This window comes from Lemur catta, chromosome 6, assembly GCF_020740605.2.
Source record: "Lemur catta isolate mLemCat1 chromosome 6, mLemCat1.pri, whole genome shotgun sequence".
Taxonomy (NCBI): Eukaryota; Metazoa; Chordata; class Mammalia; order Primates; family Lemuridae; genus Lemur; species Lemur catta.
The window spans coordinates 4,100,112-4,169,774 of NC_059133.1; the positions used below are offsets into that span (position 1 = coordinate 4,100,112).

At 51.8% G+C, this 69,663-nt stretch overlaps 2 protein-coding genes across 5 annotated transcripts in view; one reads left to right on the forward strand and one right to left on the reverse strand.

Annotated features, from left to right (window-relative positions):
• Positions 1-10,079: 10,079 nt before the first annotated feature.
• Positions 10,080-51,067, forward strand: KIAA0930 (KIAA0930 ortholog). 2 transcript variants are annotated; one of them, XR_006735667.1, is made up of 11 exons: positions 10,080-10,189; positions 36,397-36,548; positions 41,736-41,861; positions 41,959-42,036; positions 42,348-42,449; positions 43,623-43,763; positions 44,383-44,574; positions 47,408-47,570; positions 49,093-49,251; positions 49,674-50,546; positions 50,652-51,067. XR_006735667.1 is itself a non-coding variant. In XM_045552806.1 (10 exons), the coding sequence occupies exons 1-10, from the start codon at positions 10,126-10,128 to the stop codon at positions 49,712-49,714; spliced, it is 1,218 nt and encodes a 405-aa protein (XP_045408762.1). In that variant the 5' UTR covers positions 10,080-10,125; the 3' UTR covers positions 49,715-51,067. The 2 variants fall into 2 exon arrangements, 1 of the variants encoding a protein (XP_045408762.1); XM_045552806.1 differs by having other exon boundaries at positions 49,674-51,067.
• Positions 51,068-61,036: 9,969 nt separating this feature from the next.
• Positions 61,037-69,663, reverse strand: part of NUP50 (nucleoporin 50) — a 17,266-nt gene continuing 8,639 nt past the window's right edge. For all 3 annotated transcript variants that reach the window (XM_045552803.1, XM_045552804.1, XM_045552805.1), the window contains 5 exons: positions 68,549-68,735; positions 66,759-67,424; positions 64,440-64,521; positions 62,553-62,671; positions 61,037-61,521 (listed from right to left, as the gene is read on the reverse strand). In XM_045552803.1, the coding sequence (XP_045408759.1) occupies positions 61,319-61,521; positions 62,553-62,671; positions 64,440-64,521; positions 66,759-67,424; positions 68,549-68,735 (1,257 nt within the window). In that variant the 3' untranslated portion in view covers positions 61,037-61,318. The remainder of the gene's footprint in view (positions 61,522-62,552; positions 62,672-64,439; positions 64,522-66,758; positions 67,425-68,548; positions 68,736-69,663) is intronic.

Here is a 69,663-nt window from a genome sequence, read left to right on the forward strand (position 1 = left end):
CCCCAAGACCTCTGTGCACACACCTGTCCCTTCCTTGTTTCCTCAGTCACAAGGCAACCTGCCAAGCCACGAGGCCCTGGGGTCCCAGCCTGTGCGGGAATCCCCTTGGTGTCCCCAGCACCCAGCCATCAGGGGCCGAGGAGGCAGGCAACCGTGAAGGCGGGCGGGATGACTGAATGACATCTGCGTGAGCTGAATCTTAAGAGAACAGAGACCACGAAAACCATTCATCTATAGAAAGTGCCAGATGCTTCCAGGCATGACCATATGGAACCGCACACAGCCTGTGAGGTTGGCATCATGAGCCCCACTTTGCAGAGGGGGACTGAGGCTCAGGGCAGCCAGGCAGCTTTACCCAGCCATGTGCTGGCGAGGCTGGGATTCCAATCCCAAGTGTTCTTCCCACTTCTTCATGGCTGTCAGCATCCAGAAGGAAGGCAGGCCCCTGGTGACATTTACCAACTTCTTGTACTGATGGGGAAGCTGAGGCTCAGAGTGTGTGTGGGGGGCTGCCAGTCTCCAAGCACTTCAGGAGCCAAGTCAGGACTTGAACTCAAGTCCCTGCTCTTGTCCTTGTTCTGAAGTCACCTTTCTCTTCTGCCTCCGCCCACTTCACCCTGGTCTTGCCCCACCTTAGTCCTTCCTCCCTGTGTCCTCTACCTGGTGGTTCCCAGGTGGGCACCTGTAGTGGAGGATGAGCTCATTCTTAAAGAGACAATGCTCTTTGTTGCTACTGTCCTGTCTGCTCCGGCAGTGGCCCACAGCAGCCAGGGAAGCCAGGTGTCCTGGAGGGGGACGCTGGGCTATGACCTCAGGGTCCACACAGTTCGTGCCCCTGGTCCCTCCTGGAGCAGCGGCACTCCCACAGCTGGCCCTGTTCCTCAGGGGGACAATGGCCCAGTGCTCATCCATTCCCGGTTCACCCATTCATTCACTGGCTCAGTGTATTTACGGAGCGCCTGCTGTGTGTTGGCAGACAGACAGGCTCCCTCTCTCAGGGCCCCGGGCTGGTGGGGAGTGAGACAGCGGTCAGGCACTCACACCCCAGCAGGCCACTGTGAATCAAGAGGGCTGCTCTGAAGGACAAGAGGGGGTTCAGGGACTCCTGGGGGCCTCCCTGGGGAAATGATGGCTGAACCAGATGGGAAGAATGAGAAGCCACAAAGAACATTCCAGGCGGAGGAAACAACAGACATGAAGGTCCTGTGGCTGGAAGGAGGTTGGAGGGCAGGAGGGCGGGAGAAGGGCCCAGGGGCTGGGTGGGGTCCTGCTTCCTGCATCCCAGGGTGAAGGAAACCTCAAAGTTCTAAGCAGCAAAGGGACACGTTCGGGTCTGGGTTTAAAGATCACCCTGAGCCTGACTCAACACCTGGCTATAAAGAAAGCTTTGGGGACAGTAGAGAAATCTGAATGTGATGGGTTTGGAAGGAACTAGAGCGTCATTGTCAGTCCCATCAGGCGTGATGACGGTATTGTGGTTGTGGGGAAAAAGGTCCATTTAGAAAAATCAGTGTATTCACTAGAGGAGTGAACGATGAAATCTGAAATTCAATTTAAAATACTAAAGAAAAAGACAAATGGGCCGGGTGCAGTGGCTCACGCCTGTAATCTCAGCACTTTGGAAGGCTGAGGTGAGAGGATCACTTGAGGCCAGGAGTTCAGGACCAGCCTGGGCAACATAACTAGACCCTGTCTCTATAAAAAAAGAAGAAAAAGAAAACTAGCCAGGTGTGTGGTAGCAGGCGCCTGTAGTCCCAGCTACTAAGGACCTGAAGCAGGAGGATCGCTTGAGCCCAGGAGTTCGAGGCTGAAGTGAGCTGCGATTGAGCCGTTGCACTCCAGCCTGGGCAACAGAGCGAGACCTGGTTCCCACCCCCAAAAAAAGGCAAATGGAGAAAATATGACAAGATCTTAACTCTTGTTAGATATAGGAGATGGGTATGAGTAGTGTCCATTATACTATTCACTCTACTTCTGGGTTTGTTTGAAATATTTCATATTACAAATAAAAAAAGAATAATGAAGAACGGAGGAAAGATAGGTCAATGATAGACAGACAGGTAGAAAAGATCACCCTGGTTCTTGGGCAGAGGCTGGGTTGGAGAGGCCAGGCCTCCCAAGTTGGGGGACCCCATGAAGAATTTGTGATAGATTAATTCTAAAAATGACCACCAGCAACCCATGCTCTTGTACAATCTTCTCCCCTGGAATATGGGTGATACTTGCAGATGTGAGGGGATAGCAACACTTTAATTATCTTATTTGACATAAGAGACTCCTACAGTTATAACTAAAGTCCCTAACAGCTGAGTTAATCAAAGGGGAGATCGACCTGGGTGGGCCTGACCTGATCAGGTGAGGTCTTAAAAGCAGGACTCTTAAAGACAGAGGGAGTGGAAGATACATGTTCTCTTGGGCCGGAACATACAACCTCTGTGAGTTCTATGGCTGCAAGGAAATGAATTCTGCCAACAACTACATGAGCTCAAAGGGCCCCAAGCCTCAGGTGAGACCTCAGCCCCAGCCAATACCAGAATTTCAGCCTTATGAGACCCTGAGCAGAGAACCCAGTCACGGTGGCCTGAACTACTGACCCACCACAATCGAGAGCTAATGAGCTGTTAGCTTTGTGATGATTTGCTATGCAGCAACAGAAAACGAATACACTGTCAAAAGATTTCAGGCCAAAGAAGCGATGGCTCGGGTTGGGGTCATGACAGTGGGGATGGTGTGAAGCAGATGGACTTGAGAGCACCTGCTGGACGAGATGCGACAGCAAGGAAGGTGGCATCTGGAAGGAAAGCGGGAGGGAGGGCCTGCAGGAGGATGAGGTTGGGGGACAGCTTGAGGGGTCCTTTCAGGCATCTGTGTGAATTTCTTGAGCAGTCAGCTGGGCACAGTCAGGTGAGGGCTAGGGGTCTGGCAGATGTGGGCAGTCGGCGGCGGGTGGTAGAGGCTGGCGCCATGGGAGGGAGGAGCTGGGCCCAGGACGGAGCCCCAAGGACCTGACCCTAAGGGTGCCTGGAGGGGCTGATTCAGGGAGGCAAGGGTGGTGTCCTATCCTACGTCCTGTCCTAAAAGCTGGGTGCTACAGTTTGAATGTGTTCCCCACAGTTTATGCGTTGCAAACTCAATCCCAGTGCAACAGTGTTGAGAGGTGGGACCTCTAAGAGGTGATTGGGTCATGGGTGCTTTGCGCTCATGAATGGAGCAATGTCGTTATCAGGGGAGTGGCGTCCTCAGGGAGGATGAGTTTGGCTCCCTCTCTCTCGTGCACTCGAATGCTCTCTTGCCCTTCCACCTTCTGCCATGGGATGACGCAGAAAGAAGGCCCTTGCCAGATGCCAGCACCTTCATAGCAGGCTTCCCAGCCTCCAGGACCGTTAAGTTACCTGGTCTGTGATATCTTGTTATAGCGCACAAAACAGACACCGGGGAGGGAGAGGGCTCAGGGCCCATGAATGCACCCTCATCAAATGTATTTTCTTCCAGAAAAATTCAGAAAAGATTTCTATAATTTTGCTTTTGAATTTCTTTAGCTGCCTTTGTGCCTTTGATAACCTTGGAGAAGATGCATAAACTCTCTGTGACTCAGTTTCCTCATCTGTAAAACAAAAATAATGATAGGTCTAAAGCCACAGAGCATGTTTTTTTTTTTTTTTTTTTGAGACAGAGTCTCGATCTCTTGCCTGGGCCAGAGTGCCGTGGCATCAGCCTAGCTCACAACAACCTCAAACTCCTGGACTCAAGCGATCCTCCTGCCTCAGCCTCCAGGGTAGCTGGGACTACAGGCATGTGCCACCATGCCCCACTACTTTTTCTATTTTTAGTAGAGACATGGTCTCACTCTTGCTCAGGCTGATCTGGAACTCCTGAGCTCAAGCAATCCTCCTGCCTAGGCTTCCCAGAGTTCTAGGATTACAGATGTGAGCCACCACGCCCGGCCAGACGGAATATGTTGACATATATAAAGTCATAATATCATGCCCAGCACAGAGTTAAGTCCTGCATATGTGTTAGCTAAATAAACTAAAATGCCAGTAACCTTTAATTTCCGGTTTCTCATCAACCATCTGGCATTCTCAGAATTCTTGCAGTGTGAGGAAATCTAACCCACAAAGAATTCTCAAATGTAGTGAAACTGTTACCAAAAGTTCAGTACTTGTCCCTGTGGTGGAAGGAAGAACGAGGACAAGTGGCTTGAGAAGAAGGAAAGAGAAGATTATTAATTTGTCAGCAAATTAGGAGGATGTCAGCCTCTAGTCTTAAAAAAAAGAAGCCATTGTCCTATCTAGAAGCAGCAATACAGAGCTTCTAAAGGGAGTTTTCAGCTTTGGGCTATTGCTGTTTAACTATAGCATTTCCTGTGACCTCTGCCAGGGACAAGTCAGTTGAGCCATCTCCTGTGGTACAAGGAACACTGGTCTGCCCCTCTGGTCACTGGCCCAGCAGGAATGCAGGTTGTAAATTCCCAAAAGGGTGAGGGAGTTTTAAAGAGACAGCTCTTAAAACAGCTTGCTCTTTCTCAGGCTGTTACCTCTGTTACAAAACTTTTATAAATACCAAGCCAAAAATAAAAATGACATAACATTACATCTTGTAGGTATTTAATGAAACATCTATTAATTTTAATTTTGCCATTTTATGTTTGCATTTTACAGTAGTACACAATGTTAATTGTTAACACAATTTTCATGGCCTCTGAATATCCTGTGGACCCAGCACTGTGAGCCTACCAGTGGCAGCTCTACCAGTGGCAGAGGGCACACAGGTGGCTCCAGGGGGCTGATTCTGAGCTGACCAGATAGGGACAATGACCAGACCTATTGGCTAGTCCCACCTGGCTCCGCCCACCAGCGCTGTAGGGGTGGGGAGGGTGAGAAGGAAGCTGAATTAGCAGAAATCAGAGTTCTTCCCAGGGAGGAGTTGGGCAGGTTCAGCTGGGTCACAGTCCATGACAAGGCACTAAGTGGAGTGCACAAGGGCTGTGTTTACGGATGAAGGAAGCAGCTTCCAGACAAGAGTGCTGGGAGCAGGAGCCTAGGGAGGCAGGAAGAGGGCAGGCTCTCTAGCTCTCCCTGCCCTGGCTCACCCCATCTGTCATCCCATAGTGTCAAGGTTGGGAAGACCGCAGGGGACAGCTAGTTCTGCCTCCTTCTCATTAACAGGTAGGAGACTGAAGGCTCTAGAGGGGAAAGGATCTGCCCAGGTTTAAACTGTGCTGGTCCCAGGTTTCCTGATGACCCAGTTTCTTTTCCTGTGACATCCCTGCCCACCGTGAACCTCACCTTTGCCCTGGAGCACATGTCCACATGTCTGACCTCCCATCTCATGGCCAGCAAGTCAGCTGTAGTGTATTTCTGGGGTCCCCGTGGCCAAGAGGGAGTCCGTTCAGTCATCTGGAGGTTAAGATTTTATTTTAGTTCACACATTCCACATCCCATTCTCCAATGGGCCCCCCTGACTTAAACCAGGAAGGGGATGAGTTAATAGCAAATGGTGTGTGCGCTGGGGTCTCTTCCTTCCTGGCTCCAGGAGCGTTAGGATCCTGGCTCCAGGTCGGATTTGCTGGGTGATTCTGAGCACGACTCAACCTCTCTGGGTTTTGTTTGCCTCCCCTAACACATAAAGATAACACTCGTTGTCCTCGGGGGCTCAGGGATTCATTCCACTTGTCCACATCCATGAAGCTCTGGGCACACGGCGGGTTCTCAAGCAATGACAGTATGTGTCACCCTAAGCCCCACTCCCAGCGGGTTCTCAAGCAATGACAGTATGTGTCACCCTAAGCCCCACTCCCAGCAGGCATTTCCTCTTTCGAAATGGCCTCTGAATCCTTTACTCTCACCAAGGCCTAAGCATAATAATTTTAAGGTCATCCCCTCCAGGGGAATTTTTGCAGGGATCTGTTAAAAATAAAAAAAAAAAGTGGAGTGTTAATGGTAGAATTCCTGACAAGGCTGAGGATGAGAAAATACTCAATGCAGGGGGTGGGGGGGTGGAAGGGGCTGGAGGAAGGGAGGGAGGCAGTTGAACCTTTTCAGGTAGTGCCTCAGCCTTTGTAGCAGGGAAGAAAAGGCCAGTGTTGGAGGGGCTGTTGCAATCTAGACCCTGGGGTGTTTGGACTTAACTTTCCAGGTGAAAGAGAGGCTGGGGAACAAGGATCCTGAGCAGAGGAGAGCCGTGAGTCATGGGAAAACATGTGGCCGGTAAGCTGCTGACACACATACACTCACATGACCACTGCACACGTTTTAGCTGATTTTCAGGGCTGGATGGAAGAGCCCTTGAACCTGCCCCTTGGAACATGTGCTCATTGACCCAAGATGGGGCTGTTTATACCTAATCTGCCCTGGAATTAATTGCTTTTTCTTCTTGGGGATCAAGGAGGAAGGATGAGCAACTGGGGTCCAATCATGGACTTGCAGAACATTAAGGCCAGGAGTGATCTCAGAGAACATCCAGCTCCACATCCCATCATACAGACAGTGAAGTGAGGCCTGGAAAAGGCAGGGTGGTGGCCAGGGCCTCTCAGCTGAACTGGCATCTTCTTTAACAAGTTTCTGGGCCTGTCAGACACTTAAAAAATAGGAGAGGAGATCTATGGAAGCATTTGTTCTTAACACTGACTGGCTCATTGAATAAGATCAGCCCCAAACATCCAAAGATAAAAAGGTAACCCATTGACACCATTGTCACAACAGTATAGAGAATGGCATTTAGGCAAGTGCCAGGCAGGAACATGGAAAAATGAAGCAGCTGACCCATTAAAGCAATTGGCTTGTGGTTGTTTTTTCTTTTTGGAAACTTTGCTTTATTGTTGTTCTAGTGCTGTTTGTAAAATAAACCTCAGGGAAAGAAGTGCTGAGTGTTCAGAGCTGATACAATTCTCTGTCTTAGGCTGCTTACCATATTGGTTTAGCTGCTATGACAAATTAACACAAATTTAACTCTGTGCCTCAAAACCACACACATTTATTATCTTACAGTTCTTTAGGTTAGAAGTCCAACTGGGGATTCACTGGGCTGAAATCAAGGAGCAGGCAGTGAGGGCGTCTGTGGGAGAATTTGGTTTTTGCCTTTTTCAGCATGTAGAAGCTGCCTGCATTCCTTGACTCGTGGACTCTTCTTCCATCTTCAATGCCAGCAACATTGCATTTATCTGATCATTCTTGTGCAGGCACATCTCTTTCTGAGCCAGGAAATGTTCCCTGATTTTGAAAATTTATGTGGTTAGCTTGGACCCACCTGGATAATCGAGGCTGCTGTCTCCATCTCAAAGTCCATGCCGGTAATGACATCTGCAAAGTCCATTTTGCTCCGCGAGGTAACGCAGTCTCAGGTTCCAGGGATTAAAGTACAGGCAGTTGGGGCCATTATTCTGCCTACGTACTCTTTCTTTTCTCAGTGGTCTCCCTAAAAGTGCATGTCACATCTTTTGCAGAAAAGAACAATTTCCATTGTTGTAGAAAATATGGCTGAATCAGAATTTTTTTCAAAGAGTTTAAATCTTTTTTAAAAAAATTCTGTTTTATATTCTGAGTATCTGTATTCAGAAAAGGGAACCAATTACAAAGTTACAGATGAATTTTCGTAAACTGACCACACCCGTGTAATCAGCACACAGATGGAGAAACAGAACATGCCCCGTCGCCCAGAGGTCCCGCTCCTGTCTCCTCTACTCCTCAAATGCAATTTAGTATTTGTTGACATTAGAAAATGCTGTGTACGGGCAATACCTGGAGGATCACTGAAATAAACAGGAGCGAGCACAAGTGATATTCATTTATTCATTCAACAAGTATTTTCTGGCACTTGTCCTGGGCGTCAGGGAAAACGGGATGAGTTGATTCGATGCTGGTCCTGTGGCACAGAACCTAGGGAGGAAACTGTGGGGCGGGGAAGGAGTTTGTGAAGCAGCAGAACACAATGCGTTGGCCGAGCCTAACCAGAAGGATGCCCAGGGAAAGTGGGCCCCAGCGATGACAGTGTTGGAGCCGAAAGGATTGCAGGCAAGAGGAGCGGCGTGGGCAAAGGCACGGCAGCGGGAACAGGCCGGGGATGCTGTGGGGTTTGGGAAGACAAAGAGGGAGATGGCCACTGGACTCGGCAGCGCGGAGGCCTTGCTCACGCTCTCGGATCCGCCATTCCCATTCTCATTTCCCAGCCAAATCCCAGCTCTCCACACCCAGAACTGGCGCCGTAACCTGTACCAGTGTCCTCATTCTACAGAGGGGGACCCAGGCCCACGGGACAGGAGACGCACACCCGTGGCCAGTCACGCTCTTCCTGATCCCCTCCCTGCTCCTTTCCACGGAGCCCTCCCGTGCTGGGGGAGAAACCCGCCTCGGTGGGGGGTCGGACAGTGAGCGGGGCACACAGCTGCGAACCGTGATGTGGGGGGGGGCGAGTGTCGCAAACCGTGATGTCAGGAGGGGCGAGTGTCGCGGACTGTGATGTCAGGGGTGGGGTGTGAGTGTCACGAACTGTGATGTCAGGGGGGGCGAGTGTCACAAACCGTGATGTCAGGAGGGGCGAGTGTCGCGGACTGTGATGTCAGGGGTGGGGTGTGAGTGTCACGAACTGTGATGTCAGGGGGGGCGAGTGTCGCAAACCGTGATGTTAGGAGGGGCGAGTGTCGCGGACTGTGATGTCAGAAGGGGCGAGTGTCACTGACTGTGATGTCAGGGGGGGTGAGTGTCGCGGACCGTGATGTGGGGGGGGGTGTGAGTGTCGCGAACCGTGATGTCAGGGGGGGTGAGCGTCGCGAACCGTGATGTCAGGGGGGGCGAGTGTCGCGCTGTGAGGAAAAAGCAAGCCGGGTAAGGGAACAGGGAGGGGGAGGTGGAGGGAAGGGTCTCCAAGGCGACCCGAAGGGAAGGAGGAAGCGAGTTGTCCGAGATGGGGGAGAAGAGGCCCCGAGGCAGAGGGAGGGGCCCGGCCTCGACGGTCTGAGGAAAGGCCGGGGCTGTGCGGTGCAGGGGTGGAGATTAGACCCCAAAGCACTGGTCTCTCCACCGCCATCTCGCCCTGTCCTTGGCAATGGGCCACGGGGGCTGAGGGGTGGGGACCTGCCGCTGCTTGTCCTGGTCTTCCTCCCTCAGCAGAGGCCAGCACAGGGCTGATGCCGGGCCTCGGCCCTCCTCAGGAGCACGTGCCCGGCTGACCTCGCACCTTCCCACCCCTGCACCCCCTCGTGTCTAGGGGCGTCAAAATAGGGAGAGGCCCCCCATTGTGCAGCTGAGGAAACTGAGGCTCAACACTCTGCACTGTGCCAGGTGCAGAGAGGTCGGTGGGGGCAGGGCGGGCTTTGCCAACGTGCCCCCCAGCAGACCGGGCTGGGGAGCGACCTCTTGCCGGGCTCTGCGGAGGAAGTTCCCAGCAGCCCGCCGGTGCCTCGGTGGCGGGTTGGCGGGTGACGAAGTAAACTCGCGCGGGGCAGCGGGGCGGCGGGGGGCCGGAAAGGGCAGCGGGAGGGGCTCACAGGGGCGATTTCGCGGGAGGGGCGTTCGGGACCGCGGGGGCAGGGCCTGGAGCAGGTGGGCGCTGGTGGGAGGGGACGGGGAGGGGCGAGGGAGAGTTGGCTGGGCGGGGTTAAGAGGCGGATCCCTGAGCCGTTACGCCAGGGAAACGGTGGGCTGCCGAAGGTCGGGGGCGGGCCTCTTGGGAGTGGGCGGGGCCAGGGAACCGGAGTCGAGTCAGGCCCACCCGGGGGCGTGCCCTGGCGGGCCTGGGGCGTGGCTTGGGGCCCGGGGCGGGGCGGGCGCGCGGGCGGCGGCGGTGGCGGCGCGGAGGTGCGCTCGCCTCAGCTGGGCTTGGCGGCGGCGACGGTGGCCGCGACGGCGACGCGCACAAAAGCGGATTGTGGCTTCACTGGTGCTCGCGGCGGGCGGGGCCGGGGCCGGGGCGGGGGCGGCGGGGCGTGCCGGAGGCCCCCGCGGGCGCGGCGCGGGCGATGAGCCGGGGCCCGGCATGGCCTCCGCGCGGCCGCCGGGCCGGGCCTGCGCCTCGGTGCCCGCGCCCGCGGGGCTCCGGGCCGGGCCGCCCGCCCTCCCTGCCGCCGCCGCCGCCGCCTCCGCGGAGCCTGCAGGCGCCGCTGAGGCGGAGGAGCGCTCGCTGCAGCACATGCTGCGCGCCATAGCCGAGGAGCGCGGCCGCGCCTGCCTGCGCCGCGAGGTCTGCGGCCTCGGTGAGTGGGCCGGGCCGGGCCGGGCCGGGACCGGGGGCGGGCGGCGGGGCCGCGAGCGTTGCCGGTGTGCGCACTTCTGCGCGTGTGCGTGTCCATCTCCCTGTGTTGCTCTCTCTGCGTGTGTGTCTCTGTGCGTGTCTCTCTGCGTGCTCGTCTCGGTGTGTGTCGCCGCCCCTCCGTATGTCTCTGTCCTGTCCTCCATGCACCCCATGTCCCTGCATCTGGGTCTTTCGTGTGTCCCTGTGTCTCCGTCTCTGCTTTGGGTCCCGCGAGCGCCCCGCACCCTGTGTCCCTGTGCCTCTTTCTGTTCCCCTGATCATTCTGTGTCTTTCTCCAGCCGTCCGCGTGTCTGTTTCATGTTTCATCTCCCTCCTTCCTTTCCGTAGCTCTGCAAATCCCCTTCCTTCTCCAGGAAGCGCAGCTGCAGGGAGTGTGGGCGTGGGATTTGGGGAGACCCTTAGCTCAACACGACAGGGCCAGTCTCCCGTGGGATCCAGGTGGACCTCCCCAGAGCGTGCCCTGGCCACTGTCCCCAGTTTACGCGGTTGGTGGAGGCTCCAGCTTCCTAGAGCCTTTGTCTTTCCGAACCCAGCCTTCCTTCCTATCCGTTAGCTCTAACTAGGGACCTGTTGGGCATGGCCCCCTGAACCCACCCTCTTGGCAGAGGGAGCAGGGCCTGCTGTCTCTCTGGGCGTGATTCTGGTCTAAGGAGGCCCCAAGTCATCAATCTGCTGGGTAGGGTAGGGTGAGGGTGCGTCTTATGGTTTGAAAGGGCCTGGGAGTGCAGGTGTGGGTGGGGTCTCCCAGCCCGGCTTGGGTGTGAGGTAATCCATTACTGATGATCCAGCCCAGATCTAAGCCAAGGAGGAGCCCCCTCTTTTGTAGTCTCAGGTTTGTCATTTTCTCCATGAAAAGACCCCTCCCTTCTCCATGCAGGGAATGACTTCATACCACATTGTCAGCCACCCCCACCCCCCACCCCCAGTCTGGGCTGGGGATTTCTGAGGGGGCGACAGCATTGCTGAGTAGGGAATGTCAGCATTCCAGATTCTACCAGTGCCCCCTCATTCACCATTGGGGAAACTGAGTCCCAAAGCAGGCCCCTCAGCAGGGAGGCTGGGGTGAGGAGAGGAAATACATTGGAATCCTCCCTTTTGTAGGAGACACGCTTAGCACAAGGCACTTCTCAGTGAGCAGGTCCCAGCCCAGCCTGCCTGGGAACGGAGCTTTCTTAGGGGAGAGGGTGGGGGTGGTGCTTATGAAGTGGGAGGGACAAGAACATAGGTGTTAAGATTTATTTTTGAGCAGAAATTGGAGAATGCTCATTAATTCATTTAGCAAACATTCATTGAGTACCTACTGTGTGCCACCCTGGCAGGCCCACCTGCCACCTGGCACAGAATGAGCCGGGGTGGGTTGAGGGACCATCTGCTGCAGGCCCCTTGGCCCTGTTTTCTCAGCAGCTCCAAGCAGTTCCTCGCTGCTCCTCTGTCCACACATGCCTTCTCTCCTCTGACTGCCTTTACCTGTGAGCATCTTCTCTTCTGTTATGCAATCCCTGCTGCAAGGAGACCTCAGGGCCATCCCCTAAGAACAGTGATATCGGCACCTAGCATTTACTGAGCACTTATTATGTGCCAGATGCTTTATGCATGCTCTGTCCATTTAATCTGATATAATACTGACTTTGCCAGGTGGCAACATCATGTCCATAGCACCATAAGGAGCCTGAAACTTGCCCAGGGACAGCCAGGGTTTGATGACGCTCACACTATAGCCTTGGCTGCTCTCCTGGCCTCCATTTCTCCCTCCACACAAGGAACCCCCTCTTACCCTACTCCTGAATTCAGTCCCTGTGAGCTCCGAAGCTCTGCACTTTTACATGGCTCTTTCCTCTGCCTGGATAGCCGCCCCTACGCATTTGCCCCATGAGCACCTACAGGTCTTCCTTTAAGTCCCAGCTCCAATGCTGCCACCTGTGAACTCTTTTTTAAAATTTTTTTTTTATTTTTTAGACAGAGTCTTGCTCTGTTGCCCGCGCTAGAGTGCTGTGGTGTTAGCCTTGCTTACAGCAACCCCAAACTCCTGGGCTCAAGTGATCCTCCTGCCTCAGCCTCCCAAGTAGCTGGGACTACAGGTGTGCACCAACACACCTGACTAATTTTTTCTATTTTTAGTAGAGGTGGGGTCTCGTTCTTGCTCAGGTTGGTCTTAAACTCCTGGGCTCAAGCAATGCTTCCGCCTTGGCCTCCCAGAGTGCTAGGATTACAGGCGTGAGCCACCGCACCCGCCAACCCTGGGAACTCTTTTCTAACTCCCAGGCACGCAGTCCTGTTCCACTGCCTGTGTTCTCTTTGTGCTAGGTACATGTCCCTTGGGACAGTCAGGACAATTGTGGCTTTGTAATAGTCTATGTGGCTGTCTCCTCAATTAGCAATGAGTCCTTGAGGGTATTGCATAGTCTCGGCGCCTTCCAAGGGGCACATACAGAACAGGTGCCCAATAACATTTAGCAAACAAATGGAAGAATTACTTTCTGGACTGGCACATGAAGGGTGTGAGTGGCCAAGGAGACTGGAATCTTCATTCCTTAGAAGGGCTCATGTTGCCCATTTCTTTCATTTTTCAGAGGAGAGATTTGATGTTCAGAGAGAAGCGAGCTTGTTAGGAACTTAATGCCCAGAGCGGAGTTAGGACCCAGTGATTGGCCCAAGCACCCAGAACATTTGAACCCAGAACACCTGCCCCAGGGCACTTGTACATCTGCTGAATCATTAACATTTTCAACCCGTGGGGTCATGATTATGTTTTATCATCTCCATTTTATAGTGTTGACAACCTGTTTATGAATTAATTTAAATCTCTCAGATTTTTGTTGTTGTTGTTTAATTAAAGCTCAGGTGACTCAGAACCATGCTGTGTCCTCTGAGGTGGTTTTGAAGGTGTGGGGAAGCCTCAGGTGGAGGCGCTTGGCTTTAGACAAGTTGTTATCTCTGAGTCAGTGTCCGTGGGATGGGACAAAGCTTTTGTCCCTCCTCATGCAGGGATTGTCGCCTGGCTCTCGTGATGAAAGGCACTTTCTAGATCTAAACCTGACTTTTGAGTCTCGTCTGTGGTGGCCTTTGCAGAAGCACCTTTGAGCACTTGCTCTGTGTTGGGCCTGATTGCTGCCTTGTGGGAGGGCACAGTCGATGGGGGAGAGAAGCCAGGTGCACAAGTGACTCTTTTTTTTTTTTTTTTTGAGACAGAGTCTCACTTTGTTGCCCGGGCTAGAGTGGCGTCAGCCTAGCTCACAGCAACCTCAGACTCCTGGGCTTAAGCGATCCTACTGCCTCAGCCTCCCGAGTAGCTGGGACTACAGGCATGCGCCACCATGCCCAGCTAATTTTTTCTATATATATTTTTAGTTGTCCAGATAATTTCTTTCTATTTTTAGTAGAGACGGGGTCTCGCTTAGGCTGGTCTCGAACTCCTGACCTCGAGCGATCCACCTGCCTCGGCCTCCCAGAGTGCTAGGATTACAGGCGTGAGCCACCGCGCCCGGCCCACAAGTGACTCTTAGCTGAAGTAAAAACCCTGCTGGAAGCAGCCAGGGCTAGGGTCGCCTCCCAAACAGGATTTTGGTGTTGTGTCCACAGGTTTGTGGTTCCAGGTAACAGATGAACCAAACGGGCCGGCTGAGATAGCTTCTGTGGGGCTCCAGAATCTCTGAGCTGGGAGGAATCAGGTGGTTCAACGTCCAGGTGTACGGATATCTGGATGGAAGGTGGACAAAGCCTGCCACTTGCTCCTGGGCTTGGGCCGTCTCCTGGCCCTTGGATGTCAGCCCAAACATGCTGTATGGGCAGGCCCCTTTCAACAGGGACGGCATGCCCCTGATAGTCAGATGATGTGGATGTGACTCGGCCCCAGGACCTGGTGTGCATTCCTAGAAATGCCTTGAGAGGGTGGGGCCTGCATCATGCTTTTGGGTCCTACCACGGCTGAAAGTTTTTGGAGCCATTCATGCCTGGGCATTTTGGGCTTAACCCCCTTTTAGGAGGCCTATGGGAATTCTTCTTCTCCCTGGAGTGCTGCAGGGCAAAAGGAGTGTTCTATGTTCTTTCCTTCCTTTTATCCTTGAAGTGATCCTATGAGGTAGATATTATATTCTTTGTCCTGAAGAGAGGGCACAGGTTTGGAGGGGAGGTAGTATGCCCCCAGCTGCAAGGCTATAAAGTGGCAGAGTCCGTCTGAGCCCATGCTCTTAACTGCTTCACTCTGCGCAGAGGTGAGGCCACCCAGGCATGTCCTGAGGGTCCTGGTGCCCGGTTGACTCAGATCACATGGCTGCCTGGCCAAGGTGGATCAAGGAGGGGCCCCAGTAGAGCTGTGGGCACTCAGCCAGAGAGGCCAAGAGGAGGGAGCCACCAGTGCTGCCCAGGGCAGGGGTTGTAGAGTGCACAGCCTCTGAGCAGGGCTGAGGCTGGGTGGGAGAGCAGAGGCTCAGAGGCTTGAAGGGGGTGTGGGGGTCAAGGCTGGAGCAGTGCCTGGCTGAGAATTTGGTACTTCCTGGTCCTGGCCTCAGGAAGCCTTGCAGCTGTGACTTGTGGGGGCCTGCACCCCAGGACCAGAGTGCTGAGGACCCTGCATGCTGCAGTGTTTCCTTTAGTCCTGCTCCCTGGGGCTAGCTTCTGTCATTACCCCACTTTGCATGTGAGGAAGCTGAGCTTCAAACAGGAAAGTGACTCACACAAGGTCACTTAGCTGGGAGATGACAGAGTGGGATTCCATCTGAGGTCTGTCACGTGCAAATAGCCATCCTGGAGACGGTTCCTGGAATGGGCCAGAGGAAAGAGGGGAAGGCCGCCTTCCCATAGCCTTGCCTCTGTGCTGAGCCCCTACTATGTGCCAGGCCCCCAGTACCTCCCTGTGCATTGGGAAGAGGGCTGCGTGCTCTTGGCACTCGGCACTCTTTGCTGGGCCAAGGGTAACTGGGCATAAGTGGCAGAGGCCGGGGAGGGGGATTTTAGTGGGAGACGTGGCTGGAAAGGAAGACTGTGGGGCCCTGGCTAAGCACTCCAGCCTTTGGGCCTCAGTATCCTCATCTGTAAAGTGGAGACAATAAACTCTCTAGGGACTTGGGGATTGTATGGGAGAAGTGACAGGTAGTAAGTGAGATGCAGCAGGTACAGGCTAAGCACAGGGTCAGGTGCAATCCGGGCTGCTGCTGTTACTGTCCAGGATACAAAACACCTGACCCAGCACCTGCACATAGAATCACAGTTGTATTCATGTCCTGAAGTTCGGGCTACTTTGCAGTCACTGGGGACCATCTCCCGGGGCTCCTGATGTCCTCCCAACCTGAAGGCAGTCAGAGCTGGTTGTGGACCAGCAAGGCAGGGAGGAAGTGTGGCCGTTTGGAGTGGTAGCAGGGCCTCTTTCAGTTCCTCGGCCTATTTTAAGGCTTGTGGGTTCCCGCCTCTACCCGTTCCTAGGGCCGGAGCAGCCCAGGAGGCTCTTTCCTGAGGCAGGGACTCTGTGTCCTTTCAGGGGAACCAGAGGACTCTGGACCTCACACTTTAAAGAGGCTGAGTGCCACCTCCGCAGGGACGGCTCTGCCAGCCAGGGTGAGAGTGCTGTGCTGCCCCGACCTGTGGCCTGGGGCGTGTTGGCTCCCGCCTCTGCTTTCAGCCTTCCACAGAGGGGCTTCTGCTGCTTGGGCCTCTCCTCGCCGTCCTTGGGTCTCACTCCTGTATCCTTCATGGAGCCGGGAAGGCTCGTGAATATCAGCCAAGCCACGAGGCCACTGAAGAGAAGCCCGGAGCAGGACACTTGTTAGTAAACATCCTCAGAATCCCAGGACAAATTTTTTCCAATTAAAAAATGTCATATGCATATCATAGAAACTGGAAAATAGAAGAGAGAGGAAAAAGTTATTCCTGGTTCCACTTACCCAGGGACACACTATTTAATTGGTGAAGTCTCACCCTCTGATCTTTCCAGAACCTTTTACTTGATATTCTGTACAGAAGATTTTAAAAATCATGTCTTATCACTTAAAATTCCTAAAACATTTTCCATGTTGTTTATAATCTAAGTGTTATTTAAATGACTACACAACAGTTGAGTGGATGTACCATCATTTACTGAATTGGTCTTGTTGGAAACTTAGTTTGGATACAGGTTTTCACTGTTATAAATAACTTACAACAAACAAACCTCTTTATATCTGAAAAGGTTTCTGTATTTGGAGTATTTTCTTTTTTTTCTCTTTTTTTTTTTTTTTTGAGACAGAGTCTTGCTCTGGTGCCCGGGCTAGAGTGCCGTGGCGTCAGCCTCGCTCACAGCAACCTCAGACTCCTGGGCTCAAGCGATCCTCCTGCCTCAGCCTCCCGAGTAGCTGGGACTACAGGCACGAGCCACCATGCCTGGCTAATTTTTTCTATGTGTATTTTTAGTTGTCCAAATAATTGCTTTCTATTTTTAGTAGAGACGGGGTCTTGCTCTTGCTCAGGTTGGTCTCAAACTCCTGAACTCAAACAATCCTCCTGCCTCAGCCTCCCAGAGTGCTAGGATTACAGGTGTGAGCCACCACGCCTGGCCTGGAGTATTTTCTTTAGGCTAGCAACCAGGGAGACCATTTCTTAGAGGCTGCAGTCTGACCCACCAAGGGCAGGGTTAGGACCACAGATGGTGGACAGATGTTTACCAGACTTAAGGAGAAACTTTCTATTTTATTTATTTATTTATTTATTTATTTATTTATTTATTTATTTATTTATTTATCTATTTATCTATTTATTTATCTATCTATCTATCTATCTATTTATTGATTGATTGATTGATTGATTGATTGAGACAGAGTCTCGCTCTGTGGCCCTGGAAGAGTGCAGTGGCATCATCGTAGCTCACTGTAACCTCAAACTCCTGAGTGATCCTCCTGCCTCAGCCTCCTGAGTTGCTGGGACTACAGGCATGTGCCACCACTCCCAGCTGATTTTTCTAGTTTTAGTAGAGACTGGATCTCACTCTTGCTCAGGCTGGTCTCAAACTCCTGACCTTAAGTCATCCTCCCTCCCACCTCGGCCTCCCAGAGTGCTAGGATTATAGGTGTGAGCCACCGTGCCTGGCCTAAGGAGAAAATGTTTGAACAGTTGGTCCACAGCAGAAAGAACGGTGAGCTGCATAAGATAGCGAGGAGGTTCCCGGCACAAGTGTGTGCGAGGAGCTGGGAAAGGATCCAGCATCAGACCAGACTCTGGGCCAGGGGCCCTGCAGGTGTCGCTTCTCTAGGCTTGTCCTCTCACCCCTAGGTTCTGTGCTGGGGGTTTCAGGCTTGTCTCCCCTGGGCAGGAAGCAGAAGCCCCCTTGTTCCACAGCCGAGGACGGTGAGGCCTGGGAGCTGAGCCTCTGAGCACAGGCCAGGCTGCCCCCCGCCAGCAGTGGCTGCCCCTCTCCCCGTCTCCAGGTCACCCCTCGACTCCAGGCTACTGCAGCCCACCTGGGCCTCAGAGATAACAGACATTGGCCCCCTGGGTGAGTGCATGTGCCTGGCTATCTGTGCTGAGGCTCTCTGGGTGCAGTGGCAAGCCCCGGTCCCCGCTCTTCCCACTAGGGGTTCTGGGGGTGTGGTGGGGGAGAGAATTCCTGGAGAGGTGGCAGCAGCCCTTGGTCAGTCCTGGCCCTTCTCTTCTGTGCTCAGGAGAGCCCTTGCCCCTGTCTGGGCCTCAGAGCTCTCACCCACGCAGTGACAGGCTCGGGCTCAGCGGAGGGCTTTGTAAACAATACTTCACTTAATTCCCATAGCCCCAGCGAGGCAGGAATTTTTATACATATTTTACAGAGAAAAAATGGAGGCTCAAAGAGTTGGGTAGAGCTTCCGGTTGATCTTTTCTGCCGGTTTGGGTCTGGGTGCACTCAGAGCGTGCTGCCCATCACCCAAACCCTGCAGTGTCCCTGCGGGGCCAGGCTGGGTCACCCTCCCAGCTTCCTGAGAGCAGCTGCAAGGTCCCCTGGTGAGTTAGAGTCCAGCGCAGGTCCCCCCCAAGGAGGTGGGTGGCCAGGGCACTTTCATGCTGACTTGGGGCATGTTCTGACAAGCCGTGATTTCCCTGAACTGCCCAGGTGGTGTCCTGCCTCTGGGCCTTTGCACATGCTGCTCCCCGTGCCAGAGTGGCCTTTCCCACCTGGTCCTGCCAACTTCTAGGGGGGTTCATGGCTGGGAAGTGCTTGGCCTGCACTGAGGACTCGGGCAGTCGCTGCTCTTGGCCCAGCAGCTGTGCTTACTCATGTCACTTTGGAACTTCAACCCCGGCTTCCTGGATCACCCCACCTGCCTTAGTCTACCTACTCTATCACACAGAACTATGGGGAACTTTAAAAAGAAAATGCCTGCTCCATCTGGGCATCTAAGGTAAAATCTTCCTGGTGGGGCCCGGGAGTCAACGGTGTTAACACATTCCCTGTGTGTTTGGGTGCGTCGGTCATGGTTGGTGACCACTGATAAGTCTAGTTATCACCCCTGCGCCCATTTTATGGATGGGGCCACTGAGGCGCAGAAGGGGGAGGGGACTGGCTATGATGCCCTCTCCCCCACCCTTCTTGCTGTGACTGACCTGGCCCTACTCCCACTTGCCCATTCTTGGACCTGCCTGGGCCAACTGGCTGAATCCCAACAGCACGAACTTTCATGTCCACGTGAACATTCTGGTAGAGGTGGGCAGGGCCCTTCCCCACCCCAGAGATGTCTGCACGTCAGGGAAATGGAGGTTGAGGTCAAGTACAAACCACCGGCTCAGCTCCAGCACACGGAAGGCAGTGGGCCAGTCTGCTCAGGAGCCCTGGCCCCATTCTGAAGGCAGGCATTCGGCATTCTGGGAGGAGACCTGCCCCTGGGCTTCCTGTGCCTGCGGAGCTCCTGGCAGGCGCGGGGGGCAGCTTACTTCCAGTTTCTTGGTTTTGGCTCAGGCAGCAGCATGTCCTCTGGGTCACAGCCTGTCCTGGGGGAGCTGGGACCAAGTGTGAAGGACCTCAGAATTCAACCAGCCTAGCCCTGTCACTGGTGCACACGGGGAGGGGGGCTCAAACAGGGAGATGCCTGATCTCACCTCTGCCACCTGGAGCCCACTGCCCAGGTGAGGAGACTGAGGCCCGTCAGTGGCAGGCAGAGTGTCCTTGTTGCACGTGTGCATTGCCTTTAATGTGAAAGTCCCTTGTGTTTGGATGTGCTTTGAATCTTAAAAAATGCTTTTCACACCTGGGGCAATACTTACAACAGAAAAAGGGAGAAAAGCAGAATACAAAACTACTTTTTATGAAAAGCGTTTATTATCTACATAATTAGAAAAGTGCTCTCTCCTCCGCACTCTCGGGTGTCCCCACAGCAGAATGTCCCCATTTACAGTGGGAATCGAGGCTCAGAGTAGCAGGCAGGCCTGGAGTGAGGCAGCCCTGGGCTGGGCTTCTGCCTTCTAGTTCTTTCTAAAACATTGCTTCATGGGCACCTTTCTAGCAACACTACACAAGACCCTTGTGCCCATTAGTTTGTTACTTTCGGTGCAGTTTTTGCCCCTGAGCATACACTCTCCTGTATTTGCAGTCACTGCTGCCTCACCCGTGGAGGTCTTAGGTCTTGAGCCCTGGAAATGTCGAGTGGGGTGGGGGTTGGCCCTGCCTTCCCAGGACTCAGTGCTTGCTGGGGGCGAGGGGCGGCTAGTGGGAGCCTGGTAGAGGGTCATCATTCATGCCTGTGGCTCCCTGCCACTGCCCTGGTGTCCTCTCCATACTTTCGCTGGGACCACCCAGACACCCCCAGATTTCCAGGCCCCGCTGCCTGTGTAGGGGATGAAAAGTATCTTTCTTCCCATCTTAGGCTCATGGGTGAGGCCCCTTTAACAAAAGATTAACAAGAGGAAGGCATGAGAATTTATTTAGTATAAGTTTTACACAGCACAGGACCCAAAGAAATGGTGTAGGCCTGTGTAATTTTTATGCTAGGGATGATGAAGAAGGGGACAGTCGTGGAGAAGCATGATTGGATAAAAAAGTATGATCTCATGGTTATCAACTGGGGACTTAGCAAGTGTTGAGGCTCTTCTCTGTGACCCTGTGTCTTCGGAGATAAGGATGCTCCTTATCTCCGGACATAGGGAGGGCTAGTCTCCGTGAGGGTCTTGCCACCTGCTGCCGGGGAGAAGGGCCAGGGGAAGGTGAGAGTGACCCTCTTCTGCTGTTTTCTCAAATGCCCAGGTGTCACATTTGTGGGTAGTGTGGTCTGAACCCCACTGCCATCACCAACTGCCTCTTGGACATCTGTCCCCACCTGAATGTATCACAGGTGCCTGCCACTCAGCGTGACCATGCCTGGTGCTCGTCTGTGTTCCCTAAGCCGCAGGCCGAGAGTGGGCCCTCCCTCACCCCGCTCAGCCTGCTGTGGCTGAGTTCTGGGTCGCGTCTGGGCTCTCTTCCCCTCCTGCCTGGTCCAGTCTGTCCCCACTGTGCCCACACCTGACGGTGTCACACCATGCTGCTTACACCTTTGAAAACCTCTTGTTTGCCAGGCAGAGCATCCAAGACCCTTGGTGACCTGCCCTGCTGGCTGCCTGAGCCCAAGCCATGTGATTCCTTGGAGGGCTTCCCCAAGGGCCCCTCCACACTTTGCCACCCTCTGCCTGGAGTTGCCCTCCTCACTATTGTTGGGGGAGCCTCAGTTCTCAGCACAAGGGCCCTTCTGTGGTCTCTTCCTGACCCCTTGGTGGAGTCGGCCACCAGCTCCCTTTGTTCTGGATGGCACCTGCTGCCAGCCCCGTGACACTGCACAGCTCCCTCTGTCCCTCACCCACCTCAGCCCTCTCCAGGGCTCTGTCAGCACTGGTCTGTGTCCCCGTCCCAGCTCAGGGTAGATCGATGCCTGAGCGCAGCCGGTGGGAGCAGCCCAGGGAGGTGCCTGGGGGTGCATCTGGGGGCTGGGTGAGTGGAGAGGAATCTGTCGAGTGCAGGGGTTACTGTTTGTTGGAGAGAAGACCCTTGAGCGGGGCATTCCCTGCAGAGGGCCCTACCTGAACAGAGACAGCAGGGAAAAAAGCAGAGAAAGTTCCAAAATCAATTTGCTGGGCCGCTTCAGGGGAATCACAGCAGCTCTCTGGGCCTCCGTTTCTCATGGCAGAGTAGGACTGGTTTCTGCTCTGTCTTTACCTGGGGAGGGGGCAGGGGTCATGGAGGCTGCCTGGGACGGTGGGCAGAGCCCAGGGCCTCAGTTTCCTGTCGTGCAAATTGGGCAAGGAAGGTTGAGTCGGGTCACTGCTTGCAGCTGAGGTTCTTGGGCACAGGTTCAACAGTCCACACTCATAACTGCTTAAAACGGAGTCACTTGTGAAAAGCCCTGTTGACAAGCAGGGCCAGCTTCTCAGGGAGGCCAGTGCCATGTGTGCTTGGGTACAGGGACAACAAAAATGAAGGAAAAAGACAAATGGGAAGATTCACGTACCCACCCCCGCCTCACAAAATGGAAACACTTAAACCGTGTCATCCCACCACCCTGCACATTTTGGGCCACATTTTTGAGGTGCTGACCCAGGTCTGCCTGAGACTGCCCCACCTGCCAGGAAAGTTGAGGTCTAGGATTCCGGGTTCCTCCTGACCCAGGCAGGAGCGCGCTGCCCCTGCGTGCAGCGGGTGCCGGTTAGCTGCAGCTCAGCTCGGGGTCCTCTGTCCCTGCAGCAAACCCCAGTGAGTCAGCCCCAGCCAGAGCTGCTGAGCCGCTGCGGTGCAGGGATGAGGTCATCTTCACCCAGAGGCTGTGACGAGAAGGCTCTGCGTCCAGGAGCCTTCTCTGAAGTCCAGCGAGGCCAGCTGTCTGACAAGGGCATTTGGAACCAGAGCAACCTCCATTCCCTTTGCTGAGGGCCTGGTACTGTGTCAGCAGCATTTCGTCTGGAGTAACCTGTGACGAAGGGGGTGTCATCTTGTTGGCAGAGAGGTTAAGGTGCTGGTTTGGGGACACCTAGCAGCAATGGGGTTTGGACCTAATTCTCCCGGACCGGAGGCGGGGGCCTGTCCTTCTCATGTGCAGACGTACCCGTTTCTCCAAGGAGAGGAGGCACTTGATGCCCTGTTTCTCTGAGTGGTCCTGTCCCAGTCTGGTGTATGGGGAAGAGCCCAGTCCCCTGGTTTCACAGTGAAGGAGGTCTTACAAGAAGTGAGAGTAGAGGAGGCTTTGAAAGAGGATTCAGGTGTGGGAGGGCACGTTCCCGAGGGGGAAGTTGCCGAGCAGGGGGTGTGGGACTGAGCAGGGACTGAGACCCCAGGCATGAGAAGCAGTGGGAGAGGGGCCCCCAGTGGGGTGGGCCGTGTGGGTTGATCTGGCCTCCAGAGGGAGCAGCCAGCTGGCAGTGAGGGTGGAACGGCTGAAGGCACCCTGAGTCCTCGCTTTGTGCAGCACATGGGCCTGCACCCTGAGCGCTGGTGTTGGGCACAGGGTGGACAACACTCGCGCTCACGGCGGGTGGCTGGGTCTAGCTATGCGCCTGGCTTCCGGCTAGGAGCCTGGGCAGCGAGTCAGGAGTGAGGAAATGAGTGAGTTCCCCTGCCTGGGTTTTGGCATCTCCACAGGTGCGGTGACCTGGTTGGAGTAAGTGGGCTGTGAGCATCTCTTCAAGGCTACCTGGGCTTCGAGGAGTCTGGTGCCGTGTGGCACGCTGGGGCAGAGGCGGGAGGAGGTGGAATAATGACTGGGTTGTGGCTAGGGCAGTGGCCGAGGGGTCCATCTCAAGCCCAGGCAGTTGAGTAGGGCGGGGAGCTGGGGTTGCCGGCTCGTCTGGGATGGGGCTGGTCTTGTAGGAGGCCAGTTTCAGTGGGAGCAAACCCACAGTTAGGCGTTTGAATCAGGCCCCAGTGATGACGAGCCCATGGGAATTTGAATCTGGAGCTACTGTTTTGGCTTGACTGTGCTTAGGACAGATCCAAACTATCTGGAAATAATGCACGGGGCGGGAAGTGGCAGATGTGGCCACAGGATGGCTGGGTGGCTTTGCAGGAATTGCTGCTTTATGGGAACTGCAGTCCGGTGGGCCACTCCGGTGGAGGCCCCCACTCCTAAGAAATGGACCTGGGGTCAGGGTTTATTCCTCACTGTACCCTGGGACCCCGTGCAGTGCCTGGCACAGAGCAGGCCAGCATTATGAACTAGGTAACCTGGACTTAAGGCCTCGGTTTCCTTTACTGTAAAATGGGTTATCAGTGAGATCACAGATGTTCTCTGAGGGTTGTGAAACCACTTTGAGGATTTCACAACATTGTGCAAATCTTAGATGGAGGGATCGTGACTAAGTTCTTGCTGATGGCGGCTTTGGGGTGAGGGAAGAAAGTTGCTCTAGTGTTCTCCGAGTGTGCTGAAAGCTGGGGTCCATCATGTTGTGAACTTACTCGTTCAGCATTCACTGGCTCCTTGTTGTGGACGCTGCCTCATGCTGGGCACCAGGGTGCCCCCGCCAGCACGATGCCCTGTCTTGGAGGGGTGGGGCAGGGCACACAGGGACAGGTAGTCAGGAGCCAGCCCGACCAGACCGTGGCGTAGAGCTGAGAGCGTGTTGTAGGCAGTTCTGGGCTGCCGTCTGGTGACTTCAGATGAGGGACTCAGGCCTTGAACCTCAATTTCCTCATCAGGGAAATGAAGCTAGTAATTTTCACCTCATGGGATCTGTGTGAAGATCAAATGAGATGCAGCAGCTCCGCGTGGGCGCTCCCAGGTGGAAGGGGTCAGGTGCTTGGGTACAGGCAGTGTGTGGGACATCTTGTGGGGCCCCAGCAGGGTCAGGGAAGGCCCTGTGTGGGGGCGGGCTGGGAAGGAGTGGACCTCTGGCAGGTGACAACTGAGCAGACTCGCACAAGCCTCGTGGTGCAGGCGGAGAACCCCTGGAGAGGGAGCGTGGCCTGCCGGGGGTGCGGGGCATTCGGTCAGGGAAGAAGGGCCCAGGCTGGCTGGAGTGTCAGGGACTGCACGGCAGGCTGTGGGGGCTGTCGGAGAGACTGGCTCACCTGGGGAAGGAGCGTGGACTTCTTCCTGCGGAGGACTCAGAACCAGGCAGGACTTTCAGGCTCACATCGAAACCAGTGCCTCCCTCAGGCCAAGCCCACGGGATCGCTCACGTGGGGACCCACTGGCCAGAGCTTCTGCCCCCAAATGCCTCCTGCATAGCTCTTTGTCTTTTGTGCCCCAAGGGAGGGCCCGGAGAGGCTCCAGGAGGGCAGCCGATGAAAGGCCTATTGAGGGGCCACAGAAGCCTATTCATCCTGCCGGGTGGGGAAGCTTCCAGAGGGCCCAGGGTCACCTTGGACTCTCCCCAAAGAGGCCAGTTGACCCCCCACTTCTGGTTGGTGGCCAGGGCTGAGCAGAGTCTGCTGCCGAGCCACGCGAGCTCTCGGGAGGCCCCTCTCAAGGCCCTTGGCCCAGACGGCCGAGGTCAAGCACCCGAATTCTACAGGCAGACGCCGTCCATCTGTCCTCCCCACAGCAGAGAGATGTCTTCTCAACCCCTCCCCGCCTAACGCTCCCGCTCTGGTTCTCTCTCTGTGTCCTGTTCCTTCCCCTGGGGCCTTTCCTCTGTCCTGGCCTCACTGGCTTTCCCCCAGACGGCAGGGTACGAAGCCTTCCTCCAAATCCTGCTTCCCCCTGGAGCTCCAGGAGGGAAGGGACAACCTGGGTTCTGCTGCCTCCACACCCGGCACTGAGCCCAGGCCTGCTGACAGCACTCCAGGCTGTTTGCTCCAGACTAAACGGAGGGTGGATGAACCGGTTCCTGCACCGGCTCTACGCGGCTGGCTGCGTGAGCGGGCAGCCTCTCCCTGGGCAGTGCCCTCATTTGTAAAACGAAACCTGCTTCATGGAGTTGTTGTGAAATGAAGAATGTAAATGTTCAGCACAGTGCCTGGCACAAGGAAGCCCTCAGTGTATTTATAAACACACTGCAGAATATCTGAAAAACAGGAAGAAGTTGTCATTGCACCACTCTCGGCAGTTACCATTATGGGCATTTGGGTGAACTTCCAGTCTGCCTTCCCAGGCATTTTTTTTTTTTTTATGTTTTAAATTTCATATTTCTTTACATTTTTTTCTATTTATTTTTGTACTTTTATCCTGGGAATTGTCCTAGTATTCCGAGGCATTTTTTAAAAAAGACAGTTTCCTTCATTTAAGTATTTAGCTGTGTATAATTTTGTGTCTTGGCTTTTCCCTCCTATTATAAGCATTTTTTTGAGTAACTGCATCGTTATTAAAAATATTTTGCTTACTTTTTGAATAGGTAAACGTGCTTAGGGTACATTAAAAAGATATGAGAAGATTCATAATGAAAAAACTAAGTCTCTTTTCTCTTCCCTAGTTTCTCTCCAGAGGCCATGAGGACACTAGTGATGGTGTAAATCATACTTGATGACACCGGGTGATCCTTGGTGTTAACACCAGGTGCTCTTCATTGCTAAACCTGGGTGCTCCTCAGTGCTGACCCTGAGGGCTCCTTGGTGCAGACCCCAGGTGTTCCTCATTGCTATGCCCTTCGCTCCTGGGTGCTGACTCCAATTGTTCCTCATTTCTAGGACTGGTGCTCCTGGGTGCTTTCCCCAGGTGTTCCTGATGGTTAGGCCCTTTGCTGCCGGGTGGTGACCCTAGGTGTTCCTCATTGCTGGGTCTGGTCTTCCTTGGTGCTCACCCCACGTGTTCCTGATTGTTAGGCCCGCTGCCCCTGAGTGCTGAGCCCAGGTGTTCCTCATTGCTAGTCCCCGTGCTCCCTCCTGCTGACCGAAGGCGTTCCTCATTGCTAAGCCAGGGTGCTCCTGTGTGCTAGCGCAGTTCAAAGGGCTTCACATGGATGGAATATTTTAAACTCTCAACTACCCGAGGAGGTAGATTCTATTGCTACCGCCATTCTGCAAATTATGAAAGGGCATCCAGAGGTTTTTGGATTTGCCGCCAGGACGGCACCCTACAATCTGGCTGTGCACTACGGCTTCTTTACTGGGCACCCTCCAGCCTCCCAGCCTGCCCCACCATGCTTCCTGCACGACAGCTTTGATGTCATCGTAAATTATTTACTTCAGTAGTGAAAATCTCTATTGTTGATCTGTTCCCCACTGTTTTTACTTCATTCACCCTAGAGATCTTTTCTCATCGGTACCGGTAGAGCTGCTTCAGTTCTTTTTAATTTATTGTAATTTATTATTATATTTTTTAGTTTTTTGAGACAGAGTGTTGGTCTGTTTCCCCAGGTAGAGTGCAGTTTTGTCATCATAGCCCACTGCCACCTCAACCTCCTGGGCTCAAGTGATCCTCCTGCCTCAGCCTCCTCAGTCTCTGGGATTACAGGCGTGAGCAACCGCACCCAGCCTGGTTTTTCAATTTTTTATCTTTTTTAAAGTTAGACGAGTCTTGAATTTATCTCTGGAGAAGAACAGGAACACCCGATGCTACGGCCTCAAGTGGCCCCAGCTCTCCCGGTGCAGTTCCCTCTCGGCCGACCTCTTCCACGTGGCAGGACAGGCATCCAGCACAGCAGCTCCCAGTTGTGTCACAGCACGGAAGGGTCACAGCTTGGGCTGACAGTGACAGGAAGATTTATAGTGTGCTGATAGGAATCCTTACCTCTTCTGAACTTTCCTGGCTGTTCTGGCTATTTTAAAAACATTCTCTTGGCATGTCAAATTAGATAGAATTGCTCCTTTTATGACTTTAGTACTCTTAGCCAAGAATTTGGTCAACCTTTTCATTTGTTCAAGTCTATTTTCCCCTTACTTCTAAACAGAATACTTCCTCCAATTATATCTCCCAACTAGGAGTGTTGGTTTGTATGAAAGCTGTTAGTGTTTGGATGTCCTGGCGATTTTGTACCCGGATGCCTTATGGCTTCTGTTGTTGCAATAATTTTTCAATTGATTTTTTTTTTTTTTTGCATTTTCCAGGTCAGATGCATATGATATCTTCTATAAGTAACATTAATTTTACCTAACCTTTACAATTTCCATTACTCTTAATACCTTTTTGTTGTCTGATTGCAATGTCTAGTACCTTGGAACAATTCTAATAACAGTGGATTGTGATAATACTTAGAGTCTAATTTAGTTGAAATATATATCACGTTTAAGGAAGTGCCTCTTTATTCCTATCTGACTGAGACTTTTTTAAAAAATCAAGAATGGGTATTGAATTCTATCAAATGCTCTTCTAGCATCTGTGGAGATGATCATTGTGTTTTCTCTTTTGAGCTATAAATGGATATGAACACATTAATAGATTTCCTAATATTGGACCATTCTTTATTCCTGATTAAATCCTGCTTGGCCAATGGCATATATTTTTAATGAATTGCTGGATTCTTTTTTGTACTATATTTAAATTCTTGTGTTGGAGTGAGATGAGCTTGTAATTTTCTCTCTCTCTGTTGTCTTTGGAATCAATGCTATGCCTTCCTGTTAAAAAGAATTTCCAAGTTTCTTAGGCTCTAAAAATGTGTGAGTAGCCCTGGAGATAGCTAGCTGTTTCTTGAAAATCTGGTTGAATTGCCCTCTCAGAAGCATCTCTTGGCTTACTACCTCCCAATGTACTTTTTGGGGGAGTAGCTCTTGGACATTTTTCTCTATTGTAATGACCACCATTTTAAATGGCTGTAAACTATTCTAGTTAGGGCTTTACGATGGTTTGCTTAATGGTCTAGAAAAGGATTGGGGTGGGTTTCAAGGAATGCCCCTAAAGTCCGATTGGTGATTGTTCCCAAGGCCTCGTTAATGGAAAATTATTCTAAATTATTAACAGTAACAACAGTAGCCGTTGTCATTCATAGAGTGTTTATAAGTGCTAGTCCCTCTGCTGAGCTCTTTATATCATCTTATTTGGTCTCCATAGCAACTGTAGGAGGTAGCTGTTCTGCTGATTTTACTGATGAGGAAACTGAAAGTCTAAGAGGTTAAGTACTTTACCCAAGTGGGCAAGGGTCAAGAATGTGAGTCAGGTCTACTGTTAACTCTGGTCTGACAAAGGCTTCCCCCAGCCCCATATTGGGATTGTACTCATGTGAAAAGCCACGTAAGATATAAAGTTTCCTTCCTTTTCTGTGTACATCTGAAGAATCATCTCCATGGAAATTTTTTTTTTTTTTTTTTTTTGAGACAGAGTCTCGCTCTGTTGCCTGGCTAGAGTGAGTGCCGTGGCATCAGCCTAGCTCACAGCAACCTCAAACTCCTGGGCTCAAGTGATCCTCCTGCCTCAGCCTCCCGAGTAGGTGGGACTACAGGCATGCGCCACCATGCCCAGCTAATTTTTTTCCATATATTTTTAGTTGTCCAGCTAATTTCTTTCTATTTTTTTAATAGAGACGGGGGTCTCACTCTTGCTCAGGCTGTTCTTGAACTCCTGAGCTCAAGCAGTCCTCCTGCCTCGCCTCCCAGAGTGCTAGGATTACAGGCATGAGCCACTGCGGCTTGGCCAGGAAAATAATTTAATTATGTTAAATTGGCACTGTGTTCGGAAGTGTACCCCGTGGTCCCGTCCTTGCTGTGCACGAAGCATCTCTTCCTTCCTGGATATCGCAGGATGCCCTGAAGGTACTTTAGGGCTCAGAATGGCCTCTGTGAGCCTGGTCCCCTCCCCTGTCCCCCACAAATCAGGAGTGTATGGGGGGGTTCGGAAGCTGAGTTGTCTTCCCAGCTGTTCCCCAGGTGACCCCTGGGTGTCCTCATTTTCCTCATTTGTGAAGCAGCTAGAAGAACCCTGGCCCTGTGTGTGCTTACATACGGGCTCGGAGAGAATGTTGGCTCTGTTTAGAGGGCTTGGGTTGGAGTCCCAGCTCCTGCCTGTGCCACCTGTGCCACTGAGCCCCTTGATCCCCAAGCTTTGGTTGCCCTATCTTGAAAATGAAAGCTGAGGTTTAAAACTAAACTGAAGTTGTTCCCTCCTCATAAAGTTGTCATGTGGATCTGAAGAGGTAATGGGTGAAAGGGCTTTATAAACTGTAGAGTGCAAGGGACCTGCGAGCTGTCATCACTGCTCTTCATTCCTTAAACCGGTACCGTTGAGCTGTCGGTACTGTCGTGTGCCTGATTCAGTGTCACGCAGACTGAGGCGAGAACCTGTGGCAGCACGGGTGAAGAGTGCTGCCCTGGGGCCCGGGAGGCACAGGTGTGGCACTCGCCGCTCTGGGCACCCTCTCTGCCGCTCTGCCAGGTCTGCAGTTCCAAGAGAGTGACTTGCAAAAGCAGGTCGCTCACCTGAGGCAGGGGAGGCGGCAGGATCCCCACAACCCCATTTGGAGCTGCCCGATGTCAGTTTTCCTGATGCAGTCTGTTCTCATTACTCATAGATTCTGTGTTCATGAATTTGCCTACTCACTAACATTTATCTGTAGCCCCCATGTCAGTACTCATGGCACTTGCTGTGGTTAATGACAGACATTTGGAGAAGGGTGAAAATTTTGAGTCACCTGACACACGGGTTCCCCGAGGAGGTCGAACAAGGCTGCTCTGCCTCTGTGTTTTAGTGCTTGTACTACAAATAAGTGTCCTTTTCCCAGTCTATTTAGTGCCACATATTTTGCACTTTTTGTGCTTTTTGTTGGTGATTTAAAATGGCCCCCAAGTGGTCCTGGGCTGAGATTCTATCTAGTGCCAGGCACAAGAAGGCTGTGGTATGCTTTACAGAGAAAATATGTGTATTAGATAAGCTTCATTCAGGCACAAATGCTGTTAGCTGTGAGTTCAATATTAGTGGATGAGCTATATGTTAAATAAGGTGTCCAAATAGAAACCATACATAAAACAAGGTTATGAATTGCTCAGTCGGTGGAAGTGTGATCAGGGGCTCTCAGGGACCTAGGAGCAGTAGGTCAATATTTGCTAAGTCAGTGTTCGTGGTCACTTTATAGAACATAGGTGACAGGGGTAAGGAGGGTGGATTGCAACTGCTGCTCCTTAGGACCCCAGGCTGGGAGGGAAGGCAGGCCCAGGGCACGGAGCTGTCCCTGGTGCTGCCTGCTCGAGTCTGGCCGAGCTCGTCTGGCCGAGCTCCAGGGCCCTGCATCTGCTCCCTTAAGTCTCGCCTGTACTCAAGGCTGGGGAAGACCTGCAGCCCCAGCTGGCCAGACAGCAGGGAGACAGGGACGAGAGAGTTCAGGAGGCTGGAAGCTCTCGATGGAGTAGCAGCCCCCAGAGCTTGCTACCGGGGATTTCCTGTTGGGCAGGCCTTGGGAAGGGATGAAGGAGAAGGGGAGAAAGAGACAGTGGTGATTTCACAGGCCTCATGGGGGCCAGTTGCCCCTATTGTGATTATCCACACAAAGTACCACGTGGCTAAAGGACAGGAAGACTTGGGGTCTGGTGGCCTCATCTGAGCAGTGGGTTGGTGGGGCCCTGTGCCATGCTGCTGACAGAAACATGCAAAGCAGCAGAGCAGCGGGCCCCCGCCAGCCCACACGGGCACAGGACCTGACAGCGGGCAAAGGACTTCACATCAGCCTCTCCCCCAGGTCCTTACTCTTGATTCTGTGAGGGGGGCAGTTAGAGACCATCGACAGACGGAGTCACTGAGGTTCAGAGAGAGTGAATGAATTGGCCATCTAGGCAGGGAGGGGTAGAGTCAGGCCCTGAACTCGTGCGTGTGTGCGTGTGTGTGTGTGTGTGTGTGTGTGTGTGTGTGTGTGAGAGAGAGAGAGAGAGATCGAGAGAGAGAGAGAAAGAGAGAGCAGATCCCAACGCTGTACTGTGCTTCCAGGAGTCAGAAGTCTCACTCCAGTGCTGACTTCTGGCTTTGGATGTGGAATGTGTCTCTGTGTCTGTCCGCCTCCTGCCTTCCCTGTGGGCAGAGGGACCCTCAGCCCCTTTCCTTAATGAGCCTTAGGACAGTCAAAGTCATATATTCATAGGGAAAAGTAGTTAATCTTACTGTTGAAAATATTAAGTCAAAAAAAGAAAAAAATATGCTCTGTTAAATTCAGCAACTCCCGTCATTCTGGTGTATTTACTTCTAGCGTTTCCGTGTGGTTTGCACAGTTGTAGTCAGTGTGTCTGCAACGTGGGGTTCTGCTTTTTCGCTGAGCAGCACATCACACACATTTCCGTGTATCCACGTTTAGTCTTTGTAGCTGTCCTTTTAACAGATTGAAGATTTGGTTTCGTACTTACAGCATAATTTACCTAGATTAAAGGTCTATAATCACAGAATAATATGCTCTTTTGTTTCTTCTTCCCTAATGATTATTGTTGTTACATTATTTGCCCTCATTACTAATGCAGGAAACATTTCTGTGCAAAAGGCTTTTATTTTTGTGCTTTGCATTTCTCTTCCATAAAGTCGATGCACAGAATTAGGAAAATGCTCATTTGCTTTTTCACAAAGGGTATAATGATTTTTGTTCTTTAACATATCTGAGAGCCCCAGTTCAGTGCACCGTTGGCAGTATCAGCTATAACTTTTTATCAACTTTATTGGAGTAAAACTTATGTAAAATAAACCGCATCCATGGAGAGCACACAGTCTGATGAGTTTTGATGGCTGTGTGCACCTGTCACATGTCATGTAAGAGTGATCATATGGTATGTAGCCTTCTAGGCCTGACTTCTTTCGCTTTGCATGATGACTTTGAAACTTACCTGTGATGTTGTGTGGGTCAGTGGTTTGTCTGCATTGCTGGGTAGTGTTCTGTTGAATGGCTCTACCACCTTTCCTGTCCATTCTCCCGGCTTCCAGTGTGGGCCATTATGGATGAAGCTTCTGTGAACACTCTGTACCCTTTTCCGTGTGGACACATGCCTCGTTTCTCTCGGGTAGGGACCGAGCTGTGGCTGAGTGGTTTATTAAGTGTATGTTTAACCTTGTAAGAATCTGACAGTTTTCCTAAGTGCTGTTTTTATAGACCAGATTTGCTCTTTTAAAAAATGACAACTTGGTCTTTAATATGAATTTTTGGTTACTAGTGAGATTAACATTTTCCCACATTTTTGTTAACCAGTGTGTTTCCTTTTTGGTGTATTGCCTGTCATGGTTGTTACCTACTTATCTATTGGGGTCTTATGTGCCTTTTTTATAACTTGCCGTGACATGGCCCTGTCGTCTGTCACAGACGTCAGCCATCTGTCGTGGACTCCCTCTTCCAGTGCGTCCTGTTTCTTTCGATTTTGGTTATGCCCTTTTTGGGCATGAAGGGAGGTGTTTTTTGTTTTGTTTTGTTTTGTTTTTTCCTAACCATTAAATTGCCAGGGAATGAGGGGAGCTTTGAATATTTTTAAGACGGCAGCTCTTGCCCATTTCCTTTGTGATTTTTCTTCTTGCTTTTAAATGTTGAGTGGGTGTGAAGACGTTCTGCGTGGTCTGTCCCTTCAGTGTCTCTCGGTGTGCTGCACACAGACACACTGTCTCCCAAGTGATATTCTGGCAGTTCCTTCTGCCACGAACGCCTCTCCCCTCCTCAGGGGAGGGCCTTTTCCCTCGTGTCAGAGGGAGGAGCGTGTGTGTGTGTGTGTGTGTGTGTGTGTGTGCGTGTGTGTGCGTGTGCGTGTGCGTGTGCGTGCGTGTGTGTGTGTGTGTGTGTGTGTGTTTCCCTGCGGACTGTGAGTTTCTCCCGGCTGGGTTTGTCACCCTGGTACAAAAGTAGTAACCTTAGTGATAGCATCTGCGTGGTGTTCTCTAGCTTACAGTGCATCCATAGACCCCTTGTGTTTCTCTCTCAGCTGGTTGGTGCTGGGTCTTCTGACTCTCAATGGTGGCAGCAGGTGACCAGGAAGGCTGAGGACTCGATAGACGTGGGGATTGGCCTGTCCAGACACCCTCTCCTCTTCCCCTCTGCTTGCACCTGCTCAGCACACAGGAGGCCACCACCTCCTGGCAGCCAGCAGCACTTTTCCACAGTGGAGTCCCCGCTCTGAGGCTGGGGAGAGCTAAGCAGTGGGGCCTGGCCCCATGTGACAAGTGCGGCTTCTCTGGAAGATCTTAAGTCCGAGGGTCCCCGAGGCTGAAGGAAGTGGCTAGTCCATGCCCTGTGCTCTGTGTGGCGAGCTCAGGCTTCAGGCGGATGGTCCTGGCTGGGCCCCTTCCTTGCTGTGGGGGCCTGAACACTTTGCCCCACCGTGCTGAGCCTGTTGCCTTTTAAATTGGGGTAATCCACATATCCAGCTTGGTTTGTTGACCCCACTGATCTGGGCACTGGGGTCTAATGGTGACCAAGACAAAGCCCCTGCTCTGGGGACAGTGTGGAAACCCAGGTGGTGACAGGGGTTATGATGGCAGCAAACAAGATGACGAGCTAGGGAGGACCCTGGGGAGGAAAAGTGTGGGCTCAGGAAAGGCTCTGGGAGTGACGTTGAAACTGAAGCTGGACGGTGGGAGAAGCCGCCTGTGCAGAGCCCAGGGAACGGGCTGGAGGCAGAGGAGCAGCAGGGCGCGGCCCTGAGGTGGGCATGCCCAGCGGTCAGGGGGCAGCGGCCAGTGTGGCAGGGGAGGGGGGTGGGGGCAGCGTGCAGCACTTTAAGAGCTTTGGATTTTATTCTGAATTCGATGGCAAGGTTCTAAGGGATGGGGCAGAAAAGGATCTTTTAATTAAAGCTCCTCTGGCTGTGGTGTGGAGGGTGGGCTGTCAGGTGGGTGTGCAGGCCGGCAGCCGGTGGGGATGGGCCTGGCTTTGATGGGGTGGTGGCTGCGGGTGGCACCGTTGGACTTGCTGATGGTCATGTGGCTGCTGTGCTTTTCGACTGGGAGCACGTGCAGGCTGGACCAGCCCTGGGCCTGGCACACTGCATGTGGCCCGTGGCCGCGCCCCTCAATCCCCAGGTGTAGTGGGTGGGGGCCCCAGGAGCCCTGTGCCTGACCAGCTTCCCTTTTAGGAGTAAGTCCTGGCAGGCAGCCAGCTGCAGTTACCTGGACTCTTGGGGCCCAGAGACGTGACTCACAGTGGAGTGGGGGTGTGTTTCTTGTTGGGAAACAGGGAATGGGACCCCTTGCTGGGACCCTGCTGGGCCAGGAGCATAATAGGGAACAAACTGGCCTCATGCTGTGTGCCGTCCTGTCCCCAGCACATCATCTGAGGCCAGACTCCCATCCTGCCTCCCCGCCACTCACTGCGCTCCCAGGGCAGGCCGGCCACCGGCCGAGCGGTTTGTGTGTATCAGCCGTTCCTTGTGTGGGAACCTGGCCGATTTGAGGACTTTGTCCGTTTCTAGCTCTGTGAACTTGGGCACGTTCTTTAACCTCTCAAGAGTCAGTTTTTTCTGTGAAATGGGGCAGCAGTGGTGACTGGGAAGGCCGGGGACTCGACAGCCGTGAGGACTGGCTGGTCCAGACACCCTGTCCTGTCCTCACCTGCATGCGCTGCTTATAATGACGGAGCTCGTGAGGCTATACTGAGACAGTCTACCTAGAGCGCTGTGCTAACTAACAAGTCACAGCTGGCGGTACTGTCATTGTCATCGTTGCTGTGGTGAATGCTGTACTGTCTGGGCGCTCTAGTACTACTGCCAGGTTGCTTTTATTAAAGCATAAAAAGAGACCCTGAGGAGGAGTGTGCTTAACCCGGGGAGTGCACTGTGGCAGACTTTGGCCTCGCTGTGGCAGGTGTGGGACTTTGAGTCGTGACCCCTCCCCTGGTCACGGCCAGAGTTGCTTCTGTAACCACCAAGGCACCAGGAGGCGGTTGGTATGGGCAGTCGCTGAGCCTTTTACTCTAAAGGGCCTCCTGTCAGGCTCCGAGAGGGGACCGCAGTGCAGCGGCGTCAGGGGAGGGAAACGGGAGTCGCAGTTTTGCCCAGGGAGAGCCACGGCACCTCTACGCAACTTTGCAGGGCTCCGTGGCCGCGTGAACCGGGCACTGCCTGTGGCAAAGCTGTGGCAGGATGGGCGCTGTGAGCCGGGAGGTCTGCCAGTCCCGAGGGCTCTCCTGGCCTCCGCCCGCCAGGCCCCTCGCTGAGGAAGCCACCTCCTCTCTTCCTCCCTGTCCCTGCCCGAGTGCCCAGGAGCCAGGCAGGGCATGGGGTGCGTGGGCCACCCAGCGCAGGGCAGAGGCCTGCGGGGCAGGGACTGGTGTCCAGCCCTGGTCTTCCTGGTTCTTCCGGTGGGTGGGTGCGTCTGAGGTGAACAAAGGCATCTCACTCAGCCCGGTGGCTACTCCTGGGAGTCAGGAGGCCTGGGCGAGTCCTGGTGGGCGCCTGGACGGCCTGCGGGGGTGACGGACGCTGCCGGCCCGCGGGGGTGACGGACGCTGCCGCCGCAGGTTCCCATCTCTGGGTGTGGGGCTTGCTCCCGTGCAGAGAGCCAGGCCTGGGTCACGGTGCTCAATGCTGAGTGGGGAGCGAGAAGGAAGCCGGCAGCAATTCGATGTACTGAGTTGGTGAGATAGCTGGTAGCATGTTTTGAAATTTTGTTGGCTCCATCTAGAAAGGGAGGAAACCTGCCTTTGTTGATCCTGCTGTGTGCCCTGTGGCCTCAGGTAACCTGCAGGTACCGGCGAGGAACCTGTGGGTCAGAGAGGCCAAGCCCTCTGCCCGTCATCACAGCGAGTGCCAGCGCTGGAACGGAACCCAGCTTGCCTGCAGAGCCTCTGGGCTTTTTCTCCGTGCAGGAAAAGATTACAAATACTTAGCATAAAGAAATGTCATAGAGAAATAAAGCTGGCGTGCTCTCAGGGCTCCGCGGCATGCAGGGTGGGGTGTGTGGCTGTCCCCCCGGCTGTCCCCGCTTGCTTTCCACGGCGACGGCTGGCTGGAGGGCGGCTGCTGCTTTAAGCGTTGCTGTAAGTCGGATTCTCCTTCGTGGGGATTGCCGCAGCGGGGGGTGGCGTGGGTGAGGGTGAGGGACGTTGGTGAGAGTGGTGCCTTCCTGCCGGAAGGCTCTCCCCCCAAAGCCTTCCCGGCTTCCAGCCCAGACAGCCAGCCAGTGACGTTCCCGTCTCGTTAGGTTTTTCCTTTTCCACCAAAGCTGCTGATTCATCCACAGGCTGGAGTCAGGCTTGGCCGTGGGGCGGGGAGCCCGGGCTCTCCGGCTGCTGCTGGGGTTGGAATCGGGCCTCTTGGGAGGTGTCCTTCAGCCTCTGTGGATGCCCCCTGGGTGGGGGCCAGGGTCTTTGAGGGAGAAAGGGCAGAGCATCTCAGAGCCCTGTCAGACTTCTGACCAGAGATGCAGGTTGTGGGGGTTTGGCCAAGGTCACACTGCGAGGGCCAGGGTGGCCTGTCCTTTCTCACTCCCCTCTGGCCCCCGTCTGCAGGGTGCTTCAAGGATGACCGCATTGTCTTCTGGACGTGGATGTTCTCCACCTACTTCATGGAGAAATGGGCTCCCCGGCAGGATGACATGCTTTTCTACGTGCGCCGGAAGCTGGCGTTTGCTGGCAGCGAGAGTGGCGCTGACGGGAGGAAGGTGAGTGGCCCCTCCAGGCGTCCCTGTGAGGTGGGCTCCCCTGCAGTCCTCAGGCGGGTCGGGGGGTAAGCAACATGTACTGAGCACCTACGACATTCCAGGAACCATGTAGACAGTCTTCTGTGCTGATGGTGGGCTGTGCTGGGTGTGCTGTGTACGTTGTCATCCATCTTCACCGTGACCCTGACGGGCAGCGATTGTTATCACCATTGTAGCTTTGAGGAAACTGAGGCTCAGAGGCCAGCTGACTTGGCCAGCCGCTCATAACTCGTAAATAAATGGTAGAGCAAGGGTTTGACCCCAGAGCCCCGGACCCTCTGGCCGTGCATGGTGACTTGGCTGGTGGTGATGGTGGTGACGATGCCACAGCGGGCACAGCGCTAGCGAAGCTCTCTGCCTCTTGACCTCACTGTGAACTCCCAGCAACTCGGCAGGGTGGATGTTATGTCCCCTTTTTACAGATGAGGAAACTGAGGGCTCAGAGATTAAGTGACTCACCTTAAGGTATTTCACCCACTAAATTGAAGTGTGTGGAGGAGTTAATAAAACAAATTTTATAGGTTTCCTTCTCTGTTTTTCATAAGCTTTAGTAGTTTGTAAATGTTTAAGCAACCTATATGCCAAACATGGAAATGCTTTCGTTTTCCTTTAAAAACCAAAATGAGAGGGCCGTGGAGCCAGGTCTGGACTCATAGCCTGCCTGGCTCCAGGTCTGGTGCTCTGTGACTCCAGGACGGCGGTTTGTTAGCTGTGGCTCTTGTAGCGGGTGTTTGCAGCCCTTCCCTTGCCATGTGCCTGTTCTGAGAACCTGAAGACTTGCAGAGTAGGTTTTCTGCAAGTGGACGGGCCTGGGTGCTGCTGCAAAGGAAGCCCCAGTGAAGTCCCTGCTGGGCTGGCCCGCCACATGCAGGCCCTGAGCCCTGAGCTAGCCTGACTTTGGAGGGACCAGCAGGAGACCAGAGACTGGCCAGAGAGGTGGGGGAAAGCCGGGAGAGGGGAGGGTGGCTAGGGAGGGGAGGGCCTGCAGAAGTGGGCGTGGCCGGTGGGGCACTGTACCTGAAGGGCCCATTGGATTTGGTAGCAGGGGCGGGAGAGGCTTTAGCAGAGCAGTTTCAGTGGGTGGGCAGGGCAAGGGGTGCCCTCTGAGGGATGAAGAGGTGGCCTGGTTGGTAGAATTGTGGGGGCAGGTGTTGGTGGTGGGGTCTCTGAGCTGAGCACCTTCTGGAGCCTGGCTGAGGGTTCCTGAGTCCCTGGCCACCAGGCCCTCCCTGTCTCGCTGTGCAGTCAGGAGACCAGCTTTCTAGACCAGCATTGTCGCCCCCTGATTTGCCATGTGACTTTGTTAAGTCATCTCTCTGGGGCTCAGCCTTTCCTTCTGTATAAGGGATGGGGCAGGTGCTTTGTAAGGTTAGGTCCCTCCCATTGTGGACACCTGGGAGCCTGGCATGCCTGGGGTTGCTGTGATCACATGAGTACCCTTGGCTGGAAGGTGGGTGGTGTCTAGGGATCCTCCGTGTGCCCGTGACCCCCATGGTGGGCACACCCTCCTCCAGCCTCAGCCCAGCTCCTACCCCATAGTTCAGGAGGTTAAGGTCCTTGGTCTGGCCGAGGGTGAACAGCCAGGAGGTGGCAGTGCTGTGGACTCCAGCCTCTGCCCCAGCCACTCTGGCCTGTCAGCTTCTGCAGGAGTTCAGATTACAGAGAATCTTTTTTGCAAAATGTTGGTCTTTTCCCGAAGACAAAGTCTGTTGGGACCAGAGGCTCTGATGAGGACTGGCACATCTGAGACACTCTCGACTGTACTTTGACTTTCGGGTCCAGGAGGGGTCACAGCTCTGGTCAGGAGGGCAGGCAGAAGGGGAGCACTGGTGGGGAGAGAAAGGAATGGGCAGGTAATGGCTCCTTCCTGGGTGGAAAGGAAGTTAAGAGAGCTCTGAGAAAGAGCAGGCGTGGATCCGGGACTGAGGAATTTGGAGCAGGAGGGGATGGGGCAGTGTCCAAACTCTCTTGAAGATTTGGGGGTGTGGAGGTGAGTGAGAGAAGCCTGAGTCCCATGGGAGTGTGTGGCAATCCAGTTATTCATGTGCTAGAATGTTCCTTCAGACACCCAAGTAAGCCAAGTGCAAATAGCCCCTCCCCCAGCGCTGGGAGTGCAGAAATGACTCAGACCTGCCCCCAGTCCTCAGGGAGCCCCCCGTGTGTTGGGACAGACCCACAGCAAGGCCAGTGGTATGGAGCCCTCAGCGCCGTAATGGTGGGAAGGGGGGTGTTGCAAAGAGGTGACATGTGGCCTCCGCAGGTCGTAGGACAGGGCAGCAGCAGTGGACTGAGGACACTCCACGTGGAGAGACCAGCGCATGCAGAGCAGGACTGGGGTGCCGAGCGCCAGCATAGGCCCTGCAGGGTGGGCGAGGGCACCCGCCTGGGGCAGTGTTTGTAGGGCTGGGCGGCCCGGGATCACCCTGGCTTGGTTTCCCCGGTTGGCCGGGCGCAGTGCGGAGGGCGGCCTGCAGGGGCGGGCTGGCGGCGCGAGCTGGAGACCCGCCCCACAAAGGCAGCAAGCCCTGGGCCCCTACCGGCGGCGCCTGCGCACTGCGCGTCCTCTGCGACAAGCCCGCAGCTTCCCGCCCTCCTGCTTGCTTCCCACCCACTTCCTGTCCCCAGCTCGGCAGCACCTGGTCGCCATGGCAACCACCCGCCTTCCTGGGCCTAGCTGGAGGAGGGGGGATGGGCAGGGGCCGCAGTGTGGGTGGGCACAGGATGCTGGGATCCGTGCACTCTGCTCCAGGGCCCCCCGGGACCACCTGGGGGGGGATCCCCGGCGCAGCCTTTCCCAGGGAGGGACGTCCTGATTCCCTGGCCTCTCTGTTCACTCCACCCCTGCACAAAACACTCACTGTTCCCGGGCAGCCCATTTTGTCTTTGGCAGTGGGGGAACTGCTGTCTGAACGCAGGCCTGCTCTGTGCTGGTTGCCCGTGCTGTGTGCCACTGTCACTCACATCGAACCCTCAGCATGCTGGGGTGCAGATAATCCTCACCCCTACTCACAGAAACGTAAAGCCGGAGAGGGGAGGGACCTGCCTGGCTCACACAGCTTCTGCGTGGTGAGGCTCTGCTCCCAGTCTTGCTTGTCCTTTGTTTCTCAGTCTAACGTCCATATAGAAAAATACACAGAGATGCGTATACAGCTTGATGGTTTTGCTCAGCATGAACACGTGGCGTCAGCAGCCCCTAGATCAAGAGACAGCGTGACCAGAACACCCAAGGCCCCTTGGCCACTCCCGTGTTCCGCCTTCCCCAGGGCAGCCTCTGCCCTGACTCCTCACCCTTCCCGGGGCGGCTTGGCCTCATCCTGCAGCTCACCCACTGGGCTTGCCCAGCGCCAGCTCTGTCTGGCTTCCTTCTCCTGTTGTAGGTAGGAGAGCAGAGCCTGTTGACACAGGTGGTTGTAATCTGTGCCGTCTCATTGCTGCGTGATAGCCCACGGAGTATGCGCCACAGTTGCCCGTCCCTTCTCCCGGTACTTCCTTGGACCTGTCCTTTGGCGCACGCACGGGCACCTTTCTGATGGGAACCTGCTCCTTCGTCTGTCCAGTGTTGGGCGGTGCTGGCCTGCAAACAGTGTGCGGCGTGCTTTCCCCTTCATTCCCCGGTCGGCAGAGGTCTGCCGCGCACCTGCAGAGCACACGTGCTGCCTGCCCTCTGGGAGCTGCTGTCTCTTGGAGGGACCAAACAAGATGACAGCAGAGAGTGATGAGAACTGGGAGGAAAAATACCCAAATAGGGCAATGAGGTGAGACCAAGAGGAACAATAGTCTTGTGGACAGGAGGACTGTCAGCTCAGGGATGCGGGGCGACTTTGCAGAGCCACACAGGCAGTGGGAAGTGGGAGCTTCCACACCCGCAGGGCGTTTCCTTCTCACTCCGGGCAAGCTCGGCCTCCTGCACCTCTTTCCAAGGATCCCAGCTCCGCCCCTGGGGTGCCCAGTGGGGTGTGCCAGCCACCCCTCGGAGCCGGAGTCTGTGGACCCGACCCCTGGGCTTGAACAGGACCCAGGACTGGAGGCCCTGGCCAGGACAGGCTGCATTGGAATCTGCTTTTGATTTTTCCTTAATGACTCTTCTCCCGGGAGAGGTATAGACAGATGCTTTGTTTTCTCTTTGATTTGTATTTACTATTTGATCTTCAGTAAATTTGGTTCTGTCTGTTAAAGTGAAGCTAATACTACCTGCCTTTAGGGTTGTTGTAGAACTAAAAACACTAATAATTTATAAAATGTTTAGCTCAGACCCTGTTGCCCGTCATGAGCTCAATAGGTGTCACTTTTTTTTTTTTTTTGAGGCAAGCTCTCACTCTGTTGCCCAGGCTGGAGTGCAGTGGCACGATGGTAGCTTACTGCAGTCTCAAACTCTTGGGCTGTAGTGATCCTCCCGCCTCAGCCTCCTGAGTAGCTGGGTGCATATCACCAAGCCAGGCTAGTTTTTTTTTTTTTTTTGAGACAGAATCTCACTCTGTTGTCCGGGCTAGCATGCCGTGGCGTCAGCCTAGCTCACAGCAACCTCAAACTCCTGGGCTCAAACAATCCTCCTACCTCAGCCTCCCGAGTAGCTGGGACTACAGGCATGCGCCACCATGCCCGGCTAATTTTTTCTATATATATATTTTTAGTTGTCTAGCTAATTTCTTTCTATTTTTTTTAGTAGAGATGGGGTCTCGCTCTTGCTCAGGCTGGTCTCGAACTCGTGAGCTCAAACGATCCGCCTGCCTTGGCCTCCCAGAGAGCTAGGATTACAGGTGTGAGCCACCACATCTGGCCAGGCTAGTTTTTAAAAAATTTTTTGGTAGATGTAAGGTCTCCATATGTTGCCCAGGCTGCTCTCAAACTCCTAGCTTCAAGTGATCCTCCTGCCTCGGCCTCCCAAAGTGCTGGGATTAATTTAGCAAATATTATCTCTTTTAATTATCACAACTTTGAGAGGAAGATGCCCTTAGCCCATTGTATAGATGAGGAAACTGAGGCTCAAAGAGGAGAACAGCTGACCTCTGGGTCACATAGCTAGAGAGTTCAGGAGCAAGAATTGGAGTGCTGGCCCACCTAGTCCTGCCCAGAGCACAGTCCAGGGCAGGAAGAGCACCAGAGGCCAAAGCACGGCCTGGACACCCGCTTCTGCCCTGGGCCTCGTAGGTGGCTGAGGCTGAGCCCGAGGTGGAGGTGGAGGTGTACCGGCGGGACTCCAAGAAGCTGCCGGGCCTGGGAGACCCTGACATTGACTGGGAGGAGAGCGTCTGCCTGAATCTCATTCTGCAGAAGGTACCGGGTGGGTGGGAGTGGGGGCGTCAAATAGGCCCTAGGGACGGCAGAGGGACAGCAGACCTCTCCACGCACTCTGACCTGTGTTCCCTTCCAGTTGGACTACATGGTGACCTGCGCGGTGTGCACACGCACGGATGGTGGGGACATTCACATCCATAAGAAGAAATCCCAGGTGAGCCCTAGTTCAAGGGCCCTCAGGCCTCCCTCTGGCTGCCCAGTGTTTATTTTGGGGGGACAAGTCGTCCTCTTCCTCACTTCCCTGCCCCCGAGGTGAGGGTGTGACTCCAGAAATCCACTCAGTGCCCGGGGTCCTGTGTCCTGTGCAAGGAGCACAGAGCCAGGCCGTCCCAAACAGCTCCTCCAGGGAGGCTCTCTGGCTTTGGACCACCCTGGGCAGTGCGGCCACGGTGGCTGTCCTTGGAGTGGCTCTGGGCCTGCACGCAGCGGGGCCTCACTCAGTCCTTCCAATCTGCCTTCTTCCAGCAAGTGTTTGCGTCCCCCAGTAAACACCCCATGGACAGCAAAGGGGAGGAGTCCAAGATCAGCTACCCCAACATCTTCTTCATGATCGACAGCTTCGAGGAGGTGAGCGGCTCCCCAGTGGCGGTGGCTCTTGAGCGTCCCTGTCCCAGGAGACGGGGGTTGGAGGCGCCTCTGCCCTCAGGCCTTGCACCCTTTCAGGAGGGCGCTGGCGGCGAGGAGCCGGGCAGGGTGTGGACACGGACAGACGTGGCTCTCTCTCTTCCCGGTGTTTGATTTTGGGCAAGTGTGTTCATGCAGCGCCGAGCCTCGGTTTCCTCCTCTGTAAAACGAGTGTCCTACTTGTCTGTCAGCATCAGACATCAAAAGACTGCTGAATGGAAGGATGCATCGTAAACTCTCACAAAAAGTGCTGCCTGGGCAGGAGGGCTCATTGTTGTCACTATTAAACTCTAAATAAATGCCTCCACGCCTACACCGTCTCGGGATCCCAGGATGTCAGAGAAGGTGGGGCTCCGGAAGTTACCGGGGCCAAGCTTTTGTGTTAAGGTTGGGAGCGCAGAGTCGGGCAGAACGGGACCTGCGTGGCCTGCCCAGCACTCGCCCGCTGAGGCCTTGGTGGGGTCCTTGGTTGGACTCGTGCAGAGGCCCTCAGGGCCCCTGGGGGGACTCGGGAGGGCGGCAGATTGTCTTGCAGGCGCCTGCTGGGTTCGATGGTGCCCGGAAGCATCTGAGGCTTGGAGAGGTCATGTCCCCTCCCCAGGCTCACGCAGCTTGTCATGGCAGAGCTGAGGTTTGCATCTGAGTCTCTGTGACCTCAGAAGGCAGCAGGGTGGGGTTGTACCTGTCTGCGACACCTGAGTCTGTGGGTTTCTTCCCGGGCAGGTGGTTACCCTGTCAGTGCCACTGAGCCTGCAGCAAAGTGCAGGGCAGGGTGGGGCGGGCAGGGCACCCGCAGGCGCCGTGAAGGAGGCTAGAAAGTGGCCAGCAGTCCTGGCAAACATCTGACTCCTGGGCATGGGGAAGCGTGAGGAGGGACGTGGTCCTCCCTGCGGCCCACCAAGGACGTGTCCTCTGCCAGTCCCAGAGTCACTGTCAGGACCCGTCCTGCCGCCCAGCCGCTGCCCCGCGGTGAGGCTGTTTCTGTCCCACTGGGCAGGGGGTGATGCCGCTGGGAACAGGGCTTCTGAGCAGCCCTCCCTGGCGTCCAAGCCAGGTGGCGCTGCAGGTGGCAGGAGCTGACAGTCCTCATCCCTGCCTCCTGTTTTTCCCTCGCAGGTGTTCAGCGACATGACTGTGGGGGAAGGAGAGATGGTCTGTGTGGAGCTAGTGGCCAGTGACAAAACCAACATGTTCCAAGGGGTCATCTTCCAGGGCTCCATCCGCTATGAGGCGCTCAAGAAGGTGTACGACAACCGAGTGAGTGGGAGCGGCCTCCAGGGGCTTGCCCAGACCCAGGGGACGGCAGCTGCACAGCCTCGTCCTCACTGAGGGACACTCCCAGCCGCTTCTGCACTGTGGCTGCCCCTCAGGGCACCTGCGGCCCCTCTGGCTCCTCCTGGGTGCTCCGTGGCTGCTTTAGGTCCCTTCTGCACGGTCGGGCTCAGCTCCCTCGGGCCACCCACCCCCATCCGAAACGTGAGTGGGGACGTCCTCCCCAGTCTGTGACTCCCCGAGGTGGCCGCTGATGATGCAGCGATGCCCACAGTTGCTCTCTTGATGGGCTCTGGGAACACTCCCGAATCTGGCCCCTGACTGACCGAGCTGCAGGTGGGCAGGCCACTCTCCTGCGGCGGGGCCACCCCAGGCAAGGCCGTCTGCCAGCCTGGGCCCGCCTGGAGCTGCGCCTGGCCGTGGGCAGGGTCGTGGGGCGGGAGGAAAGCGGCAGCCAGGTCTGCTCCCAGACCCTCCCTCGTGCCTGTCCCCGGGCTGCTCCTCGAGGGCTGGTCACCTGGCTGTTCCTGCAGGGGAGAGGCCCCGTGGAGCCACCCCCCAACCCCCCCCACCTCAACTCGGGCCATCTCCCACCTGCCCACAGGTGAGCGTGGCCGCCCGCATGGCACAGAAGATGTCGTTTGGCTTCTACAAGTACAACAATATGGAGTTTGTGCGCATGAAGGGGCCACAGGGCAAAGGCCATGCTGAGATGGCGGTCAGTCGGGTGTCCACAGGTGACACGTCCCCCTGTGGGACCGAGGACTCCAGCCCAGCGTCGCCCATGCACGAGCGGGTAAGGGCTGTGCAGTGGGGGGTGGGGCCTCCTATCGCTTGGATCCACTCCCACTGTCCCCCTCATCCTCATAGCCCCAGTGAGGAGGGTCTCACCACCCCACCCCACCAGTGAGGGGGCCAGGGGCAGAGGGGGCCTGCGCCTTGCCAGGGTCACACAGCAGGGCACCACTGGGGCTGGAGCTCCGTCTGCAGCCAGGCTAGGTCCCCAGGGACAGTGGGCAGAAGGGGCTGGCTGGAGACCCAGGCCCACCCGTGGAGCCTGCCTCAGTGGCCCTGCTGTGTGAGCATGGGCACGTGGCCACCCTCCCCTGGTGAGTCACATGGGGACGATGATGACGTGAGGGTAGCCAGGGCAGGCAGAGGCTTGTTTAGGAGGCGCGTGGCATCTGGTGGCAGCACCCCTGTGGGAGGCGTGCGTGTTCCTGCCTCGAGGACCTGAAACCAGGCTCGCCAGACTTGCTTGTGCTACCTCAGGTCACCAGCTCTCGTGGGACAGCACTGGACTTTGAGCCCTGCTCTTTCTAGGCCATCACCCTTCCCCGGGGTGGGAGGTTGAGGTCAGCTCTATTCCCAGAAGCCTTTGGTGGGGCCGGTGCTGCAGGCCCTGGAGTGCAGGCAGGAGGAAGGCTCCGGCCGGGCCGTTTGCTTTGTGTGGGTCTTCCAGGGGGTCGGCTCAGAGGTGTGGGGCAGGTGCAGCTGGGAGGACAGGTAAGTTAGTGCACCGGGGACAGGGAGGCCCCTGGGGGCAGCCTTGCCCAGCCCCGTCTAGGAGGGACATCCATGGGCTAGAATCCTGCTCTGCTGTTCTCGTGACCTTGGACATGTCTCTTTTCCTCTCTGAGTCCCAGATTTTCTCATCCAGAAATGAGGGATGGAAACAGCTGCTTCTCGAGGTGTTGGAGGCTCCAAAGAGCCTCTGCAGGTCCAGCCCCTTGCATGGGGCTCGGCCCTGGGGGCATTTTGGGAGCAGCAGCCACTGCAGTCACCATTTGCTGCTGTTCTGCTCGGAAAACTGCCTCTTAGAAATGTAAACGAGTAACTGCTGGCACGCCAGAGATGAGGCAGAGTGTATTTGTGACATTTTCAATTCTGTAAAAAGACCGTAACCATGCATGTCTCCACACAGCCAGATGTTGGTTTTGTTTCTCTTCTTCATACCTTTGTTTTTCTTTGGTATCTTCTGCAGTCAATGTGTTTTATGAGCCAAACTAAAACAGTAAGTGTTATTTTTTATGAAGATGGGTGAGGATTCCAGGCAGGAGTCTCTCTTGTCTTTGGAATGAGGTAGTTCATTTTTCTGAGTTCATTTCTGAGATAAGGGGCCTAATTCTTCCCCCAGTCCCAAATTGCCCCCTGGGACTCTGACAGAATGTGTGTGTGTGAAGCCCTTGTACAGATGTGGCCTGGGCTCTGGGCTCGTGCCAGTCCAGCCACAGGGTGTTCATAAGTGACTGTAGACACTAGACCTGCCTGAGCCTTGGTTTTCCCATCTGTGCAGTGGGTGAGGCTGCGAGGGGTGTGACAGCCCTGGCTCCCAGTAGCAGGGAGGCCCTGGGATCGAGGGGGAGGGACTTGCTAGGGTCACACAGTGTCAGCAGCAGGGCTGATCCCTGGGGACCGCCACCTGTGTGCTCACTGTTGCCTGTCCCCTTTTCCAGAGGGGTCACCTGTAACCAGTGCATGAGAAATGCAGACTGTGTATTGTGGTTTCTGGTGTTTGTTTTTTTATCTTTTAAAAACCTTCCCTGGCTTGTGGGAGGACCGTCTGGAGCCCAGCAGCCGCCGGGACTTTGGTGGATGTCGGAGCCATGATGAGGAGGCTGATGGGGCCCCCGAAGTCTCGGTCCCAGCTCATCTTGCTCCTCAGATTCTTGTTTGCATGGGGAGGAGGGAGGAGATGGGCCAAGTTCCCTCTGCCTGGAACGCCCTTCCCCCCCTTCTTCACCTGGCGAACTCCTACTCGTCCTTCAAGACCCAGCTCCAGCGGCATCTCCTCCAGGAAGCCTTCCCTGATTTTCCAGGCTGTCGATCCCTTTTGCCTCTGTGCTCTGTGTATCCTGTGCTCCTCTTTCTCTGTCTCAGTAGCCAGCACGCTGTCTATGGTTGTCACTTCCTGAGTGTTGTCCCCAGCAGACTGTGAGCTCCTTGAGGGCAGGGACCAGTGTCATGTGCCTGTCCATCCGTAGTGGGTGTGAACGTTGGTGATGGAAGGGAGAAGAGGAGACAGAGGCACAGCCGCTGAACCCCAGCACTTCTCATGGCGAATACTGGGGCGAAAGGGGTGGGGACATTTTAGCCAGGAGAACAGGTTAGGGGGAGGAGTGTGGCCTTAGGAGGCAGGAGACCTGGGTTGCACTCCCAGTTTTGCCACCACCCTGCTGGGTGACCTTAGGCAAGTCAAGGTCACTGTCCCTGCCTTAGTTTCCTCACTTGTCAGGTGGGGCCAGTACCAGCTGCATCTCACGGAGGGGGGTCCAGTGGTCCGTGCCGTGTGGTTGAGCGCTTGGTTGGTCGGCGTCAGCAGCTGCTGCTACTCGGTGCTTGAACAACCCTAACTGGCGTGTGAGGCCTGGAAGGGGGGCCCCTCCGCCGTTTGTGGCGCAGTTGGTTCCTCCCTGGGCGGTGCTGGCGGTCAGGTGACCTGCTGGTCCTTGAGCTGAAGCCTCCCGGTTTCGAGGCCTGGCCTGGCCCAGGGCGGCCGGGCCGGTCAGCACAGCACGATGTCGTCTTCCCGGGAGCTGTGGGGTTTAGTTTGGGGGCAGGAGACGGGTGGGCCCTGGGGCTCTGGCGGCTGGTCTTGCTGCTCTGGTGACTTCGGCGCTTTGTTCCAGGTGACCTCCTTCAGCACCCCTCCGACCCCGGAGCGGAACAACCGGCCCGCCTTCTTCTCCCCGTCCCTCAAGAGGAAGGTGCCCCGGAACCGGATCGCTGAGATGAAGAAGTCGCATTCGGCCAACGACAGTGAGGAATTCTTCCGGGAGGACGACGGTGGAGGTGACCTGGCCCCTTTGTGCCCTGAGGGCCGGCCTGCTGCCCTTCTGTCTCTTGAGCTATAGACTAGGCATTCGTTCATTCATTCATTCATTCATTTGTTCACTCAGCAACATTTGGAGAGCCCGGGTGCCCTGTGCCAGGTAGCGATGCAGGGGCTAGGGGTGGAGCTGGGGACAGACAGACAGACATCCCTGCCTCCCGGAGCTCCCGTCCCGGTGGCTCAGTCTGCCTGGCAGAGTGCTCAGGAGACGTACGTACGTGCAGCAGTTGGTGCGCCACTGTGGGGGCTCCTAGACTTCTGAAAACTTTCGTCTGCTTAATTAAGAAGGGCTGAGCCGGGAGTAGGGGCGTGCGCCTGTAGTCCCAGCTGCCCAGGAGGCTGAGGTGGGAAGATCGCTTGACCCCAGGATTTGAGACCAGCCTGGGCAACATGTCAATAGCAAGAGCTCGTCTCAAAAAGAACAGAAGGGGCTGTGCCGAGGGTCCGACTGCCCCACGCACGGTGCGCGGTGAGGGGACTCCGGCTCGGACGCTCCTGCTTTGACCCCTTCTCCGTGCCGGCCGGGACGGCTCAACCTCAGGCTTTCCCCTGCTCAGGGCCCCTGTGTCCTCCAGTGACGGAGTCCCCACGTGGAGCTGATGACTCGTGTGGCCTCCCAGACCCCTGCCCAGCAGCCTCCCAGGCGTGTGCCTGGAGGCCCCCAAGCCCCCCGGGGTAGCCCCCGTGGTCTCTTCTCTGCCCCAGGCCGCACCTTCTCGCTGTCCTCAGGGGTCGGTGCCCCCATCAGCAGGTTGTGCAGCCAGAAAACAGGAGTCACGTTTGGTCTGTAGAGCCGGGGGGGCCACTGGAGGGTTTTAAACAAGGGATTGACAGAGTCAGACCTGAGTGTTCGAAATATCACTCGGCGGGCAGTCTGCTTGGCAGTCCGCGTGGAAATGGCGTGGGGGCCGGGGCGGCCTGTGGAGACGGGCTGGGGGTTCTGGCGGGGACCACGCGCCTCGCTCACCATTGCTGTCAGGACCGAGCGGGTGCCTGGCGCGGTGCCAACTCTGCGTGTGTCTGCGGAGGGCGTGGAGGAGCGAAGGAGTCACCGACAACACAGACTGAGTGTCTTCCCCGAGCCGGGCCCGGGCAGGGAGCTGGGGCTGTGGGAAGAGATGGCAGTCCTTGTCCTCACCTCCAGGACCAAGAGGCAGGGCCCTAACCCAGGGTCGGGTCAGGAGACCAGCCCATGTCCCCAAAGTGGTGGTGCCCAGTTCCAGTGACACACAGAGCCCTGGGAAGTGAAGATACCACACATCCTGGTGATGTGCCAGCCCCCACAGGGGAGACTGTGCTCGAGACAGCAGGGGATCTCAGAGGATGGTCAGGGAGGTCTTCCTGGAGGTGGAGGCATGGGTCTGGGCCCTGTGGGTGGGGAAGGGTGTTGCAGGCAAGGTGGCAGCTCTGGGGCATGAGGGTGTTGCTGAGGGGGCATTGGTGAGGGGTGCCCGTGCCCTGACCTGGCCTTCTCCCCGCCAGCCGATCTGCACAATGCAACCAACCTGCGGTCTCGGTCCCTGTCCGGCACGGGAAGGTCGCTGGTCGGGTCCTGGCTGAAGCTGAACAGAGCAGACGGAAACTTCCTTCTCTATGCACACTTAACCTACGTCACTTTGCCACTGCATCGGATTCTAACAGGTAATGCTGGTTGACGGGCAAAACGCCCCTCGTAGCCAGCTGTGACTCTGGGGCCCTGGGCTCCTGAGGGCCACTTATGGAGGTGTCCAGCCCTGTCCTGTCATTTCAGGGAAGGGGCCTGGCCTCCCTGCCTCGGACTTGGGGTGGGGGGGCTGTAGGTTCTCCAGAGCTAAAGGCCTCCCTTTGCGTACCTTTCTGGTGCCCCCTGCCGTCTTGGTGGCTGCAAACCCCTGGGAGCGTGTCACCCGTGGGCGAGGCGAGGCCCCCAGGCCACCTCGCTGACCGGTTTCCAGTCTGGAAGGCCGGGTGGTGCGGCAGCCCCCGCAGTGTGCGAGGGGCTTGGCGGTGGCGGGGGTAGGGGGGGCTTCCTTGGCGCACGTGCTGAGCCTCCTTGTTCCGTGCGCTTCTCTCCTGCTGCCCAGACATCCTGGAAGTGCGGCAGAAGCCCATCCTGATGACCTAGCCGTGCGCGGACCCCCCGCGTGGAGCCCCGGCCCTGCCCGGCCCTGGGAGTGCTGCCAAGTGCCTACCCGTCCACCGCCACCGGGGTCTTCTGTGACAAGCCAGCGCCGGAGCCGCAGCCAGGCAGGGCCACTCAACTCCCGGGGCCAGGGCCGACTCCACGACCACCAGCCCAAACTGAAGTGCCTCTTTCTCCCCCCTGCTGGCTCTGCTCTGCCCTGCACCCACCCGCCCAGCACCCAGCCCGGCTCTGCGGAGCCCTCTGCACCCAGAGGGGACCAGAGGTGTCAAGAGGCCATGAGAGAGAGGCCATGAGGGAGCAGCGAGTGTCCGGAGGGGCAGACCTGGCGTGGTGTCCCATCTGACAGGTGGCAGGCGGAAACCACCTGGCTGGGGACACGCAGTGTGTCAAACTGTCAACTCTTTCTTAGGGAAAACCAATTTAAGATTTTGTAAGCTGTCCCCGCGAACTTCAGCACCCGAGTCAGTCCCAACTCGTCCTCCCTAGTTTACCACTTTGTCCTGTCTTCTAGGTGGCCGTGGGGAGATGGGGAACACAGATGTTTGATGGCTTTGCCCTGGGCTGGGACTGCCTCACCCGTGCCCAGTCCCAGAAAGGCCCTGAGCTGACAGACAGGCCCCGATCCTGCCAGAATGGCCTTTTGCTTCCAGCCAAAGAACACCGCCAACACACACACCTCCCACCTGGAGACGCCACTCTGGGCCTCACATGGAGTGACCGCAGCATTTGGATTCTGAGGGCAGGAGAACAGGATTTCTGCCACAGGGCGTCTGCTGTGGGTGGGGTTGGCATCCTCCCAGGAAGGTTCTAGGTAGAACCCCCACCTTCTGGGGGCTAGGGGAGCGGAGGGGTGTCATTTCATCTTCCCTGGCCTCCTACAGCTTACTTTCTTTGCGTGTGCTGGGACCGTTTCTAGGACCAGCTCACTGAAGCAAAGAGGGATGGCCACCACGGCTCACGCAGCCATTGTCACCGGTTTGTGTGAGCAGCCGCCCAGCCCCCGGCCTGTCTGCGGCCTTGTCCCAGCATGAAGGAGTTTCCGTCTGCAGCGACAGACACTTTGCTCTCCTCAAGAGCAGAAGCACCCCATGCCCAACTGGGAATAAACTGGAAGCTGGGTCTCTTTGTTGCTACGGGTTTTTTGTTTGAAGTCCCCAGGAATTTTTGAGGGGTTCCAGGGATGTGTTTAGAGATCTTCTTTGTGGGGGAAAAGGAAGAGGAGGGGCTAATTCTCCTGTTTGTGTTTCTTCTGCGGGCTCCGGAAACAGGGGACTACTTCGGGGCTTTCTCCAGATTTTGTATATTGTTATTAAAAGCGAGCTATTGCATTTCCTTCTGCCTCGGTTTGCCCACCTGTAAAATGGGGCTGATACCACCTACCTCACTGAAGTCTCCAGGGTTCAAGTGCACAAGGGGGTCAGGGCACAGCTTGGGTCAGGTGTTAGACTAGTGGGATGCTGATGCCTGCCCCCGCTTTTGTGGCAACCTGGTCCAGGGTGACGTGTGGGGTGAGGATCTGAACGCGCTCACGTCCTCCAGCGGTGTCCGGCTCAGGCCCGAGCTGTGTCTCGGCTCGGCATGATTTCATGTTCCAAACCAGTGTCTCAGGGCACTGCGGAGTCACGTCACGCCCCAGAGTGTGGGGGCAAAGCCTCAGGGAGCCTGGAGTGTGGCCCAGCCGTCAGGATGCCATTCGAGTGCTGCAGGGCCCTGAGCACCGTCCCCAAGTCTGTGTCTGCAAATAGCTGAAATACACCTATTTCTTCAGGAACTTTTCCTCCTTGCTCATTCTGGGGTCTGACGACTCTAGGACTGGATCTTGGGAGAAATTCGGTCCCGATGGATCTTCTGGGAGGGAAGCGGCCCAGGACGTGCGGCAGCGCAGTTCTCGCAGGTGAGGGGCACGAGTAGGTCCTCTTCCCTGGCGCCAGAACTTGGCCAAGCTCTGAGGCTCGGCCAGCGCCCACAGCTGGGCCCTGGGCAGGTCAGGCTCCTTTTCTGTAGGATGGTGGCCCTCATCCTGCCTGTGACTGTGAGGCCAATGTCAGTAACGTGTGAGAGTGCTTTGCAGACCATACGCGTAAGCGTGTGCAAATGGCGGTGTTTTAGAGCTCGCACCTCAATTCGTAAAGCACGTAACGGACGCGCACGGTGGTTGGCTATTTCGTATCTAACACGTAGCACCTGCCGTGTGCAGGCACCAGTCTCAGCAGGTGTTCTTGTCATTCCCATCTTATAGATGAGGAAACAGCCACAGAGAGGTTAAGTGAACTGCCTCAAATTGAACAGCAAGTACTGACAGCAGGAGTGAAACCCAGGCGTCTGGCCCTGGGCTACGCTCTGAACCACACTGGGCTGCCCGGACAGATGGACAGACATTTGGTGCAGTGTACCTTTCTCAGTCTTTAAACCGTTCTTAGGCCAAATTTTAAACATGCTCAGAGGCACTTGATAACTAAGCTGTTCCTCTGAGATTGGTTTGTTTCAAAGTAACAAATGGCATCAGGAACAGAGTAACAGAGTAACAAGTGACAGGGCCAGAACCAGGGCCCCCAAAGTCCTGGTGTTGGTACATTTTTTCTTCCTGTAAGGCCATGTGACGTTTTTCTGGGCACACGTCTGCCTCGTGGGTAGTGTAGGAAGAGCCCTGCACACACGGGATTTGGGGTTAGAGTGCAATTTTCCTTTGAGGAAAACTGGTGTCATTTTTTAGGACATTCAGAAGAAAGTTGTGGGTTTTTTTCTTTTAAAGCAATGTCGTGATACGAGGTTCTGATAGGGGTGATGTGTCATCTCCATTCACATCTCTTCTTTCGGCACCTGTGAGTCCAGGTGGCATTAGTCTTACAGCCTCGTGTCTCATTGCAACTCTGGTTGCCTGCAAAAACCGGCAAGCCTCGTTATTTCAAAAGAAGAATATTATTTAAAACACAAGTAACAGAGCAATAGTCAAAAGAGAACAGAAAGAAGCAAAACATTCTATAGCCAAGTCAACTTGGAGATAGGCTGGGATTTCCTGTGAGTCAAATCGTTGTTAACATTTAGACTTTTTAAGGACTGGGAACAAATCGGGTTTCTGTCTGCATGGAGTCATGACAGTAAGGACATAAAGGCTTGTTCCTAATACATTCTTTTCCCTCAAAGAATCTAGCTAGACTCAAACCAGGATCTATTTTTGCTGTTTTAATCACAGACTAGTTAGAAGACTTTTGAATGAAATAAAACTTTTTTTCATAAAAAGACATTCCAGGGGACTGTCTCTATGCAGTTGGTATACTCTAATGACTGACTTTTGAAAAATATATATTTTACAGTGTCATAATATGGTGGTTTTAAATTGTTGGCCAAAATCTTTAAAAGCTTCTATGTTAAAAATCCACCAGCTTTTAAATGAGTTTAATAGGTTTCCCTCTGATATTTTCCTGTTTTCCAGTTTAGCTGGAATTTGGTTTCATACCCAGTTTCAAAAACCGAGTACTTCTGCCGCCACCTCGACTCTTGCTCCCGTCTTTGCAGCAGAAAGCAGAGTCCCTGCACTGCTCTTGTGAATAACCTCCCTCCCGACAAAGGCTCTAAGAGGTATGGCAATGCGAGTGCCCTTGGGCTTGCACGGAAGTAGCCTTTGGAGGGACCAGCAGCAGCCCCCCAAGGGAGCCGCTCCCCAGGCCAGTGGCCAGAGTGCCACATGTCACTCTGCGCAGATGGCCTCTGGGCGTCAGGTGGCGGGTACTTGCTGGGGGCCCTTTCCTTTTCTCGCTGACTGGCTTCATGCTGACCTGGTGCTCAGCGGAAAAGGAGTCCTTGAGCCTTTTCTCTGAGCCCCTGGAACAAATGGCCACCGCAGCCCTCCTTGGGCCACACACACAAGCCAGATGACTTAACACCACGTGGCCTGGGGGTGGGTTCAGAGCGCTACAGCAGGTGGAGCCTTGGGCAGGACAGGGAGGAAGCCACGGATGTGTGGGGAAAGTTTGTGTTTACAGGTTTCTGTGATTCCTACGTCAGGCGTTTTTATTGTTACCATTCCGGTCCTTGAGCTCAGTAGATGAAAAATAACAGTGACCCTCCAGCTCTGCTGGGCAGCCTGCGCCTCAGTCTTCCTTACCTCCGTCGTAAAATAGTCCCCACTTTGTAGAAGGTCAGGCAGTTTGGATGTAAACAGATATCTTTGATTTCCAAATGAGGTCTTTGTGTGAGAGTAATTAAATCTACGAAGAAAACCTGTTGAGATTTTTCACCACTTTGGAGCTTAACTCATGATTTCTACAAAATATATTTTAGCAAAAACACCCCGATGGCATACATTGAATATATTAGTGTACTAATTTTTAGTGGTATTTCCACAAACATTATCAATAGCTTCTTGACTAACCATCCTCCACATCTAGCAGAAATCATTTCTAGACAGTATTTGTGGTTGGCTGTTAGCTTTGCTTTATGATTTCAAGTTTCTTTTGAAAGTTGATTTGCATGTTAGATATTAAATTTATTTTTCTTCTGTGTTTTCCTCTAATGAATCTGACCCTATTTTTTTTCTGTAATAGGCATTTCAGGTTAAATATTCCACAGATATTACAGGAAAGTGATAACGTAGTGATTGAACCTCAGTTTGCCCTTTCAGTTGTACTGTAAACTTTCCCAAGTTTTTTCTGGAGAACCTTTTAAAAAACCCTCACAGAAGTGGAAGAGTGACTGGAATAGAAGCCGGGAGTCCTGAGTTCAGGTGTTGGCAGGCTCCCAATAAGCTACCAGGTCTTGTAGGTGGATGCTGTGGCCTTGCAACTCTATTACATAGCATGAGGCTCACATGCACTCTATTAAGTGGGCTGTGGAGCAGGCAGGCTCACGTGCACTGTATTGAGTAGGCTGCTCAGTGGGCTCACGTGCACTCTATTGAGTAGGCTGCTCAGTGGGCTCACGTGCACTGTATTGAGTAGGCTGCTCAGTGGGCTCACGCACTGTATTGAGTAGGCTGCTCAGTGGGCTCACGTGCACTCTATTGAGTAGGCTGCTCAGTGGGCTCACACGCACTGTATTGAGTAGGCTGCTCAGTGGGCTCACACGCACTGTATTGAGTAGGCTGCTCAGTGGGCTCACACGCACTGTATTGAGTAGGCTGCTCAGTGGGCTCACACGCACTGTATTGAGTAGGCTGCTCAGTGGGCTCACACGCACTGTATTGAGTAGGCTGCTCAGTGGGCTCACACGCACTGTATTGAGTAGGCCGCTCAGTGGGCTCACGCACTGTATTGAGTAGGCCGCTCAGTGGGCTCACACGCACTGTATTGAGTAGGCCGCTCAGTGGGCTCACACGCACTGTATTGAGTAGGCCGCTCAGTGGGCTCACACGCACTGTATTGAGTAGGCCGCTCAGTGGGCTCACACGCACTCTATTGAGTAGGCCGCTCAGTGGGCTCACGTGCACTCTATTGAGTAGGCCGCTCAGTGGGCTCACGTGCACTCTATTGAGTAGGCCGCTCAGTGGGCTCACGTGCACTGTATTGAGTAGGCCGCTCAGTGGGCTCACACGCACTGTATTGAGTAGGCCGCTCAGTGGGCTCACACGCACTGTATTGAGTAGGCCGCTCAGTGGGCTCACACGCACTGTATTGAGTAGGCTGCTCAGTGGGCTCACGCACTGTATTGAGTAGGCTGCTCAGTGGGCTCACGTGCACTCTATTGAGTAGGCCGCTCAGTGGGCTCACGTGCACTGTATTGAGTAGGCCGCTCAGTGGGCTCACGTGCACTGTATTGAGTAGGCGGCTCAGTGGGCTCACGTGCACTGTATTGAGTAGGCTGCTCAGTGGGCTCACGTGCACTGTATTGAGTAGGCCGCTCAGTGGGCTCACATGCACTCTATTAAGGAGGCCGTGCAGGGGGCTCACATGCTCTCAGTGATCCTCCCAGAGCCTGCTATTGCCCGAGCATATGAGGTGGAAGCAGCCTGGCTCACTGTTGGCTCAATGGGCTTTTTCTTTCTACAAGCAGATGGACATGTTATGTCACAGGTGATGGGTGGAAGGCCTAAGACACAGTCACAGAATGGAGAATGAGGGCAGCGGGTCTGAGAGGAGCATGTGCACACATTCAGGAATATAGTAAGGGACTGCACAACATTGACACCTCTTGGTAACAGTCACTGACTTAGAAACAGCAGAATTTTCTGACCCAGCCTCCCCAAGGGCAGCCTGTGCGAAGATGGTGGTTGGGAAGGAGGTGGTCCAGCAGGTGAAGACTTCCCTGCCATGCAGGTTAAACCCCTCTCGTTAAATAATTGGGAAATCCTTTTAAAACAGTCACCTGAACAATGCTTAATAGATATTTGGGGAGAAAGTCTCTACCTCGGAAGCTACCTGCAATAAATCCATTCCTGTTAATTGCCTACTCTTGAAGGCCATTATTGCTGTTTCGGTTCTTAGACGAACTTTTAGGAACTACTGTCATGCCCTAGCTTAGGAAAAAAATGTCATACCGGGAGGAGAGGGAAATGTAAAGTAACTCAAGCCACACACTAACATACAGTTCATTTGTAAACATACATGTTGACTGTGGAAACATGCTGTACTTTGCGCTTGCTTATCAAAATGACTAGAACAGCTGGAAAGTTTACACGAGGAAGGGAAAATACTTGTTTCTGGGGTTAAAAGAAAGGATCCTGTTTTTTCCCCTACAGCTTCATTGCATTGCCTCCTGCCATAACCTCTGTGTAAACCAACAGGTTAACAAAATATTCTTTCCGATTGGTGGATTAAAGGTCTTTCATCTTGGAATCTAACTTTAATAAAACTAGGTGGCTCAGTTTGAAATAACCATGGTTTTTAGTGAACTTTGATATTTTGAATAAACAATTTTGCTCAAAAGATTTTAGCCAATTCTAGAAACCAACTAAGTTTAGTCTTTTAATGGGCACATACATATCTGTTACCTCAACAGGCCATGTCACCTTAGACACGTTATCTAAACCCCGGGCCTGGGTTTTCTCAGGTGGAATCCCCACTCACCTCGCCGGGATGCAGTCATGTTGATGTGAGACAAGGCTATGCACGCAGGCTGGCACAGTTCCTGGCAGTTCCGATAATCACTGTTTCTCCCCAAAATGTGCCCAAAGGGTACTTTTAGTAGGTTATCTTTAAGTAACAGTTGTAGGGAGCACATGTGCAGGTGGTTCTCAAACCTGAACATGCATGAGCATCACGTATTTGAACCCAGACAGCTGGCGATGAAAAAATACTTTGAAATTAGTGACGAAGGTTGCCCAACTCTGAACATAACTCAAAGCTATTGAACCATATCCTTCAAAAGGGTGAATTTTATGTTTCATGTTATGTAAACTTTATCTTTAATCTGAGGTTGTGACTCAGCAGGCCCACGGGTTTGCTGTCTAGTAAGTTCCTGCCGGCCAGCTGAGAACCTGCAACAGGGCAGGTGCAGTTTAGGCACAGCCTTATTCTTCAGATAGCGCCTTTTTAGTCACTTAAATAGTTTCCATCAGATGTTAATAGTTCAGGAAAAATACTTTGATGGATAACAAGTCTTTGTAATTTTTTTTAACCAGGCAATACCTCTTATAAATTAGATAAATATTGAATAACTTAGGAAACTTTAAAAAAATGTGAACATGACTCCAAAATACAGCACTATCATAACTGTATTAGAATTTAATGTTAGTGCCTTAATACTAATGTTCTAAACTGCAAAAAAATTAGTTACATCCAGTCAAAATAGCTATTTCTCTTGATCATTTTGAGCCCTAGTTTTCAGATGTCCTGAGAGCTCCGGTCTTTGAGAGGGTCCTGAACAGAAATCCCAAGCACATTTACTTTTTCCAGAGAAACACAACCTCCCTAAACTTGTTTCTTTGGAAAACTTGCCCTGGAGCTCACGTCCCCGAGGCTTTGAGGACTGACCAGGAGAACACACGGAAAGCACCCAATGCTTGCACATTGGCCAACCCTCGGGGACCTACTATTCCCATTCTAGTTCGTGGGAACTTTAATCCAACAGAAACCCTGGTCTGATGGCTTGGAAGTGGTCTTACCCCACACACAAGGAGTCTGGTAGTAAGTCGGTCTCTCCCTCACCTCCGGACCCACCTTCCTCTTGTCCAGGGAGGTTTCTGGTTGCTCCTTTTGCATGATTCTTTTCCCTCAGGTCTGTCTGATTTGTTTTAATGCCAAGTGCATCACAGAGGAACATAAAACTGCCAAACACTGTGATTTTGTTTACTTTTGATTTATTCACATTTCATTGATTGTTACACTTTCTCAGTGGGAGCATTCAAAATCTGATACAAACTGAGATTATACTGTCTGACGATTCAAGTATTTAGTTTTAGAAAACAATTTCCTATTTAAAATAAAAACAATTCATCCATTTGATTGCTAAGTTTTACAATTGTGTCTGCATCAAACGGAGAGTCCCTAGTCCTCACTGTGATTGCTACTGGCCAAGAACATGCAGTGGCCCCGTGTTCAGAACACTGGATTGGGAGAGGCCAGTGGGTGAGCTGCTCACTGTCATCTGTGCACACCAGAGGACAAACCAGTTAGTCCCCACCTCCCAAAGGAGAAGTTTGGGAGTTTGCAAAGCCTGATTCAAATCCATCTCGCCTGCATTTGAAGTCTTCTGAAATATCAGAATAAATGACAGATGCTCAAAACCAAACCAACTTGTTTAGCTTTACTGAAAAGACTCTCAGTGAAAACTTGATTTGAACTCTAATAGTAAGGTAGCATATATTGGTTTTTTTCCCTCTACCCTAGAAGAGGTAGACTTTTTTGGCATGCAGTATATTAAAATGTGATTTAGAATTGAAATTGTAAAACAGAACAATCCTCTTAAAGAACAATCAGTCCCTGAATGGTCAGACTTGTCCTTCTGTGGGAAACACAACCTAAACTTTAAAAACTGGACATGTTTTCAGTCTGTAATTCTAATAATGAAGACGGCACAACAAATTTTTTGCTTACTGGGAATGCACATAAGGATGAGATGGACACATCAGTTTAAAAAAAAGGCCACTGGGATACTTAGTATTTGTCAAGATGCAAAGCAATTTTAGAATTAACAACAACAACAAAAATACACATCTTACTTTAGGCCACATATATGATACAATTTATGGATTCTCAAACTAAAGATGAAAATTTCAGTCCACATTAAACATTTTTAAGCCTAATTTCTAATATTTTATTAAAAACAAATCAAACTAAAATAACCCACAGGTCAGAATTAGCTGTTAACACAGTGGGGAAACAGAGACAGGTAAGCCCTCCAGCGGCCCCTTGCCCCAGGTAACAGACAAGGAGTTAGATTTTACAATAAAATCCACATACACTTAGGCTCTTTTATACTAATACATAATTAAAATGGAGACCAACAAGTTCCTAAAGCATAAAAGAGTGATTTTAAGAAAATATCACATTTTGAGTTATAGCATACATATCACATTTTCCCCTGTAATTTTCACTTTAACAGTGATAGTCTTAGCAGCAAAATTTGCTGGGAATGTTAGAAAAAAAGAAAGCCACACATATACACTAATTTAAAAATATATAAACTATTTTTATGGGAAGGGCAGCTAAAAGGTAATCCAATCATGATCTTTTCGTGCTATTTTTTGTAAACATTCCACTACACATGCAGACGCTAACAAAATACTGCATCAACACGGAAGCATTCCTAAAGATGCCTGGGGTTTACGATCCCAGGCTGGTACCCGGGAGCATGTGTGGCTACGCTGCAATGTGCTGGAATTTGTTCCCCTTATTTCCTCTTCACCTTTTTAAAAGTTGGATAAACCTGATGTGAACTGGGCACAACCACATGCTTACCATAAATCATCTGTAACAAAAACTCACAAACACTCTCAGTTCTAAAAAGTAAATACGAAAATAATTGTCACTTCCTCCCTAGGTCGCACAGTATAGCTGCAAGTCTGACCACGTCCCACCATAGTGCAAGCACACCTCTCTCTGCATGTATTTACACTGGGCCAAATTCTGCCTGGAATCAAAAAACTGAAAGTAGAACAAGAATCTCACGAGAAACGCTGGCCCAAATACCACACCCCATGTACTTAAGAGTTAACCATATTTGACCATAAAACTGACCCCCATTTTACACCTAAAAATTGCAGTTTAAAAAAACCAACTGTACCATCCACACTGATTCTGACTATTCTTTTCTAAGTCAGAACACATCATGCACTGAAGATCGGAATACGCAAGTGTGAGCCCTTGGGCCCCGAACCTGAGCCTTTAAGTAAGATAAGCTAGTCACCAGTTTTAGATGATTCGTCAGAAATGAAAGTAGAAATTTAAACATGAAATTCTGCATCTGATTCATGTGCCCAGAGTCTTCAAAGAACGCTAGTGGTAGTTACCTGACAGCTCTGGAGAAGTGACAGGGACACCCTTGTGCATCACCACGGCTCCCTTCCAAATGGACAGTGAATCTCTTATTTGTAAAAAAGTAAACGGATATTGCAGATATCAAATGTATAAATGCTGCTGTCTAAAGTTAAAGGCAACATTCACACACTCAATTTTCTCTTCCATCAATCCCCTTATTACACGTTTCCTAGTGAACTCACATGGCTCGTGTGTAATCAGAGTTCCTATGTACTTCACACGCTTTTATATCCACAGGGGCCACCATGGTACAAAGGACTATAAGCATCATTATCTTCCTTTTCTAATACGCTTTCACTTTGACTTAGCTTTCTTTTCATAAGGGTTTACTGTCCATGGTCTAAAAATGGTAAGCTACCAAATTTGTGCTTTTAAAACCCATTCCTGGCAAGGCCCCCTCTATCTTAATTTTGTCTTCAGGGGGACAAAGAAGTAACAGCACCTCATGAATAAAACTACAAACCCAAATCTACAAAACTAAGAAACTCCTCAACAAGCTATTCATTTCCTTTTAAAATGAAAAAGCAGCTCCTGAAGGACAGTAGAGCAGCCCACAGGGGAAGGGCCAATGTGGGAGTAACAGACTCGTGACTCGAATGCTGAAGGCGAACATCTCCTACTCACATTTCAGCTTAAAAATAAAACCTAACAAAGCAAAACACACATCTCTGTCACAGCACGGCAGCACGGTTGATTTGGTTAACAGTGCTCGTCTCACAAATCAGTCAAGCCCACAGGAGAGGGTGGGAACCATCCACGCAAGTTTCTTTCTGGACACAGCTTGAACGTGGCCATCGGAAAGCCTCGCCCACGGCGGCAACAGACCGGAACACCCATGGGTCGGAAGAGCCTTTGGGAAAGCTAATCGATACCCTGATTTCAGTCCTTTAAGAAATCACTTATGGTTAGTTTAATAAACAAATGAACATTTAAAAAGCCTTCCAAAAATTTCATTGAAATGTATTTTACACATTAGACAGTTCTTAAGAAGGGAGAATACAGTTTCTTGACACTTAATATTTAAAGGTTTTATTGGCCATATTCTTCCTCACAAAAGTTTTAAGTTATCTGTAAGTTCTTAGAATGTCAAAGAAGAGAAGAAAAACTGACTGAGTTTGGGGCGGTGGGGGAGCAGCAACTTGGCAACAATTCCTCAGTTGACGTCACGTGTTCAGGCATCTTTTTTCTCCAGTAAAATTTTGTGCAACTCATCTGCATCCTCGCTAGTTTTTACCCGAATTAACATGGTAACAGGGGTAGTGGCATTCTTCTCATCAACAGGTGGGTTTGGAACACAGACAATAAGGACGTTATTTTTCCCTGTTCGAGTACATGGCATATTGGGTGGAATCAGAACATTCAGCAATATGTTGCCTGCATTTAAACAAAGGAAAAAATACATCAAAGTTATATGAACTCTAGCTCCACCAAAGGAGTCTATGATATGCTAAACACTAAATATTGAAGCAACTTAACGCTTAATGGACCTAAAATCGGGAGCCACCAGGAATATCACAAAATCAGGCACTGTTCCCCAACAGACAGCAGTGTCCCTGACGGAGGACTGTGAGACCTCCGCCCTTCCTGCCCTCACACGGCCCCCTCGGAACCGCCAGCCCTCTGACCACTGTATGTTCTTGCACTGAAGAGAGAACACATTGGCGCAACCACACGAACACCGAACCTCGGGCACAGAGGCGAGCACGGCTCACTGGGAAGAGTAACTTTACTGTGATATCGTTACAAACTAGTCAAGCCCACGGGAAAAAACATCTCCCAGGAGCTTCTTTCTGCAGCCCAGCCTGCTGCAGTCCACCACTACTGACCACCTCACCTTGGCCTGCCCCTCCTCACCCTCCGGCCCCCAGTCTCCCTTCACCGGACTGTCTTAAGAGCAAAACGGGGGTGGGGTGGGGTTGGGCAGCAATACCTTAGTGATTACTTGCTATATAAAAAAGGATTCCTTCAGGCTGGTCTGATGGTGGCGAGTTATGAGAACTTACTAACATTAGTGTCACTAAAGTTGGTATACAATCCCCCACTGCTAAATTTGGCTAATAAAAAATAAAAAAAGATTCCTTTAAATGGTTAATTCCCCTTGGGCATTTGTTAAACCATCCAATTAATCTATCACTTCTTAGTCACATTTTTATTACAAAAGAAAATGAAAAAGATTTTGTTATGCCTTTTAACACATCTACATTTTCTTACAAAATATTCCTGGTACTCGAAACCAAGTCTATAATCGGTATATATAAGATGAATTTGGCCTGAATGATCTCGGTTCCATTCCAAAATACACATTAATAAACTTGAAAATCTCAATGACTGAGTCAGCAAGATAATCATATCGTATACAAAAGCCTTTATGATCACTTTGTGCCACTTGAAAACAGGGTACCCACCTAAATTGGTGTCTGCCCGTACCAAAAGCTGCGTCTTCTGGTTTGCTGTAGGTTTCAAATGCAGAGTACCCACACCTTTCTCTTTAAATTCATTGTCTTTCTTGTAAAATAGTTTACACCTATGGCAAAAAATAATAGGGATGATCAGGCATGCAATGACAAATCAAGTCACACAGTTTCCTAACTGCTCTCACACTTGTGTGGAACATCTGCATTAAATGAGAACATAGGAAGTTTCAGGATAAATCTTTTATTGATCCAAATTGACTGGGTCTGGGCAAAAACAAGAATAAGAAAATCTGCTTATACATTCTAGAATCCCTCCCCATTTTTTCAAATTAAACAGTTGGCTCTATGAAACTTTTTATAACACTTTCTGAAACAGTGTTTTCTTGAGTCAAAAGTGACAGCTGCAAATCTCTCCTTCCCTGCTCTGCCCCGTGCCCTGAGCTTAAGGGGCCGACCTGGTCCTCTAAGGATGGAACAAATGCAGGGTAAACACTGTCCCGCACCTCCCCCACCTCAATGTTTTCCCTATTTCTTATTTTAAAAATTCTCCTAAAGGCTCCTTCAATTTTTGATTGCCCAAGATGTTGAAATAAATTTGGAAAACATTCTTAGGCAGGGCCTAACTAAAGCTAAAGTAATTAAATGTCTTCCCAGCCTCCATGCTATACAATCTTAGGTTATTAATAATACAAAACCACTGTCTGCTCATCTGATTTATTCTAACTAGAAAAAAACTCATCAAGTCACAGTCACTCCTTTATATCATTTAAGTCATTCAATTTAAAAACAAGCAAAAGGAATTGTTGGCCTCTTTTATTTATTTATTTTTTTGAGATGGAGTCTCACTCTGTCACCTGGGCTAGAGTGTGGTGGCATCAGCCTAGCTCACAGCAACTTCAAACTCCTAGGCTCAAGTGATCTCCTGCCTCAGCCTCCCAAGTAGCTGGGATTATAGGCATGTACCATCACGCCTGGCTCATTTTTTAATAGAGACGGGGTCTCACTCTTGCTCAGGCTGTTCTCAAACTCCTGAGCTCAAGCAATCCTCCCACCTCGGCCTCCCAGAGTGCTGGGATTACAGGCGTGAGCCACCGTGCCTGGCCTGTTGGCCTCTTTGAAAAGTTCTCAAAAAATAAAATAGCACCTGGGAATACCACAGGATGTAGTAACTTGTTATATTCAAAACTGCTGACTCATTATTCTGAATGAAATTTTTATATTAAAAAAAATCTTGAAAGCTTCTGAAATGGCACAGATATTTTTCACTAAATATCTTTGTAAAATGTAATCTCCTTTAATAGAGACGAAGATAATTCAAGTTTTCCTTTGCCCTTTCTTCTGAAAGCAGCAGTTCTCATTTAAAAACAAATACAGAACAAAAACCAAAACAAAAGCTCTCATTTTTATACATCCTTAGCAGGAAGGGATGGTTACTATGTATAACTTCTTGGTCGTGAGAAAATCTAGAAAGGCCAACCAGGTCTCCAGGAAGGGATCAGAGATGCTCCCAGATTAAGAGAAGTAACACAAAACCTGAAATCAGCAACTAAGAGATTTTCTTTGTGGGGGAAGGATGAGGGAAGAGAAGGAAGGAGAAAAAGAAAGGAAGAAAATTATAAGATGAGGTCAGAAAAATCAAAGAAAAGCCTGTCTCTAAAGCACTTTAAAAAAGCTAAAATCACAGAAAAGACTAAGATATACCCAGCAGGAATTTCTAGAATTGGGTTTTAAAAAAGCAGTCCAAGACTTCTTCCTGTTCCATTTCAGAGCAGGCACAGCTTGACCCCAGAACTGGATGCTCAAGTAAAGTTCCATGAGGACAATGTTAACCCCACATTCTCCAGGCCAGAAGCATCCATTTCAGGGATTATTACTTACTTTTTGGAATAAAAAGCATCATCTTCTTTTACTTCAGTAACTTCTACTTTGGGTGGTTCCTCATTCTCTTCTTCATCTCCACCTTGTACAAAAATGACACCAACTCAGTAAGATTCAAATCAAGAGCTTGAAAAAGTGATCGAAGTTTGTTACCTACCATCCTAAACCTCAACTTGAACATTCCACGTATGTGGATAGATACAGAGACTAAAAATGCATACCTAATTTTGGTAAGCGGGGGGAATACCTGCTGGATTTTAATTATTTTGTGAAAAATAGATTTTTGATGGGAACTTATTTCTCAATTCTAAAATAACTTCCAATTTACACAAAGCCTTAGAATGAAAAATTATCCTCGCTTATGACATTTACAGAAAAATAATCATTCAACACTCAATTTATATTCAGATTACCCACTGGAAAATTAAACCTCAGAAGGGCTTCTAATACCTTTATCCCCAAATGTTCCTGTGACCATATCCACAACATCTCAAGGAATAACTAGTATCAGCAATGCCCAAAGATGGGAAAAAATAAATGGTTTTTACAGGGCAAGCTGTTAGAGAAATCATCCCAAAGTCACGTGTAAATAACTTAAGCATTGTTATGAATTGCCACATGGCTCAGGGCTCTGAAACCCACTGGCCCCACTGGGCCTCCCAGTGCCCAAACACAAGTTGGGGGATCTAGAACACTATTGAAATGCAAATATAAGGGATCCTCTTAAAGAGAAAGCAACATAAAATTCACTGAAAAGCACTTCTGATAAGAAAAACAATTCTGGTGTTCAACCAATTACGTCACATTTAAATTGTAAGATGGTACCCTATTCAGGCCAATGTGCCCTAGAATGTCCTCAGGAGTTTTTAAAAAATGAAGCTCCCAGGATTCCTGAGTTAGGCTCTCCAGGGTGGGCCCCAGACATTGGTTATTTTAACAAGCTCCCAAGTCTTTCTGATGCATGAAATGTGGTAACCTTGAGATAAATAATAGCTGTTTATTGAGAGGCATCCTGCATCCATTGGGGCTCAATTCAAACGCAATGTCACTGTGTCCTGTGACAGCCTTAGGATCATGAAAGACTCCATTTGTCTAATCTAGGGGGGCAGAGAAGAAATAAAAGGGGATACTCTTATCCTACCCTTTGCCCTTGAGGGCCCCACGAGGACAGACCTGAAGGTGGGGCCAGACAGAACAGTAAGGGAAGTCTAAGCTCCAGGCAGAAAAACAGAGTTATTTCAGTGGCCAATTGACAAACTGCAGTTTTCTTTCCTGGGGATCAGTATGGTAATTCTTCTTGAGTAGTGCACTTTGAACTGCTTATAAGTAGGTATCTTTACAGACATCATTTGTTCACAACCACCATGTGATGAAGAGGCATTATGACTTTACCCCACTTCTTAGAGCCAAGAACAAAGGGAGTGGAGGGGCTGGGACTGAGGCCCAGATATTTTGCCTGGCCTGGGGCACTGACATGTCACTCAAGACACCACTGCTGTCCTCCTGGAAAGGTGGCACGCCAGACCCATAGGGGAAACACTGTTCCTTATGCTACGAAGTCTTTTAAATTTATAGTAAAATATTGTTTGGCCACATGACTTTATTTATAACCAAATCCCCTAAATATAAATCAATTCAGGGGACATTCATAATGAACTTTCCTAAAACACAATTTTCAAAAAAGTTATTTTATTATTATTTTTTAGACAGAGTCTCACTGTCACCCAGGCTGGAGGGTAGTGCTGTCATCTTAGCTCTCTGCAGCCTCGAACTCTTGGACTCAAGTGACCCTCCTGCCTCAGCCTCGTGAGTAGCTGGGACTATAGGCATGCGCCACCATGCTCAGCTAACTTTTTTTTTTTTTTTTTTTTTAAGAGATGAGGCCTTCCTATCTTGCCCAGGCTGGTCTTGAACTCTACCTGTTAAGCAATCCTCCCGCCTCGGCCTCCCAGAATGCTGGGATTAAAGGTGTGGGCCACTACCACTACCCCACCCGATCTCAAAAAATGTTTTTAATTTGCTACTTTTAATGTACCAAAGCCATGTGTTTGATACTTTTCAAAAAAAAAAAAAACGTAAGATGTTTCCATATTCTTCATTTTATGTTTAATATTCTTAATTCTTATAACAACCCTACAAAATAGGTCTTATTCCATTTTATGAATAAGGAAACTGAGACTCAAAGAAGCTAATCAGCTTCATCCTGGATCACACACTGAGGGAATGATGGGGTCACAATGTGAATCCAGATTCACCCAAAATCAAGTCTAGCTTTCTCCACTACACACAAAACTTACACAAATCTAAAACAGTATTTACCTTTGCATTCATTACTGCCACCTTCTGCTTGGCTCTCCAGTGTTTTAGTGGACAATGGTGAAGAAACTGGTTTACTCTGGGTAGTATCTTTGCCAAATAAACTGGAGTTTCCAGAGGAAAATGAAAATCCAGCCAGGGGGCCAGAGCTTAGTGAGCCCAAAACAGAGCTATCAATTTTCTTGCCAAAATTAAACGAGGCACTTGTTGCTCCTAGTGATGGGTCCATTTTCTTTTCAGACACAACCTCAGTCTCCTTTTCAGATGTATCTTCAGTTTTGTTGCTGGGGAACAGAAATGCTGACTCTTGCTGTAATTTTGTTGAGCCAAATAGGGAAGGAGGCTGCGTTTCAACCGACGTCTTGTTAGTTTCACTTTGAGAATCATTACTGACACTGTTTCCGTGTTGCTGTTCAATGTTTGCTAAGTATTTCTCATAGTCTTTAAAGATGGGTGTCAGGTCACAGAGTGGGTTTGCATTCACGTGCTTCACTATCCAGTCCCGGACAGAGCAGTTCAAGGCAGCCAACTGCCTGTTATAGGTGTTACTGGCATAGGCTTTGCTAGAAGCAAGGCCAGAGCAGGAAGGCTGCTGACTGTTACCATTAGTTTTGGGATTTGAAATCTTTTTATCAACCAAGGTGGTAGGGCCATTTGCAGCAATAGAACCTATGGGAAAATAAAGATTGAAGAATTTATGTACAGAAGTTGATTTGATTAAACTGTCTAGATTTTTATACCACTGTCTTCCTATTTTCTGCTTTTACTGTATCCTATTTATTGATAGCTCAAGAAGTATGTGTTCAAGAAATAATCTTTTCCTTCAAAAAGATGACTATTTCAAACAGAACTGTCTGAATATTAGGTTAAACTAAGACTTAATACCCGAAGTTGTTGGGATGAACAGTATCAAAGTACAGTCAACTCTCCCTAACTGCGGGTTCATCTGTGGATCTAAAACACAGTGTTGACGGGACGCAGAACCAGGGATACAGAATGCTGACTTCTTCTATCTGGGTGTTCTGCTGGGCCAACTGCAGGAACTGAGCATTGGAAAGGGTCCCGGAAGCAGTTCCCAAGGATACCAAGAGACAACTATAATTAAAACCTTAACAGAAAATGCTAACACTCTGCCGAATTAAAATCCAATAATATACTCTTTCAGAATAATGAGCTAAATACAATCCAACCAGTCAGGATCATTTCCAAGATTTTAATCCATGATCCTATTCTCTGTTGCTAATTCCAAGAGCTTCTGACTAACTCCCGCAATCCAGGATCGGGCAATCAACACACCTGTGCCAAAACAAAGCTAGCCTGGAAGGCCTATGACCAGGGACAATGTCATCTGAGTCCCCAGCACGCATTTTTGTGTAAGGCACACAGAAAGCCCTTGGTACACGCATAATGAATGAGTGGGCAGGAAGAGAAGCCTTCACAGAGGGCCTACCCAGTGCTTCCTCTTCTCCTTTGACTTTCAGGTCAGTTCTGAGGGTCATTCTCTTTTACAGTTGAAGATTCTGAGGCTTAGAGATTAAGGAATTTCACGATTGTCACACAACTGATAACTGGCAGAGCTGAGAACAAAGCCCAGGTCTCTTTCAGCTCAAAAGCCTATGCTCTACTCACTCTGGGACAGCCAACATCCCCTCAAGTTCACCCTTTTCATTATTACCCTGTTCTTGCTCACATAGTCCCAGGACTCAGGGTAAGTTCAAGAAAAACCTCTTTGAAAGTTATTTTTCATGGATTATACTTAAATAGATGTGACTGGGAGAGGGGAACCTACTTACCAAAGGCTGCCTGGGTCTCTGTTGCCACTCTTGCACTGGTGAAGGGAGAGGTGATAGTTGTGCTGTTTCCATTTGACAGTCCTTCTAGAGGCTTCCCTCCAGTGCTACTACCAAATCCAGAAAACCCTCCTCCTCCAGAAGGTACAACCAAACCTTTAAATCCTTTAAAGGCTCCTCCACTATCAGACTGAAATATGAAGAAAGATTACACATTAGGCAAGTATACTTTCTGTCACCAAATAAGCAAGCAAGCGACACTATCATTTTGGTTAAATAATACCCAGATTCCAAATGCAATTAGCATTTTAGAAACTGCTGGCACAAGCAGAAATAGAAAGTGAGATAGAAAAACACTGTTCATGAGAATAGCTCTACAACCCAAAACTGCCTTCCTGAAATAGCAAGGATAGTCGTAATTTATGGCAAATGTATTTTAAAAAATGTACTACGTGTATTTAGGACATAAAAGGTAACAAAGACTAATGTAATAAATTTATGTACCCACCACTGAGTCTCAGAATAACTGAAAACATTCTCAATAACTAAATCCCAGTCAAAGACCATTTGCATAAAGAAATTGTAGAAATATCAAGTTAGGTTAACTAAAAATACTTTACCCACTTGCCTAATTTCCTAAGAACTTCTGTAGCTTTCAGCCTATAGAAACTTAAGATGATCAAGTTTCAAATCTAGATCTTCCAAGAGAGTTCATAAATCTGAAGTTTCTACATAAATGGGTTATAACCATGATCTCACCAAAAAAATTATTTAAATTGGAACTTCTTCATTTCCTAAATGAGCCAGTTAGCCTAAATATTATTGTATCTTTTTCCACAGAAGTTTGAATCACATCTACAGAAAATTTCAGATGTTTACTGACCACTTACACAGCTTAGATTCTGATGCTCTAAATGATTTTTCATCATTCAATATCCAAAATACACCAAACTGATAGCTATCATTTTGAAACAATGATCATGGACAAGCTGTAAAGCTGCAAGTGGCTCTTCAGCCACATGCTATTTATGGGTATTTCAGAAATTGCTGACAGTAAATTGGCTCTAGAATCATAACAAAATTCAAGAACCACTAGTTAAAACAAAAACTAAAAAAGG

Excerpts from the sequence above, each read along its gene's own strand:
- KIAA0930 (XM_045552806.1), top strand. The coding sequence starts at position 10,126 with ATGCTGCGCGCCATAGCCGAGGAGCGCGGCCGCGCCTGCCTGCGCCGC. Across the intron at positions 42,037-42,347 it reads TCCATAAGAAGAAATCCCAG|CAAGTGTTTGCGTCCCCCAG; the intron begins GTGAGCCCTAGT and ends GCCTTCTTCCAG. Across the intron at positions 47,571-49,092 it reads CCGGGAGGACGACGGTGGAG|CCGATCTGCACAATGCAACC; the intron begins GTGACCTGGCCC and ends TCTCCCCGCCAG.